Consider the following 72,089-nt stretch of genomic DNA (forward strand, 5'->3'; position numbering starts at 1 on the left):
TAAAAAACATAAAAACAAGGTCGTCTATAGTAGATGAGGACACTGCCTTTGATTAAAAATTGGAATAGCTAGTTATAAATATTATTGAACTATTATCGGTATTCAAAACATCTAAAAGAATATCCCAAACACTAGTTGGATCTTTCTTCAATCTTGTGGATGGATATCTCTAAAGATTATGGTTCATAGGAAAGACAATGTATACAGTCCTTTAAATTTGGGGCTATATCATAGTTTTTTTGGCATGTTAAAGGCCCTAGTGCACTATGGGTGAAGGTCGTTCAATTTTCATTGCTCGCCAAGTGTCCCTAAGGGGCCTTGAAAGTCTTGTGAATAGAAAGACATGATAGTTTTTAAATGCTATTTTCAAAAGTTTCTTTTCACTTTTTGGATAAAAAAGAGCATTCATAGGAGTTTGATCATTGTCCAAATTGATAGCCATGTCTAAAACAATTGTCTAGCGATGGTTCAACCTCTTGATTATAGTTCTTTGCCTATTATTACAAATGTGCTACAAGATATGTATGAGGAATGTGTTTATATTGTTACTTATTTATGATCTTATCTCTTAATGGCTTCAAAATGAATAAATTTACCATCTTACATAAAGCAAGGAAACTCTACCTACATAGTCCAAGAAAACTTCTAAGAGGAGGACACTCTACTAAAGGAAGGTGAAGGAAGAATAAATGCAATCGAACGCCTCTTTGTTTTAGCCGTGAAGTCTTTTGACTTTCCATTTCCATGGGCCTTTTCATTTCTTTAACTCAGCCTTCACTTAATCAACATTTGAGGTGTCTTTTTCTAGATTCGGGGACCCAATTGAATGAACACCATACAATCTACTTAAGGTCTACAAGTGTATCTCAAGTAGAATGTAAGATCATCAACAAACCAATGTGAAAAAGGGTTGATGTACCACATCACAGATACAACCAGATGTAAAGGAACCCAGACAAGCAAGTTCCATGTCAACATAGAGGTGAGTTTTACGTCTACACACAATAGCAGACTAGCTAATTGACTAGATTGTAGTAGGCATAAACGAGTGAGTTTCATTTAAGCACAATTTGCAAGATGCACTCTTCCTCCTCACATTTAGGGGGAGCAAGTATGTCACCTCACAACTCTTACGTTGACTAGGACATTTCCACATCCCCCTTCAAAGCTATCTACCAAAATACTAAACACGTAGAGAAGCTAATCCTGGACATTTCACTACAAGTACCGATGAAATTTTTTGGGGCTCTATGTTTGCACACACCAATACAGCAAAAGCCAAAAGTCACAACTCAAAGGAAAACACACAGAAGGACATATATATATAACCCTATGCCAATGCCAAATACAGTGAGTAACTAATGCTTACACATTTCAAACAATGATGATACACTCTTCCACAATTTAATCACCGCAATAAGGGGGCCTTAGTGACATGTTTTCCGCTCATACTTTACATAAGGGATCTGGCCAAATAGCTTCCACACATAAATGGTGTGCAATCTTGTATGTGAATCAACATAATCTGCCTAGAGCTAAACTGTTGACATGGAGCTGAACAAACAATAGCAAACAGTTCCTGACTTCACTTCTTGGCCGCCGCCTTCTTTGGGAAAACACCAGTTTGGTACTCTGGCTCGCAAAACTAACCTCGGAGGTCATCACAAGCCTCTCCAGGAAAGACACTACATCAAAAATCACTAGAGTACAAATACACACAGATATGCACCACGCACACACACACCCCACTTATGTCTTGCTTTCCTTGTAGTAGAAATATTCCCGATCCGAACAACTCCCATCCCATCCTCATCAGAAAAGCCAAAAAAATGAGATGATGGTCCCAAACTGATCACATAGATTTCTTCGCATCGTAGGTAATATAATCCTGATCTTTGAGGTATATCAATCCCCTTTTTCTTCAAGATCTCTGCACGGAAGCGGCGCCCACTTCTTCGAGCACATCAACCAGGAATGCAGCACAGGCCGGAGCGTGGTGCTGGGCGAAAACAGTGCAGAAACCACAACACAAAAATGTACTTTCCAGTCTTTACGCCCAAACGACCCAACAAAAATAACATTTTTCATGCATTTCCTCCACGTAAAAAAACATTCTCCCACGACAAGTTTTGATTGGCCAAAACCGCTATGGTTGTGGGGACAAATTTCCTCCCCTTAGACCCTGCCTTAACGGCAGTGCCAATAAACACACACACACACACACACGTTCACACATTCACACACCCACTCACAGGCACTCGCAAGAACGCACGCACGCACACACACAATTTTTTTATTATTATTGTTTGTTTCTCTTTCTCTCTCTCTCTCTCTCTCTCTCTCTCTCTCTCTCTCTCTCTCTCTCTCTCTCTCTCATATCGCTGAGTCACCGACTCTCCCTCTAGCTTTTTCTTCGCTTATCGCACTGACGACCTCCTCTTCTCTCGCTGCCACCGCTCGCGAGCACGCCCATCACCAGCTATTGTTGACTTTCTTAAGCTGCAAATATATTTATTTATTATTTTAAATTAATTTTTTTAATTTAATTTCATGTGATTTAATTTTCATTCCCTTTTTATTTCATTTGAGTTTCATTTTATTTCAATCCAATTTTAATTTATTTTCATTTCAATTTTATTTATTTTATTTGAATTTCAATTTATTTCATGTTCGTTCCACTTTAATTTCATCAATTAAAAAAACAAAAAACAAGTAACAAAAAAGGAAATAAAACATTTCAAGAGATAAAAAATGAGAAATAAAAAGTTTATAGAAAAGAAAATTCAGAAAAAGCCCAAAAAAAAAACTCAAATTAAAAAATATTGTAACGTACACAGTGTAAGAAGTAAAACGTCCCCCCTTTCTCATTCATTTCCCTCAACCTTTTATGCTTACAGCTCTGGTCACCAAGAACTGGGTTCGTTAGCCTATGGCAAGAAGGAAACTGGATACAACGCGTGAGGCAGGCTTATGTGGCGAGGATGTGACACTTCCCCCCTGCACGGACTAACCAGTGTTGGCTTGTGCATCCGTAGTCAAAGGGTGATGTGGGAGCGCTTGATTGGGCAAGGGTGGATAATAAGGTTTGAGACGGCTGATGTGGGCAGAGGTTTTACTGAGATGGGAGAGGTGCTGAAGTCAATAGGTGGTGGGCTTGATCTGGTGGGTGATGCGGTAGGGGCCAAGCCACCTGTGCATGAGAGATTCGCTCAAACCAGGGCGGCGTAGAGGGAAATAGAGCATGACTAGATCTCCGAGATTGTAGGATTGTTGTTGGTGTTGCAGGTCGTAGTAGCGTTTCTGACGAATCTGTGTTGTTTGCAGGTTGTGAAGGAGGGCCGAATGGATGAGAGGGATACTGTGTCTCAAATGGTTGTACCAATCTAAGGCATCTTTAGAGCTGTGGGGTTTCTGGATCCCGACCATACAAGGCCCGAAAAGGGCTGATGCAAGTCGAGGCTTGTACAGAAGTGTTGTAAGTATGTAGGGCATAGGGTAAGATGGTGTCCCAGTGCTGGTGCAATGAGTCCACATACATGGCAATCATCTGCTTGATTGTGCGGTTGAGACGTTCAGTTAGTCCATTTACCTGTGGGTGATAAGATGAGGTGAAGTTTTGCGTGACTCCTAGGCATTGTGAGAGTATTTGCAGCGTATCACTTACAAATTGGCGGCCTTGGTCGGCGAGGATAGCCTCAGGACATGTGTGTCGCAGAATAATGTTGTGAAGCAGGAAATGGGCGACGATTGGTGCGGTCATATTTGGAATGGGCAGCTCTTCACACCAGCGGGTTAAGTATTCGGTTGCGACGATTATGTATCTGTTGCCGTTGACGGTTGGGGGAAGATATCCCAACCAACTAGCTGGAACGAGCGGTCCACTGTAATGGAAGATAAGTTTCCTGTCGCCTGGTTTGGGCTTTTTGTCTGTTGACATGTATTGCAATGCAGGAGCGTGATAGATACAGACTGTCGCATTCGCGTGGCCAGAAGAAATGGGTGTGAAGGTTGTGGAGCACTCTATGGAATCCTAGATGGCCGAATAGTGGGTGGGCGTGGAAATAAGTGATGAGGGTATGTTGGAGGGCATGTGGGACATATAGACGGGGCTAGTGAGAAGCTTGGATGTATATAGGGTATTGTTTTGGATGAGATATGAATGATGTAAGGGGTCAGAAGGATTGGAGCGGAGTTTGAGCAAAAGGTGTTGGATTTGGGGGTCCTGGTGCTGGAGCTGAGTGAGTTGATCTCTGTTAAAAGGCAGGACTTGAAAGGGGTGAGGCAGGCTGTAAGAAGGTGTGTGGGATTGGGTATTCTGGATGTGGGGTAATCTAGATAGGCTGTCGGCGGTAGTGTTGTGTTTTTCTTTACAGTACTGGAGAGTGAATGTGTATTCCTGTAAAGCTAGTACCCAACGTTAGAGGCGACCAGGGGGATGATTCTTCTTGAGCATGCCCAATAGGGGCTGGTGGTCAGTTTGAACGGTGACATTAGTGCCATGTAGGTATGGATGTAGTTTGGCAAATGTCCAGACTATAGCGAGGAGCTCTTTTTCAGTAGTGGAGTAATTTTTTTCTGCTTTTGTGAGGCCTCTGCTGATGAAAGACACTGGGCGCCACTGTGCTGACTCATGTTGCTGAAGGAGCACTGCGCCAATACCTATGTTAGAAGCGTCAGTCTGTAACACAAATGGTTTAGAGAAATCAGGAAACATCAGGGTTGTTGAATCAGCTGTTTGAGTTGAAAAAAACTTTGCTCACAGTGTGTCGTCCAATTGAAAGGTGTATCTTTGTGTAGCAGTTGTCTGAGTGGGTTAGAGATAGTGGCCAAATGAGGTACAAACCGGAGAGAAAAGTTGACCATACCTAAAAAAGTTTGAAGTGTTTTTATTGAAGTAGGCCTGGGAAACTGCTGTATTGCAGCAACTTTCTCTGGATCAATTTGATGTCGTCTCCCGAAATGACAAAACCGAGGAATTTGAGCTGCGTGGCGTCCCACCTGCACTTCTTGAATTGTAATAGCAAATTGTATTTTTGATTTCTTGACAACACCTCATGCAGTACGAGGAGATGCCCTTGCCATGTTTTTGTGTGGATCAGAATGTCATCTAGATATACTACTAAGAATTTCCTCTGAATCAAGTCTTCAAATATGGTGTTGGCCATTCTCTGGAACGTGTTCCCTGCGTCACTGAGGCCGAAAGGCATGCGAGTGAATTGAAAAAGACCCCTGGGGGTCCTAAACGCAGTCTTGTGGGCGTGTTGAGGATTTAAAGGGATCTTCCAGTAACCCGATGCTAAATCTAAGGATGTGAAGTACTTTGATTTGCCAAGTTCATCTAAGAGATCATCCTGACAAGGCAGGGGATAAACATCGTGCTCTGTGGCCTGAAATCAATGCAAAATCTGTAACTGCCATCATCTTTCTTCACCAAATGGGGTTCTGAAGACCACGAACTAGAGGAAGGGACAATGACACCTTTCTTCAGCATGTCCTCGACTGCGTCTTGGATGATCTGGATTTCTTTGGGGGACCTACTCCGCCTAGTCATTTTGACCGGTTGGTTTTTGATAGTGTGGATGGAATGTGAATTAGGCAAGTTAACCTGAGAGGTAGTGACTGGTCTCTGGAAGAGAGGAGGGAACTTGCTTAAGAGTGTTTGTAGTTGTTGAGTGCGTCAACGTGTGTCTTCTTCTATAAATTGTGCATTGTTGAAGTGTGACGGAACAGTTTGTCATTTGTAGAAAGGGGATGGGCAAACTGTTAGGGAAGACCAGAGATTGAGAGGAGAAATCTAACCTAGCCTGGTTGTGCACTAACCAATCACATCCTAAAGTGATTTTGAAAAGCTGATGAGGGAGGACATAAAAGTTATGAGTGAAAGTTTTATTGCTAATTGTGAAAGTCAGTGTTACCATGTGACTAGATTGGTACAATTTTTGATGGTCGCCAAAATGAATGGTTATTGGAGGTGCCGGAAACAAAGGGAGATTGAGGGAGGAAACTGTTTGAGTACTGATGGAGGAAATGGAACTACCAGAATCCAGGAGAGCTTCCAGGTGAATTCCATATGTGTGGAGGGCGGTGGTGCAGACCAGTCGGCTGGAAGATGATGCTGATGCAATGAGATGCGAATGGGTGTCTTCCAGCAACCATTCGCCTAGATGTTGTTCGGGAGTGCAGCCACATGAGCCGTCTGAGCTAACGCGACCTGCGCATTTTGAAACTGATTGTGAGGATGACTTCTCCTACAGTGTCTTTGAATGTGACCATACCCGTTGCATCCATAACACCTAGGACGTCCTTGAGCATCTCTATCTGGTAAACGACGACGATTGCCGTATTGGGCATTTTTGGACATCAATGTCCATTGGTGTGGGTAACAGCGGGGTGTCCAGGAGAGGACGATTCTGTGTGGTTGTGGGAGGAGGAACAAAAGTAGTGTGAGTATCTGTTTGTGCACTAGCTTCTATCCTCTGGGCAATCAGGATGGCTTCATGGTAAGATGTGGGGCCCTGGTCCCGAACTCTACGGGAGAGGTTTCCCTGGAGTCGTGGCCAGAGGAAGTATAGCTTCATGTCTTCCGACATGGTAGGATCTGCCCTAAGAATTAATTGGTTGAATTTGACGGAAAACTGGGCCACAGGCTCTTGCAATCCTTGTTTTAATTGGTGCAATTGTTGCAAAGCACTTTGTGTGATATTCTGTTGGGCGAAATTCTGAACCAAGAGTTTTTTAATGAGGGGCCAAGAATATTTCACCTGATCAGTTGGCTGTACAAACCATGTTGCTGCGATGCCCTCGAGTAAGGTGCGGACTTCTAAGGCTTTCTGCTCCACATCCCAGTTGACGTGATATTCTGCCACGTTCTCAAAGTGGTCCAGCCATGTCAGAATATCTTCACTAGGGAACCCATAAAAGGTCTTTGGGCGAACCTTGCTGTCAGAGCGTGTGTTGTGTACTTGTTTCTGTGTTAACAAACCGATGAGGTGTTGGTTTGTAGTGTTAATCTACATAAGCATTGAAGATATGGTAGTGAATATGTGCTTGAAATGGGTGGGTTGTGATGGTTCAGAAAACTCAGGGTGCATTGGGGCGTCTTCATAGTGGGGAGAGGATGAATGCCTGGGGGAGTTGGGGCGACTCATGGTAAGACAAGAAAGTTGTGTGCTGGGTGAGAAAAACTACAGTGCTACTGTGCAAGAAAAGACATGCCCGTCAACTCCACCAAACTGTAATGTACACAGTGCAAGAAGTAAAACGTCCCCCCTTTCTCGTTCATTTCCCTCAACCTTTTATGCTTACAACTCTGGTCGCCAAGAACTGGGTTCGTTAGCCTATGGCAATAAGGAAACTGGATACAACTGTGCGGCAGGCTTATGTGGCGAGGATGTGACAATATATATATATATATATGCTAACAAAAATTAGACCAAAAAATAAGAAAATTTTAGGATTTTTTTTTTCAAAAAAAAAGAAAATTCAAATTAAAAAGAGAAAACTCATAAAACTTGACAGAAAAACTAAAAAAAAATTAATTTTTTAAAAATAAATAAAAAAAAATCATAAAAATTCAAAAATATATTCCCTAAAATATTAAAAAATAAAAAATAGATAAATAAAATTTCAAAATCATAAAACCCCAAAAAAATCATGATCACACCAAAAAGATAGAAAAACTTGTAAAAACAAAAAAAAATTGCATTTTATTTTCTTGCTTCTTCTTTGAGCTTTTTGCTTTTTACTTTTATTTTATTCATTTCTTTTACACTCAAAAAATTTGAAAAAAAAATACATTTCTTTCTCTCGACTCTTCTCCTTGCATCACAGATGCATCCTATACCCCATACACGTCGCGTTCATGCGTACTTATGCACAAAAGACACATTTACTGTAGATACGCCCAAGGAATCTGGTTTTGCTAGAGTTTGTCTTAGTATGCCCGATTTACGCCAGATTTGATCCAGATTGCACGCATAGACCCTATTCGTAAACAGATTTTGATTTTGGTCTACATTTGGCCAGTTGACAAGCTTTAGAGCTTGTTCACGTGAATTATTCAATTTTGGGTTGATTTGACTACAGATTCCATGCCTTACCACTTTTGGCCTCGATTTCCTTTAGAGACTCTATTCTCTTGAGGCCACAAGCTTAGTTTCTTGAGGTTGCTTTGTACCATTTACAATCACAAACAAAGACCTCATCAATGTGCAAGCTAGAATCCACCAAATATATGTGCACGATTGGCTTCTCCTCATATGGGTTCCTTACAAACTGTGCAACATACATTGTGGTGGGAAAAACTAATAGATGGCCATTTTAGATATACTAACACCCCCCCTCAATGAGCACCGAGAGATACTTTATGTTGGTTGTGTGCCAATTCCGAGTTGATGAAGGTGTTGAAGTAGCTAGTTTTTCCCAAGAGCTTTGGTGAAGATATTAGCACAAATATCTTCAGTTGAACAATACTCTAGCTCCACACTCTGATCCTCAATAAGCTCTTGAGAATAATGATATTGAACCTCAATATTCTTTGTGCGTGCATGGACGACAGGGTTCTTGGCAATCGCCATGCAACTCTGGTTTTCACATTGAAGTGTTGTTCATTTTAGATATATTAACACCCCCCCCTCAATGAGCACAGAGAGATACTTTATGTTGGTTGTGTGTCAATTCCGAGTTGATGAAGGTGTTGAAGTAGCTAGTTTTTCCCAAGATCTTTGGTGAAGATATTAGCACAAATATATTCAATTGAACAATACTCTAGCTCCACACTCTGATCCTCAATAAGCTCTTGAGAATAATGATATTGAACCTCAATATTCTTTGTGCGTGCATGGACGACAGGGTTCTTGGCAATCGCCATGCAACTCTGGTTTTCACATTGAAGTGTTGTTCTTGAATCAAAAGGAACACATGTCCATGAGAGCTCTCTTAAGCCAAACTACTTCACAACATGAAAAACAAGCAGCTTTATACTCTACTTCTATTGAATAAAGAGTGACGGTTGGATGCTTCTTGCTAATCCAAGAAACACTCTAAAACCAAGTGAGAAACAATATCCACAAATTGAATTTCTAGAGTCACGAGTGTGTTCATGGGATCGAGCCGGGTGGCTTTAAACAATGACATTGTGCCCATTGTAGTAGTATAATATCTAATAGGATGCCCATCATTGGTTATGGGTGTCTACAAGAGTAAAGATGAAGAAGTTAATATAGGCTAGAGTTCAAAAACCCGTCAAAACCAAAGGGATAAAATGATGTGGGAAAAAAGTGCATTTGGTATACTCAGATGGACCAAGAATGGAAAGTAGTAATTAGTTACATAATTCTTTTTATTTTTAGGTGAGGTGATATGTACAATAGTGGCACATCAAGTGACAAAACAATATGAATGTAGCAAGATTGGAACTATTTTTGCCTAATATCTTCGACATTGATGGGTAGAAGCATAAATTCACGTCTAATGCATATGTCCAATGACAAGCTATTCTACATGCATACACAAAATGCATGAAGAGAAATATGTTGTGCAAGTAGGATGTTTGATTGGATCTTGAGAAAGAAGGTGTAGCCACGAAAGCATATGGAATGGCTTTACACGTTTGCCCCCCTTTAAAAAGGTCTTTTTCCAGAACGTCTTTGTGCTTTCATCTCACTATACACATGAGTGCAAGACTCTACAACACTTCACTAAGTTAACTGTTTATAGCTTTTGACTCTTTTGCTCATATTTTCAAGCATGAGTCACATGACTTAGATATTCTCAGCTCTTCAAGCTTGAGCATAAGCCTAATAAATATGAATCTTGGCACAATGCATATTAAAGTTTGAGCCTTTGAAAATATTTATTTGCTTGTTTAGCGGTTACCTATTGACTATACAAAAGAGTGTCTTCACACCCTCGGACTTCGTAGATTTTTTGAGCAATTTTGTCTTCAGAAAAGTGTAACCTTGAAAATACCCACATGTATGAAAAGCTGTGTGATGCTCTCTCTCTCTCTCTCTCTCTCTCTCTCTCTCTCTCTTTCCACAATAAATCTTAAAAGAAATTTTATCATCCTCTTGTAGTGTATGCAAGGTTCCATAGTGACGCTCAAAATGATGCTTCCTAGGCCCAATAGGGCAACACAAAGTTATGTCACTACAAGATGAGTGTGTTGTAGTGTTAGGAAAAAATACATTATTTTTGTGGGACAATTATACCAGCTAAATTGGTAGCTAGAGCAAGAGGAGTTTCATTGGATGATGCCTTACCCAAAAGGAAATCTGATATCTCTACATACCCATGGATAGTCAAGTGTGAGGGAGAGATCCCAATAAATATGGCTCTTTATGTTATTTTGAATCTCCATGAGATGCCCCATAGCCTTTGCCAGCTTGGGTGCACAAAAACTACTTTGAGAATGTCCCCCAAGCATTAGGGGCAATATGAGTAGTAGCACCACTATCGTCAAGGTTGGGAGTCAAGGAGCGGAGCATCCTAGCCCTTTGTCAATAGGCTTTGACCTATCATAATGCTCTAAGGAACCATTTGATGCTTGGTACATCCGCACAGACACATAGTGAGCAAAGATGTCACTAATAATGTTGAAGCTAAACATTTGAGAATCAGCCTAGCGTTGACAAGAGACAATTTCTTGATTAAGCAAGCTCCACATCATCACTTGGATGCTATAGTATCATGTGAGACCGCATCAATTCTATACATGGCACTGCATGAAAGTGTAGTTTTGGTCGTCCCCCTCCTCCCAACACTTGACGGTCAGGAAAGATCATTGGTTGACCTTTCCTTGCAATCCATGCTTCCCATGGCTCTTGACATCCACTGATCGTCATGAAACCACCTAGATTACAGGGAAAGGTCAACCAATGACCTTTCCCTACACTGTCAAGATCCATAGTTAGGGGGTAGGGGATGTGAGTCGTTCATCCCCTATCCATTCTTAATGATAATCTCCACTGTAACAACTCAAATAATTGACAAGTCAACAACTGGAAACTGTACAAGCATATAGTCCTTCAACATGCAACACATCAATAGCTCAAAACAATGATACTGATAATAGATCCCTTGTGCAGCAGACATATCAACATCCATAATAAATTATTTCTCTCCTCTCTCTTTGTCAGTGTTAGCCTCACAAGTTAGCATGAAGAATGATATTTCCCCCTCCTCCCATGGACTCTTGATGGCCAGGAAAGGGCCTCTAGTGTCCTTTCCCCCATAATAATAACTCTCACCATGGCTCCCAGCCTTCGCCTGCACTCATCATGTGGTCACAAATATTAGAGGGAAAGGACACTAGAGTCCCTTTCTTGTCAAATTGGGATTAAAAAGCAATTGAGATTACACATTAACTAGAGTAAGCAATCAATTGTGTAGCATTGATCACATTCAAGTATATAGCATTAAATTAGATTCAATCACACATCACATACATGTGCCGAGACTAAAAGAGAGAGATAGATAGATAGATAGATAGATAGATAGAGAGAGAGAGAGAGAGAGAGAGAGAGAGAGAGAGAGAGAGAGAGAGAGAGAGAGAGAGAGAGAGAGAGAGAGAATTCAACACTAGTTTTGATGGTTGGACTTTTTGGAGCTAACCCCACTTCGAAAGGACTTTGTATTAATTAAGTCTTCCTCTTTAGGTGAGTTTTTTTACAATACAACTAGCTAATTTCACTTTTAATTGCACAAATTGAAGAGATGAAATCTCTAAAATTTGGGAGAGCTTACGACGATACGTTTCACTAAAAATACACCATTGAACTCAATCCCAAGGCCATTTGGGTGATAAGGTCTATTGGGACTAAGCAAGAATTATGTTGAAAAGAAGATATGTAAGTACTACAAAATGTAGTTAATTATGTAAAAGTTTGAGCATCCATAGCTATGGAGACTTGTGTGTATGTGTGTGTGTGTGTGTGGGGGGGGGGGGAGAGAGAGAGAGAGAGAGAGAGAGAGAGAGAGAGAGAGAGAGAGAGAGAGAGAGAGAGGAGATTATGAGCCATGAGAAGAGTGTGGAGAGATTCCTTTTGGCTGAAGATTGCATGGATCTTCAAGAGCTTGGAAGACCAAAGTTTCCCTGCTCTCTCCACCACAATCCTGTAGAAAAACGAAAAAATCTCCCTCTTGCGGTTCTCTAATGGAAAAACTCTGAACTACAAAGTTGTATCGTGCCGCTGTGGACGGGATGGAAACACACAGGACGCCTCTATAACGACCCAACACACACTCTTGGAAGGATATACACACACATTATGGGGCACCACTCGGCTTACACAACACACCTGGCCGAGACAGGGAACACACCGATGGAGTGAGAGGAGAGAGACTATCCACTTGCCCACTCCACACAGAGACACACACACACACACACACACACACACACACCCAAAAAACTCAGCTCAAAAGAGGAGAACTTCTGATATTTAGATACAAATGAGCTTGGACCAACACCAATGGGGCAAATAGCTCACACAGTATGGGTAAAATAAGCCAGATACAATCACAAACTGGAGCAGAAGCTTCGCTCATAGGAGAAACTTACACAACCAAAACAGCAAAAAAAACAGTGAGGAATTTGGAAAAATGGACAGCTCCATCGAGGCCAGAACGGCCCAAAACCCCAGTCTACAATGTCAAAGTGCTCAAATCCGACCTCGGATAAGCAGTTTACGGCCAAAACAGGCTCCAAAATGAGCAAAAACACAGTTGCGATTGTTCCTCCTCTTATCTCCCCTCTTTTTCTGGTCTTCTCTCTGTTTTTTCAGTTCCCACACTTAGCTTTTTTACTTGGGCACCCTTGGCCTTTTAGTTGACCTCAAACAGACCCCGAACAGGCCAAAAACTGACCTCGCAGTGTATAGTTGTCACCCTGCTGCATCCGTCCGCACACCTGGCACTCAACTTTTTCCAATAATGCATCCTGCCACCATGTGAAGTGGCCCCAAAATATGGTCCTCATGATGACCTTTCTGCATACTTATCACAACAAAATACCCACGTTGTGTCTGTACTTATCCACGTGCAAGTCTTGACCCCATTCGACCTCTTGACGCCACTAGATGCCATCTGACGCACCTGCTTACCTCATGTCGTCAGCCGACCTCTTGACGCCACTAGATGCCATCTGACGCACCTGCTTATCTCATGTCGTCAGCCCGCGGATAGCTCCCTCGAGAAGTTTTACATGCTACCAACTCCTCATTATTATAGAAAAAACACACTGGTACTGGTGATAGTGAAAATCGATGCACTATGTACATGTTGCCCTACCTGTACACATGTGGGCCCCACGTAACCACCTGGCTCTGGAAAATGGGAAATTCTTTATTTGATGCACCATGCATGTGTATGTACATATGCGCAATTCCTTGCTCCAAAAAACTCCTGACATAATTTGCCCATCCCCTAGCCTGCTAGATCATTCATGATCAGCAGCAGCAAAAGCGATATGAGACTCGCCGCGTCACAGGTCTCCTCATCCCTCACCAACATCACTTGATCCACAGACAACTCATCTTGCTCCACCATCATCAATCTAGCATGATACAATTTAAGACGCAACCCATTTACCCTTGACTTATGTAGAACACCATCCAGGTTAGCCAGCTGATATGTACCATTTGGAAAACACTACACTACCTTGAAAGGGCCTTCCCACTTAATTTGAAACTTCTTTTGGAAGGTGTTGTCCAGCTTACTATTGTAGCACAAAACCAAGGCATTCTTCTTGATACCCTTACTTTTGACCTTTTCATTTATCTTTGCCAAAGCCTTGTCCTGCATCTGCCCATAATGTTCCAATGTGCTCATCCTATCCAGCTGAACCTCTTGTAATTGTAAGAGCCTCTCTTTGAATGCATCACTAGGTGGCCCAAGAAGCTTCTCTAGCATCTTTACTGTAGGCAACTCTACCTCCACAGGCAATAGTGCTTCCTTTCTATACACCAAATGAAATGGAGTAAACCCTGTACCTGTCTTCACCGAAGTACGGTAAGCCCATAATGCACTAGGCAATTCCAAATCCCAATTCTTTCCTTGGTGCTCTGTCACTTTCGAAAGAATTTGTACCAACTCACCATTGAATCTTTCATTTAAGCCATTACACTGCGGATAATAAGGAGTGGTATGCTGGTGCCTAATCTTCATCTTTGCGCATAAAAAGTCTAGCAGTTTAGCTCTAAATCCTGGCCCTTTGTCCGAAAGTATCTCTAATGGCACCCCAAACTTGCAACATATTTCATCATACACAAATTTTTCCACATCCTTTGCAGTGATCTGTTTTACTGCTATAGCCTCTGCCCATCTAGAGAGATAGTCCATTGCAGTCAAAATATAGCTTTTGCCCCTGCTTGTGATAGGTAGCGGGCCTATTGCATCAATCCCCCACTTTTCAAACACATAAAACACCATAATGGTTTTTCGTAGCTCTGGCTTCAACACTCTCTTCCCAAATGCTTGACACCTATTGCAACAATGGTGAACATCCTTGTGCAAACTAGGCTAGACATACCCCTCTTGCAAGATCTTATGCAAGGTGATCTTTAGAGCAAAATGTCCACCACACGCGCCTTCATGATTCTCTTCCAACACTCTATAAAGCTCCTCCCGCCAAGGTACACGTCTCAACACGAGATCAACCCCTTTCATGTATAAGACATCACCAATAAATTTGTACCAGTATGCTCTACGCACAAAACCATACTTCTTAGACTTCTGAATCTCCTTTGGAATGATTCCTGTTAGCAAAAACTCCTCTTCTTGAGCAAAACTTTCCCGGCCATGATAAAGAGGTAAGTTGGTCCTCAACACAAATAGCTCCCCAATCATGCTTTGAGCTGCTTCATGTGCCTTTCCATTTAGAGCACGTTCAATGTGTCTGATGCTCCATGCTTCAAACTTTTTTAATAGGCCTTTAATTCTGAAACACATTTCCTTCAATGAGGTGTTCTTGCTCTTCCACACACCCAACACTTGCTTCACAACTAACAAGGAATCACCTTTTATGCTCAACCTTCTAACCCCATGCTTCAAACAAATGTGTAATCCACCTTCCAAAGTAGCATATTCAGCCTCCTTACTATGTGCATCCAACTTGAACCCTCTCTTGCATACTAGCTTCCCCTCTGGATCATAAAGTGCTATACCCCCTGAAGCTGCATCATGGCTCTTTCTGTATGAGCCATCAAAGAACAACACATGTGCATTGCTGATCTATGGTACTTCTTCAACTACCTTTCTCACCACCTCTTCCTTAACAAGAAGGGGATTCTCCTTGTAGGTCAACAAATCGGCTAGGGTAGCCCTTGTACCGTCTTCCACTAAAAAAGAGAACTCAAACTCTTGCAACTCAATTACCCATTTCTTGACCACATTTGACATGTTAGTGCCATTAATTAATTGTGGCAAAAAGGCATAACTCATCAAGAAAACAAAAGGTCATGGTAGCAAGTAATGACGAAATCGTCGACAAGCAAATATTACACTGGCCATCACTAGCTCTACTTCCGATAATTTTCTCTCTGCTACTACCAAATTCACTCGGCTTGCACAATACACTGGCCTCATGTAATGGCTACCCTTCCCCTTTTTCAATAGCATGGCTCCAATGGAATCATCCCCTACTGATGGATTTACATAAAACACTTGCTCCCAATCAGGAGCCTGCATGGCTGACAGACCCCCTAACACCTCTTGAAACACTTCTTCACACTTGTCATCCCATTCCAATGGATCATGCTTTTCCACTTGTTGTAATGGATAAAGGAGCTGTGAAGACAATGGAATAAACCGTGCCATGTACTTCACTTTGTGTATAAAGGTTGCCAATTGCTTTGTACTCATAGGTGATGGAAGAAGAATAATAAACTTAACCTTGTCTAGATCAGCCTCAATGCTATTTTCTGACACCATATGGCCCAATAACTTCACCCTTGGCTGTGCTAGATGACATTTCTTTGGATTTAGTTGTCCTCCACATTCATCATATCGAGCCAATACCATTTGCAGCTTCTCATGGTGCTCAGCCCTACTGCTGTATACACAGAAATCATCCATAAAAGCTTTAACACAACTACCACTGAAAGGTTCCAATACCCAATTTGCTCTCTCTTGATAGAAATATGGTCCATTTGACAACCCAAATGGCAATACTGTGTAGCAATAACAGCCCCATGGGGTAATGAAAGTTGTCTTTGTGCGGTCTTTAAGAGCAATCTTCAATTGAAAATAGCTTGAAAAACCATCACACACATTGTACCTCTCATAACCTGCCACCCACTGAATCCAAGATCTGATCAATGAATGGAAGAGGATATGGGTTCTTCTTAGTGGCTGCATTTAAGGGTTTAAAATCTACACAAATCCTCCACTTCCCATCCTTCTTTGGACTGACTACTACTGAACTTGCCCATTTTGTGGTCTCCACTGGGACTATGAACCCTGCCTTCAATAGCTTGTCCACCTCTTCCCGCAAGGCTTCCATCTGCTCTTGACCCATCCAACTTAGCCTTTGCCGCACTGGCTTAGCAACTTCTTTCAGCTCTATATGCATCTCTTCTCCCTTGAACCCTCTGATCTCTTCATATGAATAATGAACAATCAGGAAAACTAGCCAGCATGTGCAAATATATCTCCTTCTCCATAGCTGAGAGGTCTCCACTGATCATTTGTGTCATCAATTCCTACTTCTTTGACAATTCAATCTTGGTTTGCATCAGCCCTTCAATCACTTCATAAGGCCCTTCACTTCATCTTCAACTTCATTCGCAAATGCAACTAAACCAGACTCCTGGATTCCTTTGTCCATCAAAAGGAATGCAACATCAACATCCTCATCACTACTAGTAGTACTATCACTGTCTTCATCAGACACTGTGGAATAGTCTTCATCACTAGACTCATCCTCATCTTCATAAGCTCCTCTAATCGTTTCCTTGTGTCCATATTATATAGCTTCTTGGCACCTATCTTCCCATAGAGGCTAATCGTACCACATCACCAATCTTGAACAGCTCCCACTGCACGTAACCATGGTCTACCCAGTATAATCGGATATGCTCCCAACCCTGCTGGCATCACATGAAAATCAACCACTGCCTTTGCATCATATACCTCCACTTCTAAGCTCTTTACAACACTCAAACATTTTATTTTTTGATGGTTTGCCAATCTAATCCGGAAGCTTGACACCTCAGTCACTGTAAGACCCATCTTCTCAACACATGAGTGTGTTATGACACATATTTGGGCTCCTCCATCCACATAACCTTGTCCCAAATTTTTTATTTTGTGCCACACATCTACTATTGGGAAAATGTCTGGTAGCTCATCCATCGCCAACACCTTCACTAAACCTCTCTCTGGCTCTTTCTCCATTGGGTTAACCATCCTCTTCCACTGTCGCTTTAGCTTAGGCACCATCTCTATAAGCTGCCCAAAAGTAACATCTGCCTTTCTGCTTGTCAGATCCTCCTTCACAGTGCCCTTCTTCTAGTGGAAAATCTGAAACATGAAACTTGCGACGAGCCCTTCTTTTCCTCTTGGCCTTGACATCTTCGCCTTCATGGCTCTTTCCCTTATTCTTACTAGGACCTGGGGCACTTCTTCCTTCCTTATCCTCTGTGGTCCTCTTCCCAATAGGCATCACTAATGCATCCTCTAGCTTTGATGCCTTCTCCAAGGTGACTACACTTAGCACTTTTGTCTTTCCCTTTTCCTCCTAGGTTAATCCACTGGTTTCTTCATCTCCCTTAATTTCGATGCCATAATCATTGGACCTAGTTAGCACCTGTCTTGGCAATGGATACATGTCTCCCCCCATCCTTGATGGCTTATCACATTGCGGGCTGATGTGGCCCAAATCTCCACAATTATAACATGTGGGCGTCTGCCTCCAAAACCTACCATTTCTTTGTCCAACACCATTCCTAGTTCTTTCTTCACCTCCTGGCTGATTTGCAAACCTCCCTCGACCTCGATTATTTCCCACTTGACCTAGCATGTTTAGGCTGAGATTCTTCATTAAATCTACCACTTGTATCATGTCTTGCCTTAGCCCATCATCTTGCACTGCTGTAGTGACCACTGCTGGCATTACCTGAGTAGTAACAGGAACCACTGGTTCGTGATGAACCCCTAGCATGCAACCTTGTAAAGAGTCCATAGGCTGAAATTCAGAACTTATGGGCAAAGACTCCACCCCTAGCTAGCTTATTTTCCTCAGCTTCCACTCTTTGTTCCTTGCTACCTCTAGTGCATCTTCATATGTCCTCGGCTTCTTAAGCTCCACTCTCCAACGTATATTCTCCCAAAGACCAGCCTAGAACCTGTCTTTCTTCATCCTATCAGGCGGGGGTACTTGTGGTGCTCAGGCCTTGCACATCTGCTCCCATGCCAATGAAAACTTACGTATGTACGCATCTACTGGCTCACCTTCCTTTTGCACCAAAGCCTGTACTTCTTGCCACACTTTGTCAGGATCTTCTATCTTCACAAACTCCACTTCCAACCCATGCCGTAGATTGTCCCAACTCAATCTTACAGGTCGATCAGCCACACACAACTCCTCTTCAAATGCTTTGGAGCAGACTCGTGCATCACTCTTCAAACAGATTTGGAGAAGACGTAACATCTGCGCAGGGTCATGAATGTGGTTGCTAATGCAGGCAACCTCCATCTTTTCCAAAAATTCTTCCACATCTTCATCATTTCTTCCATGAAACTCCGGATAAGAGAAAGCCATGGCTACCCAAGTTACGATGCTTTGAGAACCCCTTCGAACACACGTACAAGAACCCAAAACTTTTGACTGACTCAATTCCCAGAAACTTCAATGAAGCTCAACTTTAGATAAGGACAAACACATGCACATCAAATGAGTTTTCATAGTTAATCATCACAATTACAACAGGCAAAGGACATTCCAGGATCTCTCTTAATCTTCTTGGCCCGAACATAAAGACTATGCGCTGTTGGAAAAAAATCTTCCTGTACACATGAACATTTATCCGGATTCTTTGAGTTAAATAAAAAGGAGTGAATTGAGGGCCATTTTGATCATCCATTAAAGTCAACCATGCAGCTCCCAAGAAAGCACACTTGTCTTATCCTCTAATTTTGCCAGAATTTCAGTAGCATAATAGCATAAATGGCTCAAAAGACCAAAAAACCAGCCATCATAACTTGGAAAAATTTTGGCAGAGTTTCCCCATAAGTAGAGCAATAAAAACCCAAAATATAGACTGTAGATGTATGCATAAACTGCCAACAATAGAACCCGAGCATCAATTAGGAATCACTAGTATATAGCCTATGGCGAGGTCACGAAAAGGGTTCTCCAGCTACCTGTATCACCGAAAGGATCTCCACATTTGAGAATCCCCCAGCTCAATAAAACCTCATGCTATCGACCCTCACACAAAGGCTAATGCAAATCGCGTATAGTCAAGTCTCAGAAATGACTATCTTCCAGACCAAGTCTCAGAAATGGTTGGGATTGCCAAATAAAACCAAGTATGGCTCCACCAACAGACAATGCGCTCAAACAGGCGCCCAATGATGCATACCCACGGCAACTGCAAGTGACTTCCACTGCTAGTATATCACTGTACTCTAGCTACCTGTACCTATATGAATCACCTGTACCTGTACCTGTACCTGTTCCTGTAACCTGTAACCTGTAATCCCGAATCTCGAAGCTCGAAGCATAAGGTACTCGAAGAAGATCCTCAATGGGGGCGCCAAAAGAATGTGGGCGGGATGGAAACACACAGGACGCCTCTATAACGACCCAACACACACTCTTGGAAGGATATACACACACATTATGGGGCACCACTCGCCTTACACAACACACCTGGCCGAGACAGGGAACACACCGATGGAGTGAGAGGAGAGAGACTATCCACTTGCCCACTCCACACAGAGAGAGAGACACACACACACACACCCAAAAAACTCAGCTCAAAAGAGGAGAACTTATGATATTTAGATACAAATGAGCTTGGACCAACACCAATGGGGCAAATAGCTCACACAGTATGGGTAAAATAAGCCAGATACAATCACAAACTGGAGCAGAAGCTTCGCTCATAGGAGAAACTTACACAGCCAAAAAATAAAATAAAATAGTGAGTAATTTGGCAAAATGGATAGCGCCATCGCGTCCGGAACGGCCCAAAATCCCAGTCTACAATGTCAAAGTGCTCCGGATGAGCAGTTTACGGCCAAAACAGGCTCCAAAATGAGCAAAAACACAGTTGCGGTTGTTCCTCCTCTTCTCTCCCCTCTTTTTCTGGTCTTCTCTCTATTTTTTCAGTTCCCACACATCTTTTTTACTTGGGCACACTTGGCCTTTTAGTTGACCTCAAACAGACCCCGAACAGGCCAAAAACTGACCTCACAGTGCATAGTTGTCACCCTGCTGCATCCATCCGCACACCTGGCACTCAACTTTTCCCAATAATGCATCCCGGAACCACATGAAGTAGCCCCAAAAAGTGGTCCTCATGATGTCCTTTCTGCATAAGTATCACAAGAAAACACCCATGTCATGTCTGTACTCATCCACGTGCAAGTATTGACCCCGTTCGGCCTCCTGACGCCACTAGATGCCATCTGACGCACCTGCTTACCTCATGTCGTCGGCCCGCGGATAGCTTCATCGAGAAGTTTTACGCGCTACCAACTCCTCATTATTATAGAAAAACCACATTGGTATTGGTGATAGTGAAAATCGATGCACTATGTACATGTTGCCCTACCTGTAGACATGTGGGCCCCAGGTAACCACCTGGCTCTGGAAAATGGGCAATTCTTTATTTGATGCACCATGCATGTGTATGTACATATGCGCAATCCCTTGCTCCAAAAAACTCCTGACACTGGTTTCAATAAGTTGGATGGGCCCCTTTTTTTAAAACGTGTTTTTTAAAGATATATTCCAAAAATACTCACTCTATGTCCAGTAAAAGTAGTTTTCTATTTCTAGAACTACTCTTCTTACCTTCTCTTTTGCATGGGAGGCTTGTGGACCACATCCATTATCTCCACATAGCTTTATGTTGGCATGTGTGGATAATAACACATTGACTCTCGGCCACCTTTTGGTTAGCCTTCTCACTTTTGGAGGCTTTTGGGATCCATTTTGGACTTGCAAATATCCTATCTTCACCCCATAGAATCCTGATCAAATTCTATTGGCACTTTTGAAAAATGCATTCAAATTTTGGAACTCTCTAGTTCATGAACACATTTTTCTATCCATTGTGCATAATTGGCCCTTCTACTATTTATATTTTCTCTCACTAGAATGGCCAATCCTAGAGAGAGAAAATTCAATTAAGTAGACCACTTTTTCACTTGTTTCACCTTTCTCCTGTAGATTGCAAGTCTACTCGGTACTTGGGAGAAGTATGCAACATTTGGTATGCATACACATTACATTTAAACATTAATGTAGAATTTAAGATAGGAGAGTTGAAAATAGAGAATCGTGTTCTTCTTTGTTGCATTTTCATTGAATACATCAATGTGAAAACATTAGGGCTGTGTATGTACTTCACTGTATGTAGCTAAAAGTGACATACTATCCCTCTCTAGAATGGCCAATTCTAGAGAGGAAAATTTCTTTTAAGTAGACCACTTTTCCACTTGTTGCACCTTTGTCCTATAGATTTCAACTCTACTCAATACTTGGGTCCTATAGATTTCAACTCTACTCAATACTTGGGAGAAGTATGCAACATTTGGTATGCATACACATTACATTTAAAATTAATGTAGAACTTGAGACAAGAGAGTTGAAAATAAAGAATCGTGCTCTTCTTTGTTGCATTTTCATTGAATACATCAATGTCAAAACATTAGGGCTTTGTATGCAAATCATTGTAGGTAGCTATAAGTTACATACTATCCTTCAATTGTGGCACTTGCATCAATTTAGCATCTTCAAAAGGGAAGTTTTTAAATTTAATGAAATACTTACGTAGTACCTTACCATTGTGTAAGGTACTTTAAGAGAATACTTTAAGGTACAATATTTTGTCCGTAGGTGCCTTAGGAGAGCTTTGGGAAACTTTAAGAGAACCCATTCATTCTCTTTGAGCTAAAGAGTTCTTCCATGCTTGCCAACACTAGCCTTGTGATTTTGTTGTGTGATAGAGATAGCTTATTTGATCTAAGTGAAAGCATCATGTAAGTCACGACTATACTCATCAGGAGCAGCCAAGATCTTCCCATGCAATTTTAAAATGGAGGGACTTTTTACCTTCCTTTGATTACCTCAAAAGGTGCCTTACTTGTATAAGAATGCATAGTATTGCTTAATGCATATTCTACTAAAGGTAGATACTTCTCCCATTGGTTGCATTGTTCTACTTCCGTTACATAAGCTTTGAGAAAATCAACCATGATAGGTTTTCAGTTTCACTTTTCCCATCCATTTGAGGATGATTGATCAAATAATTGAGCTTTGTTCCAAGATTCTCAAAGATTTCCTTCTGGTCATTCTAAACTCTCTATCGAAAACAATGCTTGTTGGAAAACCATGATACTTTAATACTTGAGACATGAACAGTTGCGCCATATGTGAAGCCTTAATAGTCTTTTTGGCAGGTTTAACATGATATTTCTTACTAAACCTATCTATTAATATACATATCCCTGTATTCCTATGGATAGAATTTGCTAAGCCAAAGATAATCCATAGCAATACTCTATGGAGAATTGAGAATTGGGAGAGCGGCTAGAGCAAAGCAGGTTGCTTATCATGGTCATATTTGATCTTTTGGTAAGCAATGCATTGAGTCACCATATTCTTGTATTTTGTTTTTCATTGTAGGCCAAAGTAAATATGTCTCAACTACATCCATTGTTTCTTGAATTCCTTTATGCCCAGCATATGGTGGAGCATGTGATTTATACATGAACGTATCTCTTAAACTTTTAGTAACACATATCCAAGAGCCATAGATAAGATAGACATCTTGAACCACATATGGTTCTTGCTATGGCTGACATAACATCTCAAACATATTTTGATTTAGTAGCATACTCATCTAAAGGTTAGATCATTGTGAGAGGCTACTGACAGAGCATTGCATCAGGGACCACACGATAGTGCATCGGCTACTTGATTCTACTTGCCTAATGTGAGCAATGTGAAAATGAAACTGTGAAAGAAAATTTTTCCACCTCATTTGTTTGTCAAAAATCTTGGTTTGTGTCATGAAACACTTGAGACTCTAGTGATCCATTGTTCAGATGATGAAGGACATCCCAATTAAGTAATCCTTCCATGTATCCAAGGCATGTAAGACAATTAGAAGCTCTTTTTCATAGATGCTAAGAATCATCTCATCAGAGTATAATCGAGGACTCTCATATGGTATGGGATGCCCTTCTTGAAGTAGTACCGCTCCAAGGCAGTCACCACTAGCATCAGAATGGACCTTTGACAGGTTTGTTTAGCACTAAGACAGATCAAGACGTGAGTCTCTCTTTAAGCTTAGTAAAGGATTTTATCTCCTTTTCAATCCATACATACTTGATGTTCTTCTTGATAAACTTGTACAATGGTCCTGCTATGGCTACGAATTTTGCAGTGAATCTTCTATAGTATAAGCACATTCCAATAAAACTTCATAGCTCTTGTAGATCCTTGATTTAGGCCATTCATTTATCACCTCTCGCTTTTGTGGATCCATTTAGATACCATCATTTGACCTACATATTGAATATTTTCTAAGAAGAATTCACTCTTTTTTTATTAATGAATAACTTGTTCTTTCCTAAGGACTTAGAGTAGAGTATGATATCATCAAAGAAGTGTAAGCCCTATGTGCATGGAAAATTATTTCCATCATTTGATTGAATGTGGCTAGAGCATTGTTAGTCCAAAAGGCATAACAAGATATTCGTACAAGCCAAAGGTGGTCCTAAGGGCTATCTTGTGAATATATTCCAGAACATTTTGTATTTGATGATAGCTACTTTTAAGGTCTATTCTACTAAAGTAGATAGATTCTTGTAGCTTATCAAACAAATCCTCAATCTTTGGGATTGAAATTATATTCTTTACTGTCATCTTGCTTAATACACAATAGCCTACACACATTCAGTGTGTACCATACTTTTTGTGCACTAATAAGACATGAGAACAATATGACGAAGAGCTAGGTCTTACCATTCCTTTTTGCACAAGTTCATTAACTTGTAAGGAGGAGAGCTTCTTGGTATGATCTTAATCCTATAATCATCATTCCCCCTTCTAGGAGGTAACTCTCCTTTGATGTCATTGATAAAAAGATCAGCATGCTCATTTAGAAATGAATAGAAATCACAATCTACTTTTAATGAGCCATTAGAAGAGACAACATTATTTTTAGGAACATCCTTGATAAATATTGTGTAAGAAAAAATAGAATTATTTATTGATTTGTCAAAAGAGTCATGAGATACAATAGGGATGGTGTATCCCTTCTCATTGACTCGCAAAGTGATGTCTCTACCCTTGTTGAAATCAACCTCTCTTGAAACTTGATAGAAGCAGCCACACGATCAAACCATGGTGCTCCAAGAAACACATCCTCATTCTTGAGTGGAGAGATAAGAGAATCCTCTTTGTCCACATATCCTTGAACATGAAGCTTAATCAAAGGTTTGACTAGAGTCTCTTGGCCTTTAAAGGGTCCTTCAACAACATATGTTTGTCTCATCTAATGAGCATGTATCCCTAGCTTTAATGCTAATCCCACATATATATAATTGTATATGGAACTAGAAGCAAAGAGGATAAGTGCATCATATTCTCTCACTTTTCCCCATGCATAACATAAGGGACTTCCAGGTGGAAGACCACCCTCTTCTTGAAATGATACCATTGTAGTTCTAGAGGGCTTCTTCTTTGCATGTTGTTGAGGGCATGCGTGGTAAGAATGACCTTGTTAAGCACATTTAAAACATCTATTATTCTTACAATAACGCTCTATATCTTCAGGACATAATTGATTCTTACCTTGGTAGCCAGATTTATCTTTAGGCTTCCCGATTTTGGTTGAAAATTTTCAAATTTTGAATTTCTACCTTTCTCTTATGACTTGTCTCTCTTATTCTTTGGAGTTTGATGTTGGAGGCTACCATTAAGTGGTGGATAACCTCCAAAATGGTATGGGGCCTTTGTGTATTGATATAGTCTCTTCTATGTTCAAGGAGCTTAACATAGAATTATTCCTTTCGCTCCGAGAAGTTCATGTACTTGTATATTAATTACTAATTAACTAAAGTAATCAATCAATTGTGTAACATTGAGCATATTTGAGCATGACAACATTAACTTAGATTTCACACATCACATATATGTACCAAATGAATGAGAGAGAGAGAGAGAGACTAGTTGAGGACCAGACTTTTTGGATCTGATCGCTCCTTTGAAAGGACTTTGTAATAATTAATTCATCTTCTTTAGAAAATCTTTTGATCAATACAACTGGCTAATCATATTTTTAACTACACAAAATTTGGCAGAGGTTGCGATTAGACTTTTCACTTAAAATACCTTCTTGAACTCAATCTTAAGGATTTAAACACCTCTCATGTGATAGTATCTACAAAAATTAAGCAAGAATCAAGTTGAAAAAAAGATATTTAAGCATTAAAAAGTAGTAACATGTTTAATTAATTATGTTTACAAAAGCTTGAGTAGTCATAGCTATGGAGATTTGTGTGTGAGAGAGAGAGGAGATGATGAGCCTTCTGAAGAGCATGGAGAGCTTTCTTTTGACTGAGGATTGCATGGAGCTTCAAGAGCCAAGAACAAAAAAAGTTTCCATGTGCTCTCTAGCACAGTCCTGCAGAGAAACAAAAAAATCCCCTCTTGCGGTCCTCAAATGAAAAAAATTTGAACGACAAGGTTGTTCACCGTGCTGTTTTCGATAAGCCAAACATGTCCTTTTTTTAAAAAATCTTTTTTTAGACTTATTCCAAAATACTCACCGTAGGTCCTGTAAAAGAAGTTTTCTATTTTTAGGACGACTCCTCTTACCTTCTCTTTTGCATGGGAGCCTAGAGTTTTGTGTACCACATCCCTTATCTCCACATAGCTTTATGTTTGCATGTGTGGATAATAATACATTGACTCCCATTCTCACCTTCTGGTTAGCCTTCTTACTTTTGGTGTCTTTTGGAATCCATCTTGGACTCGTAAATATCCCATAAAATCTCGATTAAATCCTTATCAAATTTTGTTGGCACTTTTGAAAAATACATTCAAGTTTTTGAAACTCTTTATGTGAGGGCCATGCCAAGGACCACCGGTTGCACCATCTCCAAATGGATACACCATGATTTTTGATTTCCCACTTGCTTGACACCGACACCAAGACATGACTCCTTCTGCTCTTTGATGCCAACTCAAGGGGGATGATAACATTCACTTTTTTTCATATGGAATCCTTAACCCAAAAATATCTTTCCTTATCAATTCAAAACTTTTCAATCGAAGCCATCAGACTAAATTTGAACTCTACCTTCTAGGGTCAATTGGTGAGAGTCCTCTAATTCACTCTTGGTTCAAGGTCACTGATGCTTTTTTCTCGGTTATGATCAAGCATAGCCGTCAGTGCGTTCCCCTAAGATGAGTGTTCACTAACTACACAAATCCATCATTCCCAAGTTTGATCCCCACTCCGTAGATTGGAATCCCTTTCCCTCGTTCTTGACTTAACTTAATGGAGAGCATAAATTTGGATTCAACTTTTCAACCAACAAATTAACCCTCCACCAAAATTAACCCTCCCACCGAACCCTTTGGTAAATTCACATTTCCAAAGTAGTACTATGATACTAGAAAATAGTATTTCAAACATGTCGAATCAAGAATACATTTCAAGCATTTAAAAGCAGCATCAGTTTGCATGCCCTTGTGAGTGTGCATTTATCAATTTGTTCTCACCTTTTTTTTTAACATTTTACTTCCTTTAATTTTCTTTAGTATTATTATAGTTATCTAGTTATCTTTCAAACAGTCACATATACTTCTCCACGCATATCCCTATCTTTGTTCTAGGACTCCTATCTCCTCTATCACATGTGGAGACAGCACCTTTACATAATTTTTAATTCTTATTTTTCTTTATCCTGTGTAAAAAAGACTTTCAAAAATAATCTACTCTAGGTTCTTTATAATTCAATAATCCAAAAAGCAGAGCAAAAATCCGGTTGATGAGCACAATTGCGGAATAGCCCATTTAGGTTCTTAACCTTTCCAGGGTTCCTTTTCACCAAAAAATTAGAAGAGTTCATTTAATTAAATCGCATCCTCCTCTCTTGTCGGATCCCTTCTTGGAACCCCTTTTTACTTCCTCCTTTTTCCGTTGGCATTAGGCCTACCTGGACTAGGCCGATTTTATACGTATCCGTGGGTCTCACCACTCGGCCATCCAATCCCATTTTAAGGCATTGAATGAAATCGAGCTCCAAACATAGACCAACGGTTATCAACCTAGCTGAAAAGGACCATCCCCATTTCATCCCACAGGTAAACAACTACGCCAGCCTTTTCCAAACATATAAGACAAAGTTCACACTTAAGTCTTCTATGTTATGCTAGGGCTATCCATGTCAAATCTTCTCGATAAACTTTTAATCCTAGTTGGAATTTAGAGTGAGCTCCTTGAGTTATCATCCCTTAGTTACTATCTCCTTTTAATGTTTACTCAAACAAAACCTTAAGAAATACAACGAGTCTCTTGGGAGTTTAAGGTTTTGTCTTGATGTAAGTTTCAAGTTAATCCCGTTTTGGACAGATTCCATTTGTTTTTCTTGCATCATTTACCATCCATGGGACATCTCCATGGAAGCGATGGGAGTTTTATATTCAGAAACACGATCACCACTTTCGTGAAGCTATCCCCTTAGTCCCTCACATATCACAATTACAAAATAGATTTAAAAGAATACAAACTTGAAAATAATAATATATGCTCTTTATAATGATCTTTGCATTAGTGTGGACCATGAATTGCAAACATAGAACCTTAGAGTGTACCAACTTGCAATTGTAAACTCCTTTTAAGTGATTATGCAGGAGTCGATGCTTGATTGTATAAGATTAAAACCATTCAATGAATGATAGTGTGAAAGTAAAAGGCAAAGTTCCTAAGAGTGGATATGATTGTATAAGATTAAAACCATTCAATGAATGATAGTGTGAAAGTAAAAGGCAAAGTTCCTAAGAGTGGATATGCTAGTAGTGTAGTGAAAATATAATGATCTCTAATCACCTATAATAAAAGAGAGTGTTTTCTACTCTCTCTATGTCATATTAGGAAACTTGAAATAACATCTAGTTAGTTGTTACGTGATTAGTTATGATTATTAATGAACCATAGTTAGAAAGAAAAACAAAATTAAGAAGTTGTTATTTTTCCCAAGCAAACAAGGGAAAGGATTGCTTGTATGAGTTTAAGCATGAATTTAAGTAAGCATGAAAGGTAAATCACTTTCAAGCAAATGCAATAGCATAAAATAATCAAGAAAATGTTACCTTAGTGTGTGTATGGTATAGTCTAGTTCTCCTTGCTTTGGACAAAATCGGCTCTCTCCCTCTTCACTTCACTTGAAGACCACCAATTTGGCTACTTGGAATGAGAGAATAATAAGAGGCAAAGAGAATTCAAGCTATGAAAAGCTTGAGAATTAGAAGAGAGGAGAGGGATCGAGAGAGTAATGTGAAGAAGAAAATCAAGTTTTGATCAACTTGATTAGGGTTTTGGCCATGGTTTCTCTTGGAGAGGGTGTGTGTGTAGGAGATGTGGGTGTGTGTGTGTGTGAAATAGGCTTAGCTATGGCTTTCTCAAGCCTACTCTCAAGTTTTCACCTTGAGAAATGAAGAAGAGAGTTTAAAATGAGAAGACAAGCTCTTTGTTTATGCACATTTTAGATAAATGTCTTCACTTATTTTTATAGCTTATTTTCTTTATTAATATGTTATTTCTACTTATTTTGATAACTCATCTTGCTTTTCAAAAATTCTTCAACCAGCTGCTTACTCACCTCATCCTTATCCTTATCTTCTCTTTCTTTTTTCTTTTCTTTTTCTTTTTCTTTTACCTTATGCTAATTTTGTAAAAAAGAAGAGCTAATTTTTCATGCATTGGTTATGTCCATGTTCCCATGGTGCAAACCTAAAGTATCTCATGAGTATATTTTGGAGCTTGGATTTAGTCTGAATTTACCCCAAAGATTTTTTTTTTTGAGTCGATGGTTTAGATGTATTGGTTAAGAGTAAGGGCTAAAAGAGGTCCTTATACTTTAGTTCACGAACACATTTCTCTGTCCATTGTACGTAATTGGCTCTTCTACTATTTTTATTTTCTCTCACTAGAATGATCACTTTTAGAGAGAAAAAATAATTTAAGTAGACCAAAAATAAAATTTGGTGACATTTCGCTACAACATCATCATGCTCTAGCTAGCCCTACCACCTCATTCATCCCTTTGTTAAGAGTGAGCTAGCCTTTTGGGTAGCTGAACAAAAGCCATTAGATCTCCCCAATCTCGAAAAATTAAAATCCTTTCAAAACATCTTAAGTGAATAAGTGAAGGGTGAGTTTAGAAAATGAAAAGACCCACGGAAGTGGAAAGTCCAAGAACTTTCTGTGTCAATATAAAGAGAGACTAGTATGTGACCCGCGCATTGCTGCGACAAAATAAAACATGTCCTCTCTTCTCATAATATTCTTCCCCTTAAAAGGGAAAAAAAATCAATGATTTTTTTTTTGTGTTCTCACCATGTAAGACCAATTATTCAATGGAATTATCATTAATGTATATACTGTGTTTCCTATGCATTAATAAACTTCTCCAATTTAATAATAACACCAACTCTGCAAAGAAGGTGGACTTACCTATGGTGTACACCATACGAACCTTGCCTCTTCTTCTTCTCCTCCTCCTCCTCCTCCCTCCCTCTCTCTCTCTCTCTCTCTCTCTCTCTCTCTCTCTCTCTCTCTCTCTCTCTTTGTGCAACTCCATCTATCTTTCAAAATTTGGGACTATGTATATGCATGTGTTAGTTTTTAGGCTTACCTTATGACCACATTAGTATGCAAACACCTCCTTCCAAAGGTCCATAAAGCTTTATGTATATCGAGCAAGCAGACCAAGACTCTCTCTCCCTCTCTCTCTCTCTCTCTCTCTCTCTCTCTCTCTCCATCCATAAAATTATGTGTCCTAGTTTGTTTAGTTGTTTATCTGGGCTTGTATATCTAGCCAAGCACACCTAGACCCTGTGTGTGTGTGTGTGTGTGTGTGTGTGTGTGTGTGTGTGTGTGTGTGTGTGTGTTCAAGAGTCATCGGTGGATAGATCTTTGAGATTGTTCCTATGACATTGAAAATTCTACTCTCTCTCTCTCTCTCTCTCTCTCTCTCTCTCTCTCTCTCGCGCGCGCGCGCGTGCGTGCACATACACACACACACACATAGGGTCTAGGTGATAGATCTTTGAGATCCCTCTTATGACATTGAAAGTTCTATCTCTTTCTCTTCCTCCAAGTTTTGAGTTTCTTCTAATATGTCCTAAGTTCAAGACTCATCAGATCCAGATATTTAAGGTCTCTTCGAATTGTTCAAATGCAGTTATAAGTTCTCCTTGTTCTCCTCTCTCTCTCTCTCTCTCTCTCTCTCTCTCTCTCATAAGTGTATGTGTGTGTGAATAAGAAGAGGAAGCATGAACAATCATTCTACAATCCTAGTGTGGTATATTTATTATCCCTATTCCCGCTAAGTAATAGATCTTGGGTTCAAGGTTCGTCAAATTGGATTTTGAGGTCCAGATTGTTCCCATGATGTTATGATTTCCCTTCTTCTCTTTAGCAACACGTCTTGAGTTCAATAATTTTTGGGTAGATGTTTGAGCTCTTTCTTAGGGTATTAGATCTGGGGTTCAAGGCTTGTCACAGGTAGACCTTTGAAGTCTCTCTAGTAAAACAGGTCTTGAGTCAAGATTTGTTGGATATATGTTCAAGGTCTTTAGGGATTAATATTTGTCAATAAAGTATTTAATGTCTTTTAACCCGTCTCTCTCTCTCTTTCTCAATGTGAGTAATTTGAGCTTTGATGCACTTGTTCCTGCAATGTTTAGATGTCTCTTCACTGCCCTCTCACACAAAATCAAGATAACCTTTGTATTTCCCAAGTGTGGTAAATTGTTGATCCCAATTCCCTTTGGAGTACTCAGGCCTTATGCAGCATGCTCAAGAATTGTTGATAGATCTTTTGAGGTCTCTTGGGATTATTACTACAATATAAAAATTTCCCTTCTCATGGGTGTGTGTGCGCATATGTCTATGAATAAGAAGAGGAAATCGTGACAACTTTAAACCACAACTACAAATTGGGGATGTGTCATGTAACAAATACAAAGGAGAGAAGCAATGCATTCATTGGTTCAAGACATGAAAACTATTCCTGTAAAAGACAAAAGCCTTCAGCTTTTTATTCTTTACCATTAAAGGCCTACTCTCTGACTGATTTTCAACCCATGACTCTAATCCTCAATGTAGTATATGGCAAAAATGGCTTGCTTGTCAGACATGAAGGAATCTGCAGACCTTAATCTAGGTAAAACGGAGAAAAAGAATGCCAAAAGAGCAATTTTGAGGGTTTGGGCTTGCATCTTGATGCCATACTGAGCAACAAATCTCAATAGCCCTTGTTAAAAGTAGCGTTTGGAAGCAAAACCATGCTTGATACGGTCCCCCCATTGAAGCAGCCTTCATGACACTCGAATTTCACTCAGAAATGCAACACAAAAAGCTGATCGATGTGGTATAAGGGGCTGCAGAGGGCTTAAGAAATGGGGCCAAACACTAAGCCCTTGGACATTCTTGTGGTGAGTTTTGTAGTTCTTGTAGCTACACGGATATGTTTGCAGTTCTTGATAGTGGCCTAAATACTCCTCTCTACACTCGAATAGAGCCTTCCAGCCTCTCGTTTTTTGCTTTCTCCGTGAGTGCATCTACTAGAAATACATATCTCTCTCTCTCTCTCTCTCTCTCTCATACACACAGAGAGAGGTGCATGTGCACGTGGTTTCAGCTATATGAGCCTTAATTCTGTCGAAAACCTACCTCTTGCGGCAACCCACTGTTGTTGAGCTTGTGGAAATCTTTGTGGAGAGCCGCCTCTACTCCTTCCCCGTCCAGGGCCACAACCGCAACTGGCGTTGCATGTTACTGATTTAGGATGTAAGGACGGCGTTGCAAGCTTCCTGCGATTCAAGAGATGTGATACAGCCAAGACATGAGGACGGCGTTGCAGGCTACTGATTTAGAATGGGAGGACGGCATTGCAAGCTTCCAATTCAGGAGACGCGATGAGCACGATAACTTCAAGAGCTTTCTCCATGCATAGGTAGTCGTGTAGGTGAAGAAGAAGATGAGACACACACACACACACATACAACGCCCGGGACGCGTACAGACTCACTCAACGAGATTGGGCTTGCTCACAATACACGCACCACGAACAGTCAGTGGTGCAGCCTCGTAATACACGCATAGCCAACGGCCAATCGCACTCTTTTTTTCTTTCTCTCTCTCTCTCTCTCTCTCTCTCTCTCTCACTCACATATCTTTGCTACCTAATAAATTTGATTTGTATCCATCTTTGTATAGAAAAATTAATTCTATTTCCTTATTTTCGTAACTACTCCTTGTGCATGCGTGCGTGTGTGTGTGTGTGTGTGTGTGTATATAGGTGGACACGCGTGCGCATTCGCCCGCTAGACACAGTAATTGTGATGATGATGGAGCTAGTATAAAGCAAAGAGAGATTAGTGGCAACCAAGTGTTAGAAATGCTTATTTACCAATGGCTTGCCAATGTTGTAATGTTGTTCATTTGACCAGGGCATGCATTTGGAGGCATAGAGAATCCAGTGATAGTTTTGTTGAAAAGTTGGGAAGAAGTACATTTTCATCTGTTTCATATTTACACAGAAATAAGGTCACTTTTGTATTTAAGAATAGTAGTAAAGTACTAGACAAAAGAGGACAGCTACACCTGAGTGACTTTAATCTGGAGTGGAGGTTTAGTCTTGACTAAATGGAAGCCATTGGATCTCAAGCTCTATGACTGTAATGCCCTGAGCATGGAAACATTCTCCTCAAATTCTCTAGCAAGGCAACAGCGGTCGACCACAATCACGCCTGCTGGATAGTTACTACTACGCAGCAAAGCACGAGTTATTGTATGTGCATTGTGAGCTGCAGGTGATAGGTTACTCTTGTCTGCTTTCACACAAAATGGTTATGAAATCCTTATGCAAAGATAACGAATACATAGCCCAACTAATGCACTATAGTGCCTAATCCCCCGAGCGAGAATGGCATCATACTGCACGTACACACACATTTGTACAAAGCAATCTCCTTGTCATGAGACATGATTGGAGGTCTAACATTCGATCTCCAACCTCAAAAAGTCGCTATACAGAGGTTTCACTTTGTTCCTGGTAATCCTCACATCATGCATTCATGTTACACAGAAGCTTTGTTATGCTGTCCTTCACCTTTTGTTGCATACTTATGCCAACTTTGCACGTTTCGCTCAAGAAGAAGAAGGATTTCGCTGCCAGCATTTCCCACTCTGCATGCCTATCCTTAAAGTGGCTTTCAAGTAGCTGCAATGCCAGAACTACTGCAACGACCGCATCATCCACCCCATGCTCTCTACTTATGGTTTGCAAGGATTCTGCTGAAAAATTTGTCGTGACATTGGTACTATCTCTATGGGCAATGGTAAATGCGACGTTGATCAGCGCAGGCGTTATCTGCCAAGCACCATTGGCTGCTTGTAACATGATGAGCTCTTCGAATGCATCAATACACTTTTCATCCTTCTTTGTCTTCTCTGAGACATCAGAGAAAAAAAGAGAGCTTGCATTTATCTGCATTTCATCTGCCCATGCTTGCTGTCTTGCTTTGCACAAAGAAATTGGCATAGACATGAAATGAGGTTGCGCATTGCCAAAATTTGTCGCTGGGGAAGAGTTAGCTGCATGTAGGGGCACATAAGGTGCACCCAAATTCGACGAAAGCACACTTCCAAACAGCGGTACACTTTCATCTCTATCTGAGCATGTGAGTACAACATTATTTTCAAACATTGACCTTGATGATGCACCTTGTTGTTGATGCGCCTCGCCAGTCCGAGCAGCTCTCCTAGAATAATTACGCGTTCCAGACTGCCTCTGCAAATTTCGGATACTCGCTGTTGCATGCTTTCTCACCTGAGAATATATCAATGGGACTCTCAAGTTTTCATCATCTTTGTCCGCTCTGAATGGCAGAGAAACCTCGTCAGCTGTCGTCCCTGCATTATAGACTATCACAAAACTGGTTCTACAAGAAGAGAGGCTGTATTTAGTAGCCAGATGCAAAATCTCATCCTCCAGCTTCTTCCTCTCCTCCAGGTCCGAGCAGGAGAGCACCTTATCTTCAAGTTCTCTCACCCTCTCCTTCGCTGCAAGTGTGTGAATGACTCCTGCCAGCGTGATCTGCTCACCTGTCAACCTAACTACATGATGCATGTGTTGATCTTTCTCAAGATGGTGATTGCTACAGGCAGTTATGCGTATCTCACAATCGAAGTCCACTTCTTGACCTTCTTTGGCTTGCTGCCAAAGAGAGTCAGGCAAGGAAACATTCAATGCATGCAACATGTACCGGCTGCCCATGAAAATGGCAGGAGCAACTGATGGGCATTGCAAAAAGGGCGCGTTCAAAATTGAAAAACCCGGCATTTGCATCTGTGTAGACATATGATTCTCATTGTTTTCATGGAATTCTTCACACATGGGTCCCTTGAGTTGTCCCCAATCTACAATCACATCAGTGAGTACTGGCTGCATCGCCCTTGCTACCTGCCTCACAACCTTCTCTCTCATTGCGGACCCGCCTCCATCCTCTGCAGTCACAAATTCGCTCTTCCCACGCCCCGCCTGTGCAAGCTTCTTGCAAAGCAACCTGTCAACTGAGCTCCCTATGCCGAATGTGAACAACCTTGTGTTAACAGCATGCTGGGCTGTGAGCTGAACAAGCTGTTTCACATTACTCACTTGCCCATCAGTGAGAAGGAAGACTTGTCGAGGGTGCGCAGGGACAGCTTTGCTAGTGAGAACATGGAGAAGGGGTGGGTAGATCTCTGTGCCACCCATGTTAGCTTCTAGCCCACCAATGTGATGTGAGGCCGCTGCTAGCGATGTGTCGTCATAAGGCTGGCTGGTAGAGAACAAGGAAGACCATCTGCTACCAAATGTGATCATGTTGAAGTGTGAGTGAACAGGCAAAGAGCGTAACAAGAGCTGCATGCACTCACGAACACATGTGATTGAGGACCCTTGCATGCTCCCAGAGCAGTCTATCAAGAAAACAAGCTCACAATGGATCTGGCTGGCAGAGAGCATGTCAAGCGGAGGAGGTATGAAGGCCAGGCTGATCGCTGCCGAATGGTTCGCAACATCCAGCTCACACAAGACGCGAGGCTCGGAGGAGCGCTGTTGTTCGACAAGAAGCACAAAGTCTTTGGAGAGTGAACATGCAGATTCCGAATGGAAAAAAGCTGTCGCATTATTGGAGGTGTTATTGCTTTGGGTGATTTTGGTCTCATTGGGATGGCTAGGGCACTGGATGGAAAGTATGGCTGATGGCATGGTGATGTCCAGCTTGATGATGAGGTCTCTAATCTTGCTTTGTATGATGGTATTGGTAGATATACAAGCTGGTGGCTCCGGCGCAGACGGCAAGGTTTGCACCGTGTAGGTGTGCATATGATGTCCCACATCATGCTGCATCGAGCATCCGTGGCAGAGATCAATGGCACATTCATCGCAACGATGGCGTGTGCCAATGATGGGTGAGCAGAGGCAGTGGTGGCAATGGCAGCCCTTGTGGATCATGTTTTGGGGCGCTTTCTCTGCCAACGGGAACAGTGGTGTGGGCCCTGGATTTGCAGGGGTGTACTTGGGGGCAATGATCATGGGGAGAGTGAGGCGATTCTGGCGGCCCTCTTGCTCCAGCACTGTCAAGTATGTGAATTTAATTGTGCAAACACTGCCATACTTCAAATTACCAACCTTACATTGGAAGATGTTGTCAGAGGATTGCTCCAGTAGCATGGCCGAGCGATTCGAAATGAGGGCAGCCTTGTATTCTGAACGCGCCTCCGATTTCTCCCGTATGTGGCCCTTGACGGTGACTCCATCGAGCTCAGCCTCAAAGGAAAAGACGGCGCTGTCTTCATCAAGCGGAAAGATGTAGATGCATTCAAGGTGAGCATGCTGATCGTTGACGTAAGTTTGCTGGATCTTCACCTCTGCGCAGAGGTCGTAGAGAGCGGCGTCTACACGGACGCTTTGCAGAGGCAGCTGCTGGTAGTGGGTGCTACCCCCAGCTAGGAGCCAGCAGAGGCCTGAGACATGATGATGGGTAGTGTGAGCCATGATCTGTAAAGACGAGGTTTGTACTGTTGGAGGAACTGGGCAGCGATGGTTTGCAAGAGCCAAGACGGGAGAAATGCCGAGATAGTGTGAGAGATCGTCTTGGCAATCACGCCGCTTGACTTGACCAAATCGCCTTCAGCTGCGCGTAGCAACCTTATCGTCAATACAGCAGTAGGCCTAAGAAATGTCAAACTAATAAGGTACTAGTATGGCCGGCCTCTCTCTCTCTCTCTCTCTCTCTCTCTCTCTCTCTCTCTCTCTCTCTCTACGTGCATTGTTCGCATGTGTCACTGGGGGTTGCAGGGAACGCCACCGGATGAAGCTCCTTGCAACATGTGGTCAGGGGGAGGGACCAGAATTCCTCCCCGCTTTATATATAGTATAGATAGATAGATTGAGGGGCATGCTTCAAGCTCTGATTGAAACCTAGGTTTAGTGTAATCCCACCTATAATTTTGACATTTACTTCTAATTTTTATATGTGAATGCGAGAAAACCTACAAAATTTTGAGTAATTTAGTGTAAAACCTTCAAATATACTCAAGCTCCTCTCAGAGTTCATGTGTAGGTTTACCCAATATTTGGAACTAAGTTTATTTTGAGAATTATAGAGGTTTCAATGGTAGAATTTTGTTGCCTGAAACCTTTTTGTTGGTATTAAAAAATATTGTCATGAAATATTGAGGCCACATCAGTACAAAGTGTGTCCAATGTACACGTGACTGAGAGTAGCTTTGGGAAGTTTGGATCTTTCAAGGGGGAACCAAACAATCAAAATTTGGCTACATAGTGAAGTTCTATTCTAAAATCTATCCATCTTATACTCCCATTCTTCGACCACCCTTTAGCGCCATGACACCTTGTTTCACACCAAAGCATGTAAGATTTAAGCGGATTGTTGTTCTAGGGTAAATGGGGATGGTGTAGAGTGCAAATTTCATACCATCTTCCAAACCACTTATTGCTAGCCTACATACATCTTGACCTGAATATTTTGCTTCTAGGCATCTTTTGTGCTTTGTTACTTACCGTTCATGTAATCATAGGAAGTCAATGAGTAGAGCTTTGTTATATCTTACATGTCCTCCTTCACGTCCCGCTGGATTAATGACTCTCGATGCATGAGGAATGTGGAGATGTGGGGGAGATGTGGGTGGCAATTGAGAGTTCTACAGCGAAAGCTCATCAAGCATTGTTTGCACTATTATGAACACGTACACTCTTAGCTTAGGCAATGATGACAATAATGTAAATCATGATGTTCTTCTCAAAGAGATCATGACTAACAACCTAATTATGAATTTATTACCCCTTGCAATTATGGCCTATAGTTGAGGAACTCCCACTTTGCATTAGCAAATGATAGTAATCTACTACTTCTTGGCTTGCTCGGTTTGCCACGTCTTGCAATCATCGCACTTCTAAATGACCTTGTTGAGGACATCTTGGAAATGAAGCAATGCCAAGCACACCATTCTTTCCAAATTAAATATAATAATCTCCTCATCATGAGACCTTTCTTGCCTCACTTATAAATACGAATAATTTATAATCATCACGGCAAGAGACATTACTTGCCACACCATAAAAGCACCTTTACCTTCTTGCATTACCTTCTTTCTTTTATCTCTAGACTCGATGAATTGCAAGAGAGACACATTCAATTAATCACTAAACATATAAACTATCATAAATAGAGCTATTAAAGGCCTTCCAACCCTTATTGAGAAGGTGAGTCATATATATACAGAGCCTCTTTTAACGCTTTTTAGTAAGTCACCCTAATGTCATCAAGATTGCAGGTTTTGATAAGATTTTCAAGAAAACAAAACCTCAACTGAGTTTCTTAGGCCGCCAAAGGAGCATACCTTAACCGGAAGGTCATATGCACCCTCTCATGTCTTTTCCATAGGTGAGACCCTATAGCCACTACTCCTACCCATATTCTAGATGCCAACTACCTCCATATGGAATCTCTCTCTCTCACTCACACACACACACACACACGCACACACACTTACTTGCAAGGGTGCTCTGTGCACATTCTCTCAGTGCGAGACTACAAAATTCCACTTATGGCTTTATGCACGAGAGGAGACGAAGAGGAAAAGCTGGAGAAGAATTTTTTAACGTTGTAAGAAAAACTCCAATTAGAAGCTTTAATGCGCACAAAGAGAGAGAGAGAGAGATCTCCAGCTCCTGAAGCAATAGGGGGTGTGTCTAAGTGGTGCCTTGGTGTGTGTGTGTGTGTGTGTGTGTGTGTGTGTGAGAGAGAGAGAGAGAGAGAGAGAGAGAGAGAGAGAGGAGTCTTTCATTATCGAGCTCTCCAGCAAGATTCTCTGTATCTTTAGTAAAGTAAATCTGCAACAATGAGCCGACAAGGAAGAGGCAGGTCAAATCCCAACACCATATGTACTTTTGAGCACATCGTTCACTCGAATATAGGTCTTCTGCCACATCGTACAGCACAACAGAGCTCCAATGCACTTGTAGCAACGACATCTTGGTTGCCATGCCCATTCCTAGCCTCTTTTGCCCATTCTATATTCTGTATTGGTGCTCGTGAGCAAGGCAGATTAAAAGGGCATATGCCGTATCCCCGGCTAGGGCATGGAATTGACACCTATGCTATGTGCTCTTACCACCTTACCATTGATAAACTTCACAACCATATCCTTGACAAATGTACTCTTCCTTAACTTTCAAATATATAATCATCCTTATATGTATTGGGAGAATAGCCAATATAGCATGACCCATGTTAACCAACATCAGCAATTCGCAAATCTCTCTCTCTCTCTCTCTCTCTCTCTCTCTCTCTCTCTCTCATTAACCTATGTAGTAGATAAAAGCCCACTTCAACAAGCCAACAATAGCTAAAAAAATATGTTACTTAGCATGCATAGACAATGGGTCAAAGTGTTCGATCATCTAGAGAAGTTGAGCCTACGACACACTCTACTTGGAACTCTCAAGATCCAAGGCCCGACACGTCGAACACTACGACCAAGGCATCGAGGTGATTCACCTAAAGAATAGATTCTAAACATCCATTCATTCACTCCATAGGGACCGTATGAAAAGTTTCAATTGAGAGGCCGTTGCATACCTAACTCTCGTACAGTGATTCGCATATCATCTATATCAAACTCTATGTGATAATAACCTACAACACTTCTAAAACATCGTGCTATATATAGTGCCAAGACAGAATGTCTGCAATAATATTGAAGCCTGCAATGAAAATAACAACCACATAACGTCATATGGATTCAAGTTCAAGCTATACGCAGATCTCAAAATCCTCGATAATACGAACAATATCCTCAGCATGTGCACGACCCCTCCACAATGGAGCATCTAGAAAAAATGTAGCACATGTAAACATACAAACTAAAGGCCACAAAGTTCTCATTCATGGTAAAAGTAATTAACAAAGATAAAATTTTACATTTACATACCTTTAATATAAGTAGGTACATCATTGAGGGTGTACGAAACCATGATGTAACGTGCCATTCTTTATCTACTCTAACAGCACAGATTTGGAAGTTTGAGATAGAACCATGTCCTTCTTTCTTTTGTTTTAGTGAAGGATTTAAGAGAGAGAGAGAGAGAGAGAGAGAGAGAGAGAGAGAGAGAGAGAGAGAGAGAGAGAGGAATGAAAGCAATTCAAAAGACTTTGAAATTTCACAACTTCACAAAGAGACAATACAAAACAGTTATTCAAAGTGTAGCCTTCGAGAGACCACATTAGGGATTCTATAAGTCCAAGGACTGTTGTATACATTTTGCAAGAAACGGGGTGGTGTTTCAACTTGAGTAAATATCCTCAATCGATATGGTGTAGTGCGGTCTCCAGCAACCCCCACCTATTGTGCCTTGACTGGTCTCTCGTCACTCACAAACCAAATATTAACTTGAATTTGACGATACTAGTGGTCCGAAGAAAAGGCAACATGGTAGTATCCAAGAACTTCCATAGACATATCTCTACCTAAGTATAGCATTTCATAAACACCTACGATGATAAAACCTCGATGGGAGTGATCTCTGCAAAAGCATCCATGAATTATGTAGAGCAATAAAAGCTTAAAACTACCAATATACCGTATATAAAAACTCTTACAATATGATATGAGTTGTATCAAATAAGATCACCAAAAACATAGCAGGAACTCTTCCCTGCATTGCGGTGGATCTTCAACAGAGTAAGTCAATGTATAAGCCAATATTCTCAAGAAAATAATAGGTCAAGTTAATAAACTAATTTAAATAAGAAGATAAATACCTCAAATGAATTCAGTGATGTGACCCACTACATAGGAGGCACTACATCGAGGATCCATCTGTGGGCAATACTTTGATCTAAGAGATATGAATAAAATTTAACATCAAGTGTGTCTGACTTTAAGTGAGAGCCACAATGTCAATTTGAACTTATTGTTATGAGCTCGCTAGTTGTAATACTTCCTTGAATACAATGTTTGGAGTGTAGTAACACTCCGCTTGAGTGTTTTCAGTATTGACAGCAATCCTCATAGAAGCTGCACTTCGACTATCCATGAGAGAAGATCGATGATGCAAGATATAGACCAAGAATTACAATTGTTTGCCCTTGTGCTTTGTTGATAGTCATCCCAAAAGCAAGCTTGATTGGAAACTGACAACGCTTCATTTGAAATGGAAGCCCCTGATGGTTTTCCAATAATAAAGTCAATCCTTGGAAGAAAAACTTTCTCTCCAATATTCGATCCTGTAACTATCTCTGCCTCAATTACCTTATGATGAAATTTCTTGCATATCAATCTTGTTCCATTGCATAATCCACGTCTTGGATCCAAATTTCGCAGCAACATGATAGGAGAATTTTCTTTCAAGACTAAAGCATGAGGTGGAAAACCACCACCAAGAGTAAGGCTATTTAGATATTCAATTGTGTACAAATGTGTGTTTTCCTTTGACATACAAATGGAATCTGCACTCAGATACTCTTTGCAATCTCCATACATTCTTTGCAATGCATAGTCATTAATTAAATCCACCTCTTTATTCCGTGGAGCAAGTATTGCTCAATCTCTGACATGATCGTGCACATGACACAAATCTCCATATATAAAGCTTAGAAGATCTGCCAAACTATTTCCTGGAAGCATCATGTGTGAAGTTATTTTGACTCTGTCTAAGTCTCCTCCATCATCCATAACCCCATTGCCAATATCAAGCACCCGACGAAAAAAACTTTGTTGAGATGAATTTGAACCGCAATCAAGTATACACATATTTCTGGTAAGCCTTAGTATCTTCGTATATTTCCATATGTGAGAATGACACAACGAAGCGTTTACAATGTCTGTACAACTACCTTTTGGTACAACATGTAGTGTTTGTCGAAAGTCACCTCCAAGCAAAATGATTTTTCCACCAAACAAAGTATCTCGCTGCATAATATCTCTTAAATTTTTGTCCACTGCTTCAAATGCATAGCAATGTGTCATGGGAGCTTCATCCCATATAAGTAAAGCTGCATTCCTTAGAAGTTTTGCGAGTTGACTATTTACCTTTATATTGCAAGTTGCTTCAGAGTGAAGCTCCAAAGGTATCTTAAACCTAGAATGAGCAGTTCTTACATTACTCAAAAACAAAGCAGCAATACCCGAGGATGCACATGCAAGAGAAACTCTTCCTCGCACTCGTGAAAGAAGTGCATTATATAAGTAAGTTGTTCCTGAGCCACCAGGACCATCTAGGAAAAATACCTTCCCTAAATGTGTGTCAACAGCTTGTAGCACTTGGTGGTAAGCATCTCGCTGATCCTCATTTAAGGAAGTCTCCATACAATCTGCTATACTACACTGTTCATCAACGTTGAACATTGTTTCTTCAGCCATAGCACCATACTTAAGGATACCATTGTTGAGTCTATTGCAGGCAACGTATAGTTGCAAAGCCTCTTGCCATGTTGTTGCAAAAATCATTCTACATTAAGCAAAGCTTGATTTTTTGCCACATCAAATCGCACGCTTGCATCTGGAATACGCATCCTTAGGGAATAAACATAGTCCTCACAAAATTCGGTACAAAACCTGTCCTAAAGAGAATTCAGATGACGTGGCTCAAAAAAGACTATTATGATTGCAAACAGTTGTCTCAATTGCATTCCATTTCGAAAAAAAGATGCCTCTTGGAGGCAAAGTGACCATTCTTGATCATCTTGCAATAATCCTCTAGCTATACATGCCTCCTTGTATGTATCATAAATGTGATCATCATACATCCGCAAGTCTTCAAAAGACTTACATCCCTTGCAAATCTTGAGAAGCATTTGTAGGTAATAAACCTCACCAGAAGTAGGTACAATACTATACATTCTTCCAATAGAAACACCCTGTTGTCGTGGAGATCTTGCCTTTCGACTTTTATTCCATACCCAACCATTTGGAAAGTCAGTATATGTGAAGCTATTTGCTTCTGGATAGTTTTGATTTGCAACAAACCATTCTGTCAAGGTAGTTTTTTTATTTTACTCATTATCCAGCAAATGTGATACATCGTTACCAATCTTGAAATGTATCCATATTCTGCAATGAAAGTTGTACTTGCAATTGTTGAATAGCTGGCCTTTCACTATGCACATCAAAGCCAAATATTCTCCACATAGCCTCAGATGCAGAAACATAACGTGCATTGAGATAAATCTTGATCTCATCAATAGCTCCTTCACAATCTTGAAGAACAATAGTGGCTCGATCATGTCCCTTGTAGACATACTTATAAAGCTATTTACGGCAGTGACAATTGAGCAGATCTCCACATTAATATGGGCTTGGTATCTTAGTGATAAGAGAGGGCTATAAGATACAACCCAACGATTATCTAAATTGTAATTTTTAGACGGAACAAACCTTCCATCATCTTGTCTCATATACACAGGATATCCACTTTCGTTTACATTTGTAGACGTAAAAAATGTTCATGGAAACTTGAATCTACACTTTCCATCAACCATACATGGAGAACTTGGGTTCAAAGGACCACATGGCCCATGAACATTACAACAACTCACTGCATCAAATAATTTTGGAAACACATTCTCGTCAAGGAGCTCTGCACAAACCAACTTGTCATAGTGTAATGTATCTATGGGTTTATATTCGAATGCAAGTATCAACAATATATGAGCATGGGGAAGACCTCTCTTCTGAAACTCAATCACTAAAACATGTCCAATAACCTCCCCAAATACGGCTTGCTTGATAAGTAAATGCATCATATCTTGGAACTTCTGATAAAACACTCATATAGTCATATCACGATGATCAACAGCACTTTGTCCAGGTAGTAATGCATCATCTATTTCCTTCCATTGTGGATTACATGTGAATGTGATGAAGAGATCTGGTTTACCCCTACTACAAACAATTGCCATTGCATCTTGAAATAGTTGGCACATATATCTTGGACCTCCAACACAAGATGAAGGAAAAACAATTCTATGGCCAACATTTTGACCTTCAGGCCTCTCTAAGCCATCTCTAGCCTCAACCATGTCAACCAATCCTTGATACACTTCACCAGAAGTGTTTTTTGGTTATTTCGCATCCACAAAAGCCGTGACTCCTCTGGAGTACTATAAGAATCCACAACATACTATTGTAATATCCTACCCCCTCGAAGAAGACACTCCACGGTATCATCTTATTTGTAAGCGAAAGACATAATATTGCTTTTGACTCATTTTTTCCCATCGGTAAATAAAGATTCCACCCACCCTCTCCACTTGGAAATAATAAAACATACAATAAGGACATGTAAGCTCAATGCATGCTGGAGATTCTTTTCAAGTCCCCCGTGTTGAAAATTCAGTACAATGTCATGATAGCCAATATTTCTATCATCCCCTTGTCCTGGCATAATTGCAGCAACTTTAGAACCCCTTGGAGCAAAATATTACCAATCGTCACAACGATGCTCCATAATAACCATCCTCGTATTGGGTACAATAGCATCTCTAGACAAAGAAGCAGCAGATTGTAGAGCATTTGCATAAGGATTTACTCTATGCATCATCAATTGTAAACACTTTAGAATACTATGATCTAAATTTGAAACATGATGCAATCTGTTGCTCAACTCATGTTCGGTATCAAAAAAATATAATTGTGCAAAGCGTGGAACTTCATTTTGTCCTTCAATTGGTGCGAAAGAACCAATGCTACGATAGACAAAGCCATGAACCTTAAAAGTGTATACACCTCTCCCACCATAATTAATAGTCTCATGGAATGGGCACCAAGAGACACAAATGCCAATGCATTATTATATCCTTGAATGTTTTGTAAGGACTGTCTACTTCTTGTTGTGTTTGAGCTCATCAAATCTTTCAATTCATTTGGTGGCTCATCCAAAGGAGATAATCGAACTCTTCCATCAGAGTAGCAATATTTACCTACAAATTTTTTGATAGTCTTTCCTTCGTCCTTCCAGGCCTTTTCTCCACATTTGGAGCAAACATAATCTAAGCTTCCTAAGTTGTGCAACACAAACTTTTTGGATAGAACTGGTGCCATATACTTGTGATGTAAAAGGAGAGACGTTGGATATTCAAAGCGGATGGACAAATAGTGCTTTTCTACTTTAGAATAGTTTCCCTCTACTATGTTCATTGTTGTCCCAACATTCAGGGCTTCAGAGTTTCCTTCATGTACATCATGCATGTTCTGCCTTTCATTGCACTCCAATAAAGTTCCAATAGTACTTTGTAGTGAATGCCTTGTTCTCTCTCGTGCTATTTGGTGCCTTGCCTTTCGCGAATCATCACACAGTCGACTACGTCGTGCATGACCAAGTGATAATATACGTGGTCCAGATACCATCTATGAGATTAGGTGCAAATAGATCTCATATAAATATAATATACCCTCTATAATTTGGATCAGTCACTAAAAGAACTTTCTTATGCATAATAAAAATCAATATAAAATGGGACATCTAATTATATCCTCTAAACTAAATACATTTGACACATTGATAGTGACTCAATTAAAAAGTACAGTTTGATGAAGATACATGATAGCATTACATATTTCTTCCATTAGTAGGATTAGGCCGTTGAGAAACTTGACGCTGCCTTGGTCGAACTAATCTAGCCAAAGTACTTAATTTATTTGAGGTAGCTTGGATATCTGAAAGTCTTGAACCTTGAACCTTTGTCAAAGAACCCAGCTTGTTGATGATACTTCTCAATCCTGGCACGATTTGTCGTAGAGTATTGTCTTGAATTTGTCCTTTTGATTCACGTTGACTCCGTGAAGCTTCTTTTCAAAGATTCTCAATAGATGCCATTATCATCTTTTGAGAATCCTCAACTTTGGAAAGTTTCTCTGTAATGTATGCCTCACTCTCTAGTCTCTGCAAGTTTGATGCTTTTGTCTCTTATCACAATTTCCATAGTATCCCACTTTCAATCTCCAATGCAGAGCTTAAAGTTTCAACCACATCAAAGACATTGATTTTCATTGTCTCCATCCTATTGCAGGAGGCTTTGATCTCTAGCAAGGTTTCAATAATTTGCTTTTTAGAATTCCTCTCAACATTTTGAGCTGCTCTCTTTGCCGCACCCACATTGGGAATACGAAGAGATGGAGGTATCTCCCGTTCATTAGTTGATGCACTATTTCTCCCGACATTTCGAGCTGCTCTCTTTGTTGCACGCACATTGCTTATGATTCTCTATCTTATTAGGTTCTACAATGCTCTTTAGCGCATTAATTTTGCTATAAACTTTAGATATAGAACAACAACCTAACTCAGAATCAAGGTAGAGGGCATCTGAGTATCCCAACTTTACTCGAATTTGCAAAGATGTAGGTTGAAAAACCATTGACTGGGATCATTCTGGATTATAACAAACACCTGGTGAAAGGGTACCCCATCTCGAGTCATGGAAGTGCAATCGTAGGTTCTCTAAGCTTCTTCTATAGTAACACCAGGAAAGAAACCTCGAACAATGCTTTGAAAGAAGTCAGCTTTTTTTTCCGAAGAGTAGTGAATCATTATATGATCCAATACTATCTCCATCACTTCCAATCCATGACCAAAACATTCAGCAGATACCCTAGATGCCATAAAGTTCCTAAGAAAAAAATAAGAGACATTGTAAGTGTAGTTGCTCTTGGACTTCATCCACAAAACTTGACTTTACAATATGTCTCTTTAGATAAGTGTTCGAAGCAGTATAGATTTCTAGCTCTATTTCCCATCTCTCTCTTTCTATCTCTCTCTCTCTCTCTCTCTCTCTCTCTCTCTCTCTCTCTCTCTCTCTCTCACACACACACACACACACACACACACACACACACACACACACTTTCGCTCTGTATCTAAAATTTGTAGGGTTCGGAAGCAACACTGGACCTTTCAATCACGCATGTTATTCTCTCTATCTAACCCTTTTTGAAATCCATCAAGGTTTTATGTGATCTTCTATCCATGTGGTCACCTTTTGGTGATCAAACTATGGTTTGTTTTGAATTGTAATGCATATGTAATTGCATCAGAAGAGATGCCCTCACTTCGCATCACATGAAAAATAGACCAGTCCATGTCCCTTTGGGACATGTTCCATTGTCAAAACACTTTAGAAGAACAGGTTGAGTTCAAGACTCATAAAATAGAAGTGCTTTTATTTGTATGATGCTAACATCACCTCCTCGCACAATTATCAAACACGGAATGATGTATAGAACAATCAGGTGTTTTATCTTATTGTTAAGAATAAGATGTCGATTATTCAAATGTCCTCTTGAATTTCATGCCTTCATTTCAAAACTTGTCAGAGTTATTTATTAATAATAGTAGATAAATGCTAGTGTCATGGCACTTACATCCTTGGGATCTTTTGAAACTATTCGTATGAGATTGACAAACTGGTTATGTTAATTATCATTGGAATATCATAGCTAGATTTAGATAGATCTTTCAATACTTCCAATACAGGACCCTAAAAACCTCTTCCTGGTTAGGGTGAAGGCAAAGATCCCATCTTGGTTCAGTATGAAGGCTCTCTTGGGATTGCCTTTTGACTATCATGCCTTGATTTTCAAGACTATTCAAGAATTTCTAAGGTCTATTGGAATTGCTCTAGGCATTTACATATAGGCAGAGATCTTTAAAAACCCTCTCTATGACATTAAAATCTCTATCTTTGGATGGAATTTTCACTCACATTTAAATCTCCCTCCCTCTCTCTCTCTCTCTCTCTCTCTCTCTCTCTCTCTCTCTCTCATTTATCGTTTATCTAGTTTAGGGGCACATAGATGTACTCTTTTGAGCACATTACCATTACCAGAACATTTCATTTCATTTTCGTCTCTCTCTTTCTCTCTCCCACCTATTATTTTATTCACTTTGGTTTTCTCTCTCTCTCTCTCTCTCTCTCTCTCTCTCTCTCTCTCTCTCTCTCTCTCTCTCTCTCTCTCTCTCTCTTTGTTTGTGTGAGGTTGTGTAGTATGCACACATGTATGCGTGTAAGCACACTTCAAATTCAGTTCATTTTCAACTCTTTGTTTCTCTATGTGTGGTTGTGAGTGTGTTTTATTTCTATCTCTCTCTCTCTCTCTATCTATCTATCTCTCTCTTCTTTTATTCTGTCTATGGTCACATTACCATAACATTTCATTTCATTGACATCTCTCTCTTTCTCTCTCTCCCCAAATTTTTTTTACTCTTTGGTCTTTTTCCTTTCTCTCTTTGTGTGAAAACAAAACAAATCAAATAAAAAGTTAACCAAAACAGTCTCATAGGTCATTTTGGCCTTTGAAAGATGTTAATATACCATTTCATTAACCTAGTTTACCTAAGTTCAGGGCAATTGTCATTTCCATTTCATTTCGTTTCTCTATCTTCACAATTTTTTGTCATTTTGGCCTTTTGAAGATGTTAATATCATTTTTATGAATGCGGTTTTGCCATAACATTAATTTAACAAAACATTTCATTTCATTCACAATTTTCAAACAATTTGGTCGCATAGGTGACTTTGGCCTTTTAAAGACATTATTATAGCATTACATTTCATTTCATTAACCTAATTGTCCTAAGTTCGGGTCAATTGTAATCTCCCTCTCTCTCTCTCTCTCTCTCTCTCTCTCTCTCTCTCTTTAATTCCATTTCATTTCGTTCTCTCTATCTCTATCTTCACAAGTCTTGTAACAGTTCGGTGGCATATGTCATTTTGGCATTTTGAAGACGTTAATATGATTTCATTTCTTTCTCTCTATCTTGCCTATGATTAATTACCTAACATTAATTTAACAAATCCTTTCATTTTATGAACCTTAACCTAATTTACCTCAAAGTATTCACAATTTTGTAACAGTTAATATAACATTTCATAACCTAATTTTATTTCATTTCATTAACCAAAACATCTCTCTCTCTCTCTCTCTCTCTCTCTCTCTCTCTCTCTCTTTGATTGAAAAAACAAATGATAACAAATCAATAATTAATAATTAAATTGAAATTATAACTAGACCAAAATATTTACTTGACTGAGCTATCTGGTTGAGCTTCACACACCTCAAGCCCTCTCGCCTCAGCTTGCACACGTTACTGTCTACAATAAAAAAGACAATATTGAATATTGAAACAGTTAAATTTCCCGCAACTCACAAGGCACCACCATGCAAGCAAGAGGGGGGGGGGAAGGGGGACAGTTTAATCTCTGAGCGTCGCAACTAGACTCCGTGCACTCAGGCATACGCAACTTGTTGGCCATTTCTTTCAACTCATCTTCTTTAGTGGCAAACCGCCGAGCAAACGCGCCAACTTCAAAATCCAACAACCCAACTGGACTGTGTGCGCCAACTTCAAAAGCCAACGGCCGGCCATTATAGGGAACCTCTTGAGTGCAAATAGACTGCATGCGCCAGTGCCGTGGCGGGAGCAGGAGGGAGAGGAGAGCGGGACTACAGTAGTGAGGAGGGCCAGCGACATGTGGATGCGTGCACCAATGCCATGGCAGGAGCAAGATGGAGAGAGAGAAGGACTGCAATGCCATGGTGGGAGTAGGAGTGAGAGAGAGCGGGACTGCAGTAGTGAGGAGGGACAATGGCGTGTGGACTGAGAGAGACGCAGACGAAGCAGCATGTAAGATCAGGAGGGACACTACCGTGTGGACAGTGACGTGAGGGGGGGGGGGAGGTAGTGAGAGATGCAGACGAAGCAGCTCGCAAACACCGCGTCCATGCAAGAAAGGGGGAGAGAGAGAGAGAGAGAGAGAGAGAGAGAGAGAGAGAGAGAGAGAGAGAGAGAGAGAGAGAGAGAGAGAGAGAGAGAGAGAGAGAGAGAGAGAGAGAGAGAGAGAGAGAGAGAGAGAGAGAGAGAGAGATCATCTTGCTGGACTCCTATGTAGCATGACGAAGCATGGAAAAAGCGGGAGGAGAGAGCAAACATACCAAGCCTTTGAGCTCCTCCTCTGCGTCTTCTTCTTCCTCTCTCTCTCTCTCTCTCTCTCTCTCTCTCCCCCTCCCTCTCTGTTTTACTTCACGGAGAGCAAGGAATTGAGCTAATGAGGTTCTCTCTCGCTTGTACTTCAGTGAGAGCAAGGAATATGAAGTACTAAGATTTCTTGCATCATTTCGGCCGTCGTACCTCAATGTACTTGAAAGCTATCCAGAGCCGCCACCAGCGCAAAGCGCGACCAGTTAAATTTTTGTTTTTCCTTAGTAGAAGCTCACAGAAATTGACACCTGGCGTAGGAAACCCATCCGCCATATTATGTTAGTAGATAGATTGTTCAGACTGCGTGGAAGAGAGAAGCAGAAGGACTAAAAGGGCACGGGGTGCTGCAAATGGGATCTACGGTGCGAGATGAGCGTGTGGATCTCATGTCCGTGGACGGATAAAAAAGATAGGCACCCCCACTAACCGCTGGACTCAAACCCTGGAGGCCTCCCCTCGTCACTATTTGGCACGGGCCTCTTCAAATCGGATAGGGTGTTTCAAGCCGGATCTTTTATTCAAGGTCGTCGATTAAGTACCGGTGGCAATTTGTAAATTCAAAAAAATTGGTAAAGTTGGGTGACGAGGGCGCTCATTAATGCATACAAAATCAAATCGACCGTGGAAATTGAAGTAGGACAAAGATATGTCAAGTAGCTCTATCAACATTTATTACTACTTAAAGTCTTAGAGTTTTTAAAGATCACATGTCATGTGTCAATTCGTGGAGGGGTACGGTTTCAGTAAAGGCGGATGGTTTTGTAAACTGAGGATATTGGTAAATTCGGGCATGATGTTTATGGCCGTTTCGTAGGTTTTTGATACCATATTTTTGCACCTTCATTATCTTATTATCTCTCTCTCCCCTATTCACCCTTCCCCTCTCTTGCAATACCATGGAGTGGTACATTGAAAGTGAGGACAACAATGACTACGAAGGAGAAGACAGCTCCTCTAGTAGTTCAAGTGATGATGAAGATGGGGTATGTCGAACAAATCCCATTAACTTTGATATCAACCGATCCAATGTGCAAAGCAATACATCACCTGACGTGGCTTCACATATGTCTTCAAGGTACTTTGCGTTTACTAAAGATGCATATGAAATAATACTCAAGGCTTTGCGAGAAGATATTTCATTATCTTGGGATGCACTAAAGTCTTGTGATTCTAAAGGATTGCTTAATGTTAAGAAATGGCGACGAATGAAAGACATGATGTTCTATGTCTCAAGTCACCTCCATGTGTTGAGGACTGGGAATATATTGTTAGAGAAGCACATTGCATGGAAGGCAGCACTAATCATAAGGATCTTATAACTACACATGATACCTTGAGGTCAACTTGGTGTATTGATGTCAAGCGTGGTGGAATCCCCATGTCCTACATCAAAGAATATGTATTGACATGTAGATGTGGCTGTGAAAGGAAAGTCAATGTGGCTCCTCAATAGTCCTTTGATCTCAACAACACCCAATCATACGAAATACATACAACAAGAGCCAATGTGGATGTGCAACTAGAGCATCTCGTGATTGAGCGCAAAGCAAGGTTGATTATGACACGATCAACAAGGAAACATCGGCTATCAAGTACTAATTACTTGTATCATAGGGGTAAAGAGCCATAGCGCATTGGAAAAATACGAAGATTGAGAACATCAAAGAAGTTTGGATGCCCATTCAAAGTGCAAGTACAAATGGCTACAGATGGGGATGAGGTCACTATATACATTCATCCCATTCACAATGGCCATGTTCCAAGAAGTAGGAGTGACCTCTACCACCTTCCGTTCCATCCGCTTGTTCTAGAGTGTTGCAAAGAGGATTTACTTGATAATAGTAGTTCTTGACTTGTTCCTCAAATGTCACTCTTAAAAGAAAATTATCAAATGGAGAATGCTTCTATGCTTGATTGCAATATCTACCGCTTTTTATGATACCAAGGGAGGTTCAACTTCTATCATTTCAAAAACGCATTGAAGGTATCATGTAGTATACCTTGTTTGTTTTTCTAATGGCGTGTAGTGCCTTTTTAACCACAACCTTTTTCTACAGGGCGGATCAATAATAATGAGTGGGTAATCAAGTATGCAGAGGTTATAGCTTTACAGAAACAACATAAGGTTCGAAAATCTCTCTTTCTTGCATATTTGTGCTAACAAGTTCTTATTTGAAACTTTGGCAATCGTCATGCTTCTACTTTGTATACTTTCAACCATACAATCCAAATACAAAAGAGACACATGATAAGCCATTTATTGTAGTATTTCAAGATGACTAGATGTTAGATATGGCTAAGTGCTTTTCTAAAAACAACTCTTGGACAATAGATAGCACTTTCAAGACAAATGTCTACGGTATTCTGCTATTTGTAGTTGTGCTACCGAATCAACTTGGTCAAGGGATCCGTGCATGATTTACATTGTGCACCCAAGATGCAAGATGACATCATGATGTTATTGCCTTGGAGATTACTCTACGAATAGGGATTTCAAGAATGGGTAACATGTGACCCAACGTTTTGGTCATTGATAAGTCACCGCAAGAACTATAGGCATTTCTCAAAGTTGTCAAGATCCTTTTTGTTGAGAAAACATTGGAAGGATCCTCTTGTCAGATTGCACGTCATATCCTTTTATGTTGCTTCCATGCAAAGAAGGCAAGGGTAGATAAGCTTCTCCCCCAAGTTCCTAATGAGGTTAGAAGCAAGCTCTGCACGGAAATGTCCAACCTCATGCAATGTCTGAGTGAAGAAGATTTTGATGGCAGATTTCAAAAAACGTTTACCCGATATACAACTTATCCCAACGTGATGTGATATGCCACCAATGGGTGGTGTGGACAATTTTGCACATGGAGATTGTGGTGGCCTAAGTTTGGAAGGCTCTTTTCCCATGGAAATTTCGACACTACAAACCTAGTGGAGCATTTGTGGTAGTACATCTAGCACACACTTCTGGAGGCGCGTATAAACCAGTCCATAGTGGACCTTATGCATGCACTTTTTGGTGACTCAAAGAGTGGGGCCCGCATGGGTGGTACATTGTTGAAGTTCTTCATGCAAAAACAAGAAATAAGTTTACACCATCTTATGTTCATTATTATTTATTTATGTTTGTGTAATCAAGTTGCATGAATATGCTTGTCATGTGTGCAGCTGATTCCAGTTTGGAGTTCAAGGCTCCTCACATAAACACACCAACAAGTTGTGGGAAGGAGAGAGTATTTTGCAAAGATATGCACTTGACCCATTGCCACACAACATTTCCAACACTTGAGTTCCATTCTACCAATTGTGGATAAGTCACATGAAATGATGGAAGGGGCTTAACATGATGATCTCAACAAGTCCAACATCGAGGAAGAAGTAGCGAAGGGTCTCTAAGAGATCAAGGACCTAATTCTCTCAATAGAGCAAGACCTATTATGTGGAAGTGTCAAAGAGTTGGAGACTATGGTGCATTAGGTGGAGGTTGCAAGGGAGTCTATTAAATCATTAGTCAGTCCAAACGAGATCAACTTGCCGGCAAGAGGAGGTATCTGCGAGTTCCAAGAGCACGTAACACAAACACACCTTGGACATGGAAGAATGAATTTGGGGCAATTGGAAGCTCAAGACAGTGTCCTTATCCAACCAAAAACAAGCGCACCCACCCAATCGGAAAACTTAGAAGAAAGAATCAACATGGTCGTAATCGCATCCAATTTGATGAGTATCCACGCATTTTTTGCCCGCATTGTTGTTAAAAAACTCTTTTAGCGGACCCTGAAAGTACCTCATCTTGCCATATATGCAATGCATTACTCCCTTTGTCAACACACCATAGTAGAATAAAAAATATGGAAGGTCTTGATCCAAGTTTGTTATGGTGCAATGAGCTTCCGCACAATCATTTTATCATGCAAACATGTTGACGCTCTTGATGTTGAATGCACCTTCACCCTTGTCACCTTAGATGGAGGCATGATTAGAGCCCAAGCCTCTTCAATGAGACTTTTATTGATGTACACAAATCCCACCAATCCAATTGGAATTAAATAATGTTTTCTTTAAAGTGGCAAGATTTTGTATGGTTTTATGATCACCGAGGTCACCTTTTTCTTGCACAATAGATACTAATTGGTTTAGATTTTGTATATGCCTCTAATAGATGGGTTATTCCTTGTTTGCTCGAATTTATAACCCATCCTACCCAAATTTGCAAAAAATCTAGAATGTGGGTGGTGCATATCCCGAATTTACAAAACCAAAAACCTATGACATACTCGACACCGGCGTAATTATAACCATAGACATAAGCAATAATCTTAATCGTAATTGTAAATGCCGTTAATTGTAATCGTAATCGTAATCATACCCGATAAACAACGCGATCGTACTGTGACCATAACCATATTCCAAATCCCGGGGCAGTCACTTATCAAAAGACCCCTATATCACGTGCGTTCAAGAGGTAATTAATAATACCCCAATATACATACTATACTTACACTGTGAGCCTATTTAAAAAACCCCCACCCCCCTCTGTATGTATACATTTTGGTCTTTTAATAATCCTCTCCAGTTAACTCACGTGATATCATACACATTCTAAAAAGTGACCGCCCTGGGTTCCAAATAAACAAATATCCATGAACATAACCCAACCGTAATTGGCATAATCATAACCATAACTCCATGAACATAACCATAACCGTAATCGAAATGTCCAAATACATGAAAATAACTAGTGACACCGTAACCATAACCATAACCATAATCAAAAGGTCCAAAAACACATGAACATAATTGGCGACATTGTAACCATAACCATAATCAACACAACCAAAAATCCATGAGCACTCCATAATCAACAAAAGCACTATGTTCATAATACCAAAAAGTACAATACTAAAATTCATCGTCCCTAAATACCACACCACTACACCGACGATTTGTTGTCCACATTACTTTCTTGAGCCCAAGAACTCAATTCTACCTTCATTGCATCCACTTGATCATGTGCGAACCAAGTTTTCGTGAACTACATCGAGGTAATGTTTTAGTGCAAGACCATTCATTGTAGACATCGCTCCTTGAAAACATCATAAGCATGACAACATTACCGTCTTTTTGGATGGCATGCATTCATGGTAGCCACAAGTAAAAGCTTCATGACCAACATAATGTAAAACATGCAATCTTTGGTATTTGATTGTGTGGACATCTACACCAAGTTAATTGACATATATTCAAAATCATAATTTATGAAATAATGCAAACATAACCGTATTACTCATTTCCATTGTCTGCACATGACAATCCTTGGGGTGACTAAGCTCTATTCTTAGTTGAGGATGTGTTGCATAAGACGAAAAATGTTGCAAAACTTAAGCTCATACAAAAATAAAAACAATGTAAGAGGAGCCGTGCATAACTATAAGATGATCTCAATAGCATAAATCAGAGTCATCCAAAGCGTCGTATCTCTTGAGAGGTGAGATGCATCGATTGAGGGAGTGAAATGATAGTCAATCAAAGAAGAGAATTGTGCTTATGTCCTGTGGTAGGTGTATAATTGGACACAATTGGCAATTGAAGAACAAATCTAATGTCTAATGGTCCCTCAAACAAACAAAAAATTGTATAACCTTGCATGAAAATCCCAACACCAAAACAAGAATAAGCATGGTTAACCGCTCAAGAATGACTTGCTCATCTACAACTGGATAAAAAGTAAACACTTGTGTAGAAAGATCAAGTCGACCATAGTAATTACACACAGCTCTTTTAGTTGGAATGGTTTCCATAAATGAATACTACAAGGTAGCAACAAACCACACCCGATTTGAAGCCTCTTTTTCAATAGTGTCCTCAAGACATCTAACATAATCAAAAGTTCCAATTACATTTCAAAAATAAAGGAACATTATTGAATATATCTAAAAGATCTAAAAGAGAGGTCTTACAATACAAATAGAGCTATAGTACGAGAAGAAGCTTTTTTGTTGATGTGTTCTTTGCAAGATTTGAATCATAGTGAACCTCAATCCCATACAACTCGAATAGTAAATGGGCAACATTTTTCACAGATGACCTATGGAAGTATCATGCTCAGAATAACCGTATCCAAATAATATGACAAGTAATTTTCTTTACTTATACTAGTTCCAATCCTTGTGTTTTTTGCGGGTGAAATCCACATGGTCGCCGACGGAGAAGAAACATCGATATGTATCTTACTCTCACCCATCTTTCGAAACTTCAACTATGAATTGACCTCCATTGAGAACGTTAAAGTAGACACATAAGCATGCTTTAAAAGTAAAAAACAATCTTGAGCATTACCTTCTCCATCCTCTTCGGTGGCTTGTCACAATCACCTATGACTTTCCGTGAAGCCTTTGTTGGAGAGTGGATATTGCTCATACATAGTGGCTACAACAAAAAAATGAAATGTCGCAAGTATAACTGATTAAAAACACAAATAATTGACGCATTGGTTAAAACACCTTGCATCATATTGGAGTAATTGCATCGTTATTATTGTCTTCTCCCTTTTCTCCTTCTAAATCTATGAAGCCATCATCGTTTTTTTCTTGATCACTAGAGCCCTCCTCTTTATAATCTTCTTGATGTCCTTTATCTCCTTTGTACTTTCTTGACTAGTTTGGTATTTTCAACCAAGCAAGTTAGTAAAATCATCATTCTTTTGGAGTATAGTACAAGACATGTGACGAAAAATAAAACGAATGAATCAAACTAGTGTTTTACCATTTCATCGTATCCTTTCACAATCCTTGCTTGCATTTTGGAAACCCACTTTGGCATGCTTCTCTCCCACTCTGCCTTTTCTTCTTCTAGATATTGCACTTTGCATTTCTTGTAAGGTATTTTGTCATTGAGGAAACTAAACAACCATCTTTTATCTGCCGCATCTTCTAAATATTTACGATGCTTTTGTCTTGCGAGCTTGACACGTGTTTCGATGCTTTAAAATTGAGTTTTTTCTTGCCTATGTGATCGTGACTCGGTTGGCAATGGGTTGTGTTGGCTATTTTTTGGGTCTTCCTACGGCTCTACGAGGAATTTTGATTGTGATGTCATGCTTCTCTTGGATATGTCAAATGATATTGACACGTTTTTCTCATGCTTTACCCCATTGCAAACATTCCCCCGTTACACGGAAATAGAGAACAAGGGCACCATCCTTAGCACTAATATCCTCAATGTAATAAGGACAAGTGTAATGGAAATGGCCTATGAACTTTGAGAATAGCAGAATTAGGAGAATTAGAGAGAGAATTTTTGTGAGACTACTTTGAGAACATCGAGGGTGAACTTAATTAGCGGTAGCAATATAACCATGGTACGTAATTAACTTGGCATGAACAATACTTTTGCAAGAGAGAGAGTTTAGAGGACTTGACAACAGTTGAGGACCTGATTTATGTGGAGCCGGTCCCCCCACCAATAGGCTTTTGTATTATAGATTCTCCCATCAAGAGAGACTTGGTACAATACAATATTTGTGTTCCTTGTGAACTAGGTGATGCAATGAAGATGGAAAGCTTCATGCATCACGATCATAACATAGACTTTGTAAAAAGTATTAACCATCCCCAGCCTCAGTCCCAAGGCCTCAAACACCTTCAAAGGTAGAGAGAGCTAGCGAGGAATGAGGGTAGGGCAGAGGAAGAAGAAACATTCATAGGAGAAAGAAATAGTTTCTCACTTATCATCATTGTTCTTGTTTAGCATACATCATAGCATAGTAATGAAGATGGAGAAGATGGAAAGCTTAAGCATTGCAGCATGGCTCTTGGTTGGATTTTCATTCCATAGCCAAGAGTGTTGGTTTAGGCTCTCAACTTCTCTACAATCTTGGAGAAGGAGATGGAGCTCTTGCACTTTGCAACTCACACAATGAGAGAGTGTGTGTTTGTGTGTGTGTGGGAGAGTATACCCCCCAAGCTAGCCCCCTCCTTGCTTTGGTCGGCCCCCTCTTCTAGCACTAGATTGCACTTGATTGGACCTCCTCAAGCTTGACCAATCACATGTTTAGTGCATATCAAACAACAAGGGTAGCCTTGGGATAAGTGCCCCCCTTTACCTTTTGAGAGTGAGGACTTGATAAATGCATAGATAATTAATTGAATTTACTAAATTATCATTGGACCCCTTGAGAGGCTAACCAATAGGATTTAGGTACACTATGAGGGAAACATGAAGAGGATCTTGACAAGTGTCCTATTTGCTTTATTTGTACCAAGCTTGCCTTGTGTGAGGGTGTGTGTGTTCTCTCTCTAGCTCCTACAAAGAGGGCTCGCCCCCTCATGAGTAGGAAGATGCTTTGACTTTTGAACATCTCAAGCCCCTCAAGCACCTTAATCATGGAGCACCTTAGCACCTTAGCCATTAAGAACCTCAAGCACCTTAGTTAGAAAGCACAACAAGCACCTCAAGATTGGGTTGGGTTCCCACCTCAAGCACAACCCTAGATTGGCCTAAGGTCAAAGGACTTTTAACACTAACCATTAGAGGTCTATATGAAGCTTATCCTAAGGTCTTTAAGCTCCATTATCTACCCTTGCTCTTTGACATACCATCTTTCATTTGGACCCCTTTACCATTGGCCCTATGTTGAGATAGATCTGTAAGCACATGTCTATATTCTAACCCTCGTTCCCATTTATTCTCCCACATTAAATGATCAGTTTAATATGAGAAAAACATTTGGGTTGGTTAGATATTAGATTTTATGACAACAAGCCTATGCATCACAATGTGCTCTCTCTCTACATATCCTCAAATGTGGTGCTTACCATTGCTAATAAGTGACCATTGTTTTGATGATCCTCCTTTCCGCTCAATGCCCGTGCATAGCTAGATGAATCTTGATTAACCTCCTTGACACGACCCTTTCCGATCGCCTCACTCGCATTTTTTGAATCTTTTCCCTTTGCATAAAATCCTAAACCCTAATTCACAATACAAGACATTGAGCGCAAAATTGGCTAGAAGCACCATCAAACGGCATGACATGTGATTTATAAAGGCGAAGGTGACCAGAATCCTCTTCAAGCGTGTTGATGGCCATCAATTTTGAAAGATCAACCGATTATATCTCGAGCACGTTCTTTGATTTCGGGACCTTCTTTGATCTTGTGTCCTTCAAAGTGAAGCTTAGATGCATATTTTGCATTAGTGATGCCTGTGTGTGTAGGTGAGAGAGAGAGAGAATGAAAGAGATTGAGGACGACCTGCCTCCCTTTGACGCCATCAAGGAAGCACAAAGGACGTGTGTGTGTGTGTGTGTGTGTGTGAGAGAGAGAGAGAGAGAGAGAGAGAGAGAGAGAGAGAGAGAGAGAGAGAGAGAGAGAGAGAGAGAGAGAGAGAGAGAGAGAGAGAGAGAGAGAGAGAGAAACTGGAAACCCCAACCCTAATTCCCGAAGGTGCTACCTGCTCAAGCCAAATTCCCGCTCTGCCTATGCTAGAAGACCCCTACCACAAACACCCTGCTCTCTGTCTGTCAAAATTTGAAAAGTTTCTCCCTCTGCCAAAAAAGTAAATTTGGGTGCCCTCCAATCCCCTCAAAAACCGGATCAACGGCCCTCGTTTATCCCCCCCATTGATCCCTATTGGAAATCCCATGCCATATAGCAAGGAGGTAGACCCCCATCGTAGCCAGTGCATAACCACTACACTAGCGCATGATCATAACCATATTTGGAAACCACATTATAATAAATAAACTATGAAAACCTAGTGCATATCCAAGTTTACCTCCCATATCCTAGTCTACTTTGTGCCAGATCCAAGGGCCCTATATGTTGTGGATTTAGGGTTGCAAGAAAGCACACACAGCTTGGAGAAGATGAAGGAAGCTCAAGGCACACATTTTGAGCTTCTCACAAGACAATGCCTTTGTGAGAAGATCTACAAGATTGTCCTGTGTTGGCACATAAGCCAAGCTCATCTCTCATGTTGAGAGTCTCTCCCTGACATAGTGGTAATGCACCTCAATGTGCTTTGTGCGAGCATGAAAAATTGGGTTCCTCGCAACTGCCAATGCGCTCTAACTATCAGAACAGCTACTACGGTCGAGTGTGTATGGCCCAGAACTACCAATGCGCTATAACTATCAGTGTAGATAGTGCTTGCAATCATCAAGTCCAAACTTACATAACAATGTCTCTATGTAACTTTTTTGACACAAGGTATCACCATCACACTATTTAAATTGTATGCCCAAGTAATGATGCAGTAGCCCCAAATCTTTAATTTGAAAGTAGCATTCAAATCATCCTTAAATTTAGCAATATGTTTCTCATTTGTTCCAGTGATCAGTAAATCATCCACATAGAGAACCACAATGAGCAATACATCACCCTCAAGCTTTACATACAATGTTCTTTCTGTTGGACTGTTACGAAATCCTCGTTTAACCAAATGAGTGTTAGACTTCTCATACCAAGCACGAGGAGATTTCTTCAACCCATACAATGCTTTCTTACATTTTCACACTTTATCTTCCTACCCTTAATGACAAAACGGTGAGGCTGCGTTACATAAACTTCCTCAAATATGTCACCATTCAAGAAAGCATCAACAATATTTGATTGATGTACATCCCAACCAAAATGAGTTGCACAATAGCTATACAACAAGTGGGATCAAAAGTATCTTCATAATCTATGCCTTTTTGTTGTGCATAACCCTTTGCAACAATCGAGACTTATAGCGATCAATCTCACCATCTGGCTTGCGTTTCAACTTGTAAACCCACTTTGTACCAAATGGCCTTTTTTCCAAGAGGCAAATAACATAAAATCCATGTGTCATTTTCTATAAGTACATTATATTATGATTGCATGGTAGCCATCTAATTTTCTAAATTCTGTGCTTCATTAAAAGACAGAGATTCCTCAACGTCACATAAACTAGACACAACCAAAGCATAACAAACTGATGCATAAGATGCATGGCAAGAGCCTGAACGAGTATGACTAGACAAATTGGAATCCAATTTACTATCATGCAAAGTATGCACCAACCATTTAGGAATACCTCTAGCCTTCTCATTATCTACTCTTTCCTCATCAAGTAGATCATGTACATCTGCATTAGTAATAGGCTGATCTATAATATTTTTAGAAACTCCCATAGGCTATACATTTGCCTCATTGGAATTTACATTCAAAATTCCACCACTGTGAAAAGAGGCAACAAAGTGTCATAAATGCCATGTGAGCTTACATTATTGTCTCTAGTACATGACAACAAGGACTGAACAAAGTGTCATAAATGCCATGTGAGCTTACATTATTGTCTCTAGTACATGACAACAAGGACTGAACAAAATCTTTCACAAACGCAGCATTCCGTGAAACCAAGATACACTTTGTTTGCGGATGATACAACTTGTAGCCTGTGCTTTCATCACTATAACCAACAAAAATACATTTGATAGCCTTATCATCCAATTTTTTGTGCTACGTTTGTGGCACCAAAGCATATGAGATACAACCAAAAACACTTATGTGCTCAATAGAAGTCTCTCTATCATGCCATGCCTCATATGGAGTCATAGACTGCAAAGCTTTTGTAGGACACTTGTTAAGTGCATAAGTGGCACACACAATAGCCTCAAGCAAAAATGAATGTCGTAAAGCATGACTTTTGACCATCCATCTTGCCATTTCTGTAAGAGACTGTTTTTCCTCTCAACAACACCATTTTGTTGGGGTGTATATGGAGATATAAATTGTTGTTTTATCCCACGACTAGTCAGAAATGCATTAAAATAACGAGACACATACTCCCCCTCTCGATCAAAACGGAGGGTGCCCATAGTACATTTTGAGACATTTTTTGCCATAGCCAGAAATTGCTTGATGCACAAAAACACTTTGGACTTTGCCTTAAGTGGATACACCCATGCATGCCTAGAGTAATCTTCAATGAAATTCACAAGAAGTAAAGGTAATTGCCCAAGGATGGAGTTTGCATGGGCCCACAAACATCACTATGCACAAGCTGTAACGTGGATGTGGCCCTAACTGAAACATCCTTTGGAAACTTTGAACTGCATCTTACCCAAAGTACAACCTTCACAAAAATGTTTGACAGGTTCTTCAAGAGGTGGCAAAGAAGTAACCATATCATTTTTTTTGCAAACACAGCAAACTGGCAAAATTAAGATGTCCAAAACGTGCATGCCAAAGTTTTGCATTTGAAATAGCCTTAGAATCCACAATTGTATTTGCAAGATTTTTCCCACACTTGTCGTACAAAGTGAACTTATAGAGCCCACGACATAAAATGCTAGATGCAACAATTTCATCACCAAAACTAAGATCATGTATTGTACATCTGTCATCCACAAATTTGACTACAAGACCAAGTCTAGCAAGTGCAGATATAGACAAAATATTCTTCTTGATCCCATGTACATATAATGCATCAAAAAGTTTGAAAGAACTACCATTTGCAGCATTAAGCACAATCTTTCCAAGTTCCTAAACCCGTTAAGAGGCATTATTGGCACAAGTGAATGAATTCCCATGAGGGACAGACTCAAGAGAGGTATACAAATCACGATGTGAGGTAATATGCTTTGTAGCACGACTGTTAAAATACCACACATGTTGTGCACGTCTGTTGTACATGTCAATGCAAGGAACTTTCCAATACACTGTGTGCGAGCCACTAATGGCTCCAAGCACACAACAAGCCTAAACTAGTAAGCTCAAAGATGGCGTAATGTGTCACTCACCGCTCTTCCTCGCCGCGAAGAAGAGGGAGATGCCGCTACGCCGCACTCAATCGCCTCGCCACTGTCGTGAGGCCGCAATGCTCGATCGCACTCTCTCTCTCTCTATCTATCTCTCTCTCTCTCTCACGCATACACACACACAAGGAGATGAAGAAGAAGAAGATGGAGATGGAGCAAGAACACTCTTCAATTGCACAAATGAGAGAATGAGTGAATTTTAGGTTTAGTTGACTTTTATATGAGCTCGCCCCATTCACACTTGGATGCCTATGCTTAGCCAACTAATCCCTTGAATGTTCCAGTTAGAGTGTACCTCTCATCAGCGATCACTCTTACCCTTTTCCTATTGGACCGACAAGCCCGGTACCTGACTCTACCAAATAAATAATACGGCGTCTGTCTTAGGTGATAGGAATGTGCGTGAGGGTTAACATGCCCCCCTTCCTGATGTAGATTCCATCCTCGGAAGCTATTGAGTTGAAGCTCGTTCGTTGAGGTGGAAGAGAATTTGAGATGAATGTCCTTGGCCTCCTTCAGTCACTGCAAAATCAAACAACATTGGCATAGTAATTGCATTCTCATAAACAATTAAAAAGCATAAGCAGTTGTAGTCAGACAATTTGATTGGTAACAAAGTTTTAAACCATTTGTCAGCAAAAGCATTAAATTGCAATATAATCAAACGCATAAACAGATGTAAATGTAAAAATTAAACAAATATGGGGTCTCTAATTTAGCGATTGGAAGGCACTAAAGATCGAGTATTAATACCATGGGTAAGCTTTTTAATTTTCTCTGGTCAATTAAGTTGTTTAATCACGAGAGCCAAGTATTTCATGTTCGAGGGCTGACTAGAGGCTATACCTAGAAGACCTTGTAGTTAAGCTATGATAAAAGGAATTGCTCATGAAATCATCGCCTGACTCATTACCTTTTCTTTGACCCCCCAAAGTCTTTTCACATTATTTCAATTTTGATGTGTGTGCTTATTTTGTATGCCTTGGGTTTTTTGCTTTTCAAGGAAAAGCGCCCACATTGGGAAACTCTAGGGCTCTAGTACCATAGGCGATACATGTGAGTGGAATACCAAATCAAGCTCAGGTTTCTCTTCCAGCTTAAGATTTTACATTGTGGCACTTTGATTTCTTGTTTGTTCGTTTTCAACATTTTAATTTTGCAACTTTGGGGGGTCATATAACATTGTTATCCTCCCCAGGCTCAACCCACTAGTAAACTCCCTTTATAATACTTAAGCTAAAGGTCAATAGGGACTAAGCCCACTAGAAATCCCTAGTACATTTCACACAATGCTGCCTAAATTGGATTAAGAACCTAAGTAACCATTAATTATTAGGAAGGCATTCCCCATGGTATTAAGAGAAGATCTCTAACACCTAGCTTGCTCAAACTAGCTTAGTCGGGCTGCTTGATTTTTAAACCTAGACAAGTGATTATGACAAAAAATTACATTGAATTTAATGTTTGATACTAAGAAAATGCACTGAATATTATTCTACCAATCACAATTAAAGAGGACAAACATGGATGCAAAAAGATAAGGGGCAATGTTAATGTGGACAAGAAACACCTGTTTGTGTTGATGGTCGCGCTTGATTTGAAGTGTGAACGAGAGAAATATTCCATGAAGGTCCAAATCCTAACCACAACAACACATTCATATACACACGAGGAAACACAAAGAATACCTCTAGGAGGCACATCAGTGGGAAGAAAGAACTTTGCTAATCACTAAACTCTAAAACAAAAACACTCCTATCGTACTAATCCTACCTGCCCTCCATCACTTGAGTGATGAGAATCAAAGGTGTTTTATGACATAGGTTTCTGTTTCAGTGTACCACATGTGAATGTGTAGGTTTGGGTTAGTGTTTTGACTTTTATTGTGCATACTCGTTTGCTAATTGCTCTTGCTCTTTATTATTTTTGTTTTTTGTGAGTATAAGGCTTTATATATACATTCCCTAATATTGGGAGATTGAGAGGTCAGGGAGGAAGGTTGAGAGGGGAGTAAGTGAATGATGACTGTCAACAAACGGTCCCCCCTTCCTTGGGTAGATCATACCGTTTGAAATGTACTCATCACCCTTTGAAAACAATTGTTCTAGTTGTTAATAGGTGAGGATTTTTGCCAGTATTTTTCTATTACCTTAGGTGCCTCGTCGAGTTGCAAGGGTGGTAAGGGACTCTCCCAGGTTCGAACTTGAAGTGGTTCATCAGGTTATTCTTGAACACTAGGAGGTGTGGATTCCTTTTTAGCTTCATGGAGGTCCACTATTGTAGGTGGAGGTGTGGAGAAGCTTTTACCTCTATGGATGCATTACATGAGGAGCTAGAAGCTTCATGGGACTCCCCCCTTCCTGAGCTAGGTGGAACAAATCGTTCTTTCTTCGGTACCCAAACCAGCTCTGGAGCGGGTGTGTAGAATTCTGTGATTTTTTTCTTTCCACGATCGTCAATTCTTTTTGGAACCACAAGATTGGGCGCACATGGGTCACGTGACAGGTAAGAACACAAGCTACGTTTTGGCACCTAGATTTGATCATTTCCTTGATAGTAGCCTTGGGCTTCCAATAGTGGTTTAGGAATCCACCACCATGTTTCCTTACATTTCTTGGAGCGAGTGGGACATTTCTTACAAGGCTTCTGTTTTTTAGCTCTAGCTATGGTCGCTAAAGAAGCTTTAGGGACCCACTTGTATGTTTTCCTCATTATATTAGGATGAGTCTTGTCAGAAGCTCTATGCATTGCTTGTAGCATATTTAAGGGTACGGGCATTTCATCCCCCTCAGGTGTTACCCAGGTTGTCCCCCTATTTCCCCAAGTGTCTATGGTTGCTGCTAGGTGGACCCAATCCACATTGTCAGACTCAGTCATCCCAGGTAGTACATCCATATAAGGAGAATCTTCCCCAACATCAGTGTCCTCTTTACACGTGTAACAATACTGCAATGGGGCCGAGTGAACTGTGGTGTCAGATCTATGATCAATTATAAACCTGTTTCCTAGAGGATGTGCTTGACCAGTCACAAGATCCACTCGAATGACAGAATCTTGGAACTGCAAGTAGACATGGTTTTTAGACCAGTCATGCACCATTTTTGCTTCCCTCATGAAAGGACATCCTAAGATCATCTCCGATGCCATAGTGTGTTTGGAGAAATCCATAACAATGAAGGTAATCCTTATTTTATGTCCAAAGACCTTGATCTTGAGATCTTCTAGCATCCCAATAGGTTTAATGATAGACCCGTTGGCCATCTTCACTACAATGGTTGTTAGTGCAAGGTGAGGTCTTCCCATAGTTTCCCATCAATTTTTAGTCACAATGCTAACCCTAGCGCCACCATCAAGGATTCCCTTCACAGTTAATCCCTTAGTAGTGATTGGTATGGTCGCATTGGATTCATCACCCTCAAAGTATTGTCCCAACTTGTTAACAGGTATTTCTATAACAATGTTCTTATCTAGGTTGGGTTGTGGATCTAAGTGTTCCTTCTCTATTGGCATCTCCCCAGCTCCATCCATTTGTGCAGATTGTGGTAGCCCAAACTTCAGTTCTTCATTGAGGAAGGCTCGAAGAGATGAGACTAGCTCAGGGTCTTTATATAGTTTGGACATGATGGTGGTTCTAACTTCCGAAGACATGAAATCCATCAATTTGGCAATGTTTAACGGCACCTTTTGGGCTTCAGTCCCTTGATGTGGGGAAGATGGGATCTCCATTTCTTCGATAGGATCAGGTAGTCCCTCTGTAAACATTCTTTCCATCAAGAAGTGAGTACGCCCACTTTCCCATGACTTTAAGTCACTTTCTTCTTGGATGACACTAGGTATGGCTAAGGGTCTATGGACTTGGTGAGGTTTTTGTTGCATAGGGAACACGGTGTCTGTAATCTGGATCTGTAGATCCCTTTGGGTATCTTCTACCAAACTCCTTAATTGCTTGACTCACTCGATCTCTTCTGTAGGGTTTGGATAAGTTCCTATCTTCTTCTTGGATCCTGGCCATTGTGGCTCATGAAGATATTCCTTGCTAGTTTCTATCTTAGTGGTCGTTTTGGTCTCGATGGTTTCACTTGAATCAGAATCCTCTTCAACATCGTTCATATATACGGGGTCGTCACCAGTCCCTATGTTGGTCTTTGAACTGGGGTCTGACTTCGCTGCTTTTTGTGATCTCTTCCTTTGTGTTTTCTTCTTTTTTTGAGATTGGGCAATTGATGCCGTGTCTCTTTCTTCAAGAATATAATTTTGTTTTTGGAGAATCGATCGTGTTAGTACCTTTACTGGTACCACATGTGTACTTTGTGATGTCTCCTTGGTAACTTCAATCAATTTTAATGGCGTGACCTTCGGTGCATTTGTATTATTTGGACATTGGGCAATCAAATGATCTATGCCACATCGATTACACATAAGTATCGGCATTGTAGACGTGTTCGCTTGATTGGTTTGCATTAGTGTGGCATTCTTTTGTAGCCTAATAGGACACTCGGCTACACGATGTGGACCTCCACACTCATAGCATTGAAGAGGTGGTTTCTTAGTAGTGTAATTGATATTTTGGTTTCTTGCAGCAAGAGCAGGTACTTGATATACAGGTTTGACTTGTCCCCAATAGTCCTCCATGTAGTATTGTGGACTTTCTTCAAGCACATCCATCCCATAGGCAATATTAGGATCTATATCTTCCTCACCGCCTTTCAAACAATCAATAGATGACTCACAACCCACTTGATTCACAGAAGTGATTCTCGGATGTGGTGGTTGCGGTCCTAGCACTAGAGGTGGTAAGGGTCTTGTTTGAACAACATTTCGGGCCCTAGGGACCATGTGTTGTGCTATTTGTTCAAGAGGTGGGGCAGGCATCAATGCAGGCACTCAAGGTGTGTCCGTCCATGCTAAGGTTGGTCTATTGGTCATCGCGTGCTTAAATACTATGCAATACTTAGCTTGATGACCATACCTCCCACAAGCATTGCAGTTCCCATTGAATTCTACTCTAAACGTAGGGCATTCACTAGTACTATGCAGTCCATAGCATATTGAGCACCATTGTTGCTCCCTTCTTGGATACATATGATTGTTTTGAGGAGCACGATTGTCTCTAAGACTCTCTTGAATAGCCTTGGTGAGATCTGCTAAAGTCATCTCATATATCTTTGGCTCCTTAGCAATAGGCTTTAGGGTCATTGGCTGATGCCCCGATGCTTGCGAGCTAATAGATTTAGACTGAACAGACACTCTTTCTCCTTGAATCATTAAATTGTCCTCCAATTGGATCGCATTGGTGGTGACTGCTTCCCAAGTGGTGATACCTCTAATGACTAGGCCATTGTAGATATCCTCATGTCGTAATCCCCTAATGAATCTATCAAGCAATTGGTTATTGTTGAAGCGCTCATTTGGATTACAACGAGAATTCAAATGCTTTAAGAAACTAATAAAGTCTCTCACCGACTCTCCTTCCTCTCGTTGGGCTTTCTGGAGCTGAGAGGCTACACCCCAAAGCACTCCCTCTCGTATGTATTCTTTCAAGAACAGTCTCCTAAGAGTAGGGTAAATCGTTTTTTCTTCCACCCTTAGGGTTCTATATCAATCCCCTGCCTTCCCACTTAAGGTTAGGCTTAAAGCATTACTCTTATGAAGGTCATTGTGTTCTCCTAGAGAATCGCATATTTGTTCAAACAGTTCGATATGCTTTCTCACATCCCCGTATCCACTAAATTTTTGTGTGAGCTTGGCTATTTGTACTGCCTTACTTCTAGGCTCTTTATCAGACGTGTTACGCATATTCTCAGCAATAGATCGACCAATAGCTTGAGCAAATGTTGCCAAGTCACCTAAGTGAGCAGGCACCGTGGGTGAAGGCGCTCCAGAGACTACATGTGGAGTAGGTATTGGCATTGGGCTTGGCGCATAGGAAGCCCTTGGGTTCCACGTTTGGTACGGTGTTGTACCATGTGGTGGCCCAAAGTTCATATGTGTGGCCCTAGGCATAGCAGACGTCGGATGTGACATGCTAACGATAGCCGGTACGGCCCCATAGTATAAGGTTTCCAGTTTCTAAAACCTTAAAGATTGTAGAAAGCTTAATCAAACTGATATGATTATTAAAAAAGAAATATAGAATTGTCCGACCGTGGCAAATATTGGTATTTTTGGAATCTAAGCACAACAAACCTCCGGCTAGAATTTATCATAACCGAATTCTAATAAAATCTGGAGAAGTTACGGGCTTTGAAAGGTTACACTAGGAAGTTAATTAGCTAAGTAAAATTGGATGGTTTTGGTAATTATTATTAATAAAGACTTTCTTATCCTAAGGTTCTAGAAATTACTGATATTTTCAATTTTCATCATTAAAAATCAGAGAAATTAGTAAAAATTGATTCTGGAAGCTGGGGGGGGGGGGGGGGGGGGTGTGAAGTTGTGTGGAACCTGCAAGGGACTCAAATAGCAGCAGGGGGCGCCATCTTCAGCCTAGGGGCTACTTGCACTGCAAGCAACTACCTTTTACAGCCTGTGAGAGCTTGTGAGTGCCAGAAACTTATAAATAGGACCCCTTCCTTCACAATTTGGAACAGACTCGGAGCCTTGACACACTCTCTCTCATCTAGAGAGACCGCTACATAGAAATCACTAAAGATTAAGCTCTAATTCATTAAATTAAACGGTAATTACTCTAATCTTTCTTAATTAGCAAGGCTAGATTAATCTATTTTATTAATAAATTAAAGATTAGGTCTATGTATACTAAAAAATACTCTCTTAATTAAATATTCTCTGCTGATTGTTGTAATTAAGCTTAGGGATATTAAGCTAATTAATTATTATATCATATTAGGACTGAAATTGTCCATATTAACCATAAATTAATGGGAATTATATTAATTAAGTTTAGATTATATTGAGATAATTACCACAGTTGCATTGGACTGTCATTAAGCAAGAAAAATTATCTTATAATTTTTTGAATAGTTTTCATAATTAATTTAGCAAAATTACACTCTTTTTTAGAGAAAAATAAAAGAGAAAATACTCAAATAGATTCAAAATGATTTGAGTTATTTATCAGAGGTTAATTACATATTAGGAAACTCGTGATAATTATGTTAACCTTAGATAATTAATTTACCTAATTATTTTTTAAAAATTACTCTGTTTTTAGGACAAAATAAAAGGAGGAAATTAGCAAATTGATTCAAAATACTTGATCTATTTATTAGAGATTAATTACATGTTACGAAACTCATGATAATTATGTTAACCTTCGATATAAAATTTTCCTAATTATTTTAGTAGAATTACTCTATTTTTAGGTTAAATTAAAAGAGAGAAATTAGCAAATTGATTCAAAATGCTTTGAGCTATTTATTAGAGGTTAATTGCATGTTACAAAACCCAGGATAATTATATTAACCTCAGATAATTAATTTACCTAATTATTTTAGCAAAAATACTCCGTTTTAGGGACAAATTAAAAGGGAGAAATTAGCAAATTGATTCAAAATGCTTTGAGCTATTTATCAAAGATTAGATACATATTAAAAATCTCATGATAATTATGTTAATCTCAGATAATTAATTTACCTAATTATTTCAGCAGAATGTCTCTGTTTTTAGGACAAATTAAAAGAGAGAAATTAACAAATTGATTCAAAATGCTTTGAGCTATTTATCAAAGGTTAATTACATGTTAGAAAACCCGTGATAATTATGTTAACTCCAGATAATTAATTTACCTAATTATTTTAGAAGAAATATTCTGTTTTTAGGACAAATTAAAAGGGGGAAATTCTCAAATTGATTAAAAAATGCTTGAGCTATTTATAAGAGGTTAATCACATGCTAGGAAACCGGTGATAAAAGGGAATTCGCAGATTGATTCTAAATGGAGAAATTAACAGATTTCAAGATACATTAAAAGGGAGAAATTAGCAGATTGATTCTAAATGCTTTGAGTTATTTATTAGAGATTAATTACATCTTAAGGAATCTATGATAATTATGTTAACCTCAAAAAATTACTTTACCTAATTATTTTAGCAAAATTACATTGTTTTTGTGATAATTTAAAAGGGGAAAATTAGTAAATTGATTCTAAATGCTTTGAGTTATTTATCAGAGGTTAATCACACCTTAGGCAACCTGTGATAATTATGTTACCCGAAGATAATTAGTTTACCTAATTATCTCATTAAAATTATATTTTTTTTAGAAAAATAAAAGGTGAAAAATAGTAAATTAATCCAAAAACCTTTGATATAACTTTTTGAGGTAGAACACATCTTGAGGATTACATGATAAATACCCCAACCTTAGATAAATAGTTTAAATACTTATCTTCATTAAAAGTAACCGATTTTGCGTATAAATTAGAGAAAGGAAAGTGATATATGAATTTATCTAATTACCGAATAAATACCTGAGGTCCAAAATCACTATTAAAGGTTTGGAAAATTACCTTAGCATAAATGGTTGGTATAACAAATTACTATCAGAAAAGTTTTACCAAATTAGACCATAAGTATAGAAGGGAAAGGATATAAAATCAAATTTACAAAAATTTCTAAAAATAGAACATATCAAATTACATTTTCGGGTGAGTAATCCATTAGCCGATAGGAATTACAATTTACTAAGGTTAAATATAAAATATTCATGGAATATAGACTAAGGAGAAACCTAGTTAAATGGCTTCCCTAATTAAATGGTATTTATGGGAAATTACTTATAGTACAAGGAAGTTACAGGAGGAATATCTAATCCAATTAACTATCAGGGATACCTACTTACTCCAAAAATCCTTATTTTTGGGTAAAAAGAAAAAAAAAGATTATTCAATTAAACTTATAATCGATTAAGTCTTTTTATAAGGTAGCCGACATGGCTCCAAAGAGAACCAGAGGAAATCCTCTTACAGAGGAAGAGGATATTAGCAACAAAAGAAATAAAGCCACTAATGACCATGAGGCTGGGCCTAGCCATAAGCCGACGGAGAAAATTTTGCAAGCTCCAGCCCAGCAGCACATGGACGAGCAGTCCCAGGTGGATTTCTATTTTGTTCAATTAAATCTTTTAAAGTTCATTTTGAAGTTAGCATTGCATAAGTAATGAGTGAGTAAGAATAAGAAAAGGAATAATTGACCAAAAATGGAGGGTAACTTCCAACGTGCATTGTTTATAATGTAGGAAAGAATTGTTGGGTTAAAATTACTTGAATTAGGAAAGATATGATTGATCATCCTTAAGACAACTTGTCTCAAGACACCTCTGACTCCTTGGT

At 40.0% G+C, this 72,089-nt stretch overlaps 2 protein-coding genes and 1 pseudogene across 2 annotated transcripts; 1 reads left to right on the forward strand and 2 right to left on the reverse strand.

Moving 5' to 3' along the window:
- Positions 1 to 2,865: 2,865 nt before the first annotated feature.
- Positions 2,866 to 3,392, forward strand: LOC147451625 (uncharacterized). The gene is made up of 2 exons (XM_086517524.1): positions 2,866 to 3,174; positions 3,325 to 3,392. Exons 1-2 carry the CDS (start codon positions 2,971 to 2,973, stop codon positions 3,385 to 3,387), a joined length of 267 nt encoding a protein of 88 aa, XP_086373650.1. The 5' UTR covers positions 2,866 to 2,970; the 3' UTR covers positions 3,388 to 3,392.
- Positions 3,393 to 32,876: 29,484 nt separating this feature from the next.
- LOC147451626 (uncharacterized) lies at positions 32,877 to 36,668 on the reverse strand. Its single transcript, XM_086517525.1, has one exon. The coding sequence runs from the start codon at positions 36,514 to 36,516 to the stop codon at positions 33,541 to 33,543; it is 2,976 nt and encodes a 991-aa protein (XP_086373651.1). The 5' UTR covers positions 36,517 to 36,668; the 3' UTR covers positions 32,877 to 33,540.
- Positions 36,669 to 54,943: 18,275 nt separating this feature from the next.
- LOC147451627 (uncharacterized) lies at positions 54,944 to 56,434 on the reverse strand (annotated as a pseudogene).
- Positions 56,435 to 72,089: the final 15,655 nt, after the last annotated feature.

This window comes from Adiantum capillus-veneris, chromosome 8, assembly GCF_014529385.1.
Source record: "Adiantum capillus-veneris isolate H3 chromosome 8, ASM1452938v2, whole genome shotgun sequence".
In the NCBI taxonomy this organism is placed as follows: domain Eukaryota; kingdom Viridiplantae; phylum Streptophyta; class Polypodiopsida; order Polypodiales; family Pteridaceae; genus Adiantum; species Adiantum capillus-veneris.

What these genes read in the sequence shown, in the direction of transcription:
- LOC147451625 (XM_086517524.1), top strand. Translation starts at nt 2,971, where the DNA reads ATGTGGCGAGGATGTGACACTTCCCCCCTGCACGGACTAACCAGTGTT. An exon ending in TTGATCTGGTGGGTGATGCG is followed by an intron (nt 3,175 to 3,324) that starts GTAGGGGCCAAG and finishes TGTTGTTTGCAG; the next exon opens with GTTGTGAAGGAGGGCCGAAT.
- LOC147451626 (XM_086517525.1), bottom strand. Translation starts at nt 36,516, where the DNA reads ATGGCTCACACTACCCATCATCATGTCTCAGGCCTCTGCTGGCTCCTA.